Here is a 53,443-nt window from a genome sequence, read left to right as displayed (position 1 = left end):
GTGTACAGATCAGAAAAATCATACAGGGAGAAAAACTCCACTGACAGTAAGAACAAGCACATGACTATTACTTTGACCTAAACAGCCTTGTTAAATGCAAATTAAAAACAAAAACAACAACAACAAACCAACAAGAAAACCAAAAGGAAAACCTCAGAGTATTCATATACAAAATGATGAAATAAAGTACAGTTTTGTATTTCTTTTGATACTAACTGGTTATGTCTGACATCCTTTGAGTAATATGCTTAAATTTTCAGAGAAAATATCATAATAGGTACCAGGCTCCAACAAATCCTAACATTGAAAAAACTGTGAGTAGGAATCTTGATTTAATTCAATGTTGTGAAATCATCTTCTGGAATGGAATCCTGGACCAGATCCACTTGATGGGAATTTCATAGCAGGAGGGCATACTCCAGTACTTTCATAGCAGGACGCCATTGTCTTTATGATATTTAAAATATCTGCTCCAATATCTACAGTTACCAAGGTGATACAAAACCTTAGTATGCATTTAAGAAGGGAACTATGGATGAAATAATGAGAAGCATTGTCTGCTATGTCACATCCTAGACTAGAAAAGCTGTTTTTCTCCTTGCTTAGTTTTGCTCTAACCTGTGGAACAATGTGGTTTGGTAGGTTGACTTTCATACAGTAATATTTGGAGCAAGGTTTGGCACTGGGCAGTATGATTTGCATATATCTATGTGGACATTTTATTGCTGGCAATGCTACTTCAGTGTATTTTTCCTGAAGACTTCCAGTGCTCATGCCTTTGCTGCCTATTGTTGCAACTTGGCTTCTCTATTCACCTGGTGAAGAAGGAGCTGTCATACTTTTTAAGTGCAGAGGGTTGCTGGATAAAAAAACAGTTAATCCTGCAATTTGTTTCTAGTTAATAATACAAAAATAATTTAGGAAATTAGGAATCTGACTGTACAGCTTCTGAGTACCCATTAACGCATCTAGATGACAGCCAGAATTCCTAATCCCTTCAATATGTATCAATAAAAAGTATAACAAAGAGAAGCACCCACAAAAGGATTTCTCAAAAGTGTGAAAAAACCCCAGCCTTCTAGTCTGTAATTCATATTGCAGTCTGCTTTCTCATTTTAATAGTAATGTATTGCATCATATGGCAAATAGAATCAATTGATGAATTGTTAATGTAATGAATGCTGGGAAAACGAATTTATGATGGAGTTAGTGTAGACTATGAAATTTTATTTCCTAGAAATGATGTAGCATGGAGTTTATTATGATTTATGCCTATAGTTACTGCCATATCAAAATCTAACTAAGGTCACTGCTGTGAGGGAGACCACATGTGATTTACAGATGGGAAAATTACACAAGGTTCTAAATTACACAGACCTTGGATTTCTACTCTAGTAGATCCACATCACATATTTCTATTTAAATAAGCCCTCAAGGGCTTTGTTTGACTGATTGTTTATTTAACTGCAAAACATACCAATGTAATACATTTACCATCAAATACAGAAGGAGATTCAGACAATAAAAATTAAGACTATGTAGTTTCCTTTAGTCATCTGCTTTTCATATCCTCCATTTATCTTCCCTGTCAAGTACCAAAAATTGTGTTTTGATGATCACATTGAACAAAAAAATCACAGTGGCATTTTATCCTTCAAGGTAAAAATATACTTTGGTGTTAATAAGTGACAGCCTAGTAAAAACATCATGTCTTCCCCCCAAAAAGTGCATTTCTTCACTGTTTAATCAATTCAAGTCTCAGACAAACCTTATCTTTCTTACCTTACAAATTTTTTAGTCATGCTAAAAATGTTCACTTGTGAAGACAGACCTTGAGTATTTTTAAAGATTCACTTCAAATAAATGTTTAACCATAGGATATCTGGTTGGTTTTTTTAGAAGTAAGTTTTCTGAGGTTCTTGTGTAAGTTCCATGTACCAGAAATATTTGTTACTGTCTCTGTGTTTCTCTCATGTACACCATATTTCTTTTGCCCATTTCTGCATTATAATGAAAACACAAACAAAAGCCAAGCAAATAAAATGACTATATATTTCAAAAAATGCAGATTTAAAGACAAACAATTTAAAAAATCACTGGAATATGAAACAAATGGATTGACTTCTTTGATTTTGGAAGCATTCCAACAAAGGGCTTATCCAACAAACAATAGAAACCTTGACAAGAAAAAATAACAACAAAAGCCAAAGCAACTAAAAGAAATAAAGTTTCCTTGAATGCTTCTACAAATGCTGAATTTTCCCTCTTGCAAAGCACAGTAGTAAGATTAAGACTTCAAATAATTAAATTATTATAAAAACTTTCTAAGATAACAGAGTTAAAAGTACAGAAGGTAGGCTTAGAAACTTGGAAATTCAGAGAATTTGTTCTCTGAAATTTATTTTCCATGTACCAATATGTAATAAATATTACAGACAGACACTTCTGAAGTGAAACGTCTGCGAAACATAAAAGGCAGGGAATCTGTTCCTTGAACACCATTCCAAAAGTACTTCTACCTTGTCAATCTGGCAATTTCTTTTCTCTTTCTTCCTCTCCTTTTGCCCACCAGATAGAGTCAGAGACAGTGAAGCTAGATCCACCTCAGACTTACTTGGAACTGCTGGGATGAAATTTTTGTCGCTGAGCATTCCTTGACAGTGTAGAAACATGAATTGCAAAGTGAAATTCTCTCTCTCCCTTTGAAACAATCCCAAACTTTTCCCAAGAGCATTGTGTTCTCAGGAGCACCCTGAGATACCCTCAATCCTTATGAGAACCACCAGTGTGCTAAAAAACTTAAGTTCTGCATGCCAGAGAGCAGCCACTTCAAGATTTGGCCCTAATCTTTACTGTTCATGCTCAGCAAGAAAGGAGATGCCTATGGAGCACAGAAGGTCCCATTCCTGGCTTTATTGAGGCAAAATATTTTCTGCCTCTGAAAGCACCACAGGGGATTCCTGAATCCCACAGGGGAGCACAGGCTCTTCTGTAGGACTAGAAAAGACAAGAGCCAGAAGCATTGGTGTTACCTAACCCAGTGATGCATAAAGTGCATGAAGCAGGTGGCTGGTGAGCACAGACATGAGAGCCGTGTGTGCCCTGTGTGGGCACCAAGGCATGCAATAGCTTGAGACATTAGGATGTGAATGGCTCTCTTGATACTAGTATAGATGTAGATCTGCAGCATTAGAGGTGTAAGCTGGCAAGCAACAACCCAGTTCAGTAGCTCATGTTGTGGCAGGCAGCAAAAAACAGGGTGCAGACATGAGCTTTATGAGTTGACTATAGCCATTAAGTTAGATAACTGTTAGCTGTTAACTAATTGGCTTTTATAACTGTTGACTCAAAGTGGGCAGTTTTGCACAACCATGTCCAGAACTATCTGAAGTTAATAATACATCTCATCTCACAGATATTTTTTCCTAGACATTGCATGCTTTCCACTCAGATGAGGACCATTCAACCATAAAAATTCATTCACCCTGTGACCAATGAGCAAAAGTATTTTTTAGCAATACTTTGGACATTCCACTCTGGGAACAGATTACATCAAACGCCGTCTTCTCATGAAAATAATTGACAGAGATAAAGAACACAAATGTAATACTACACAGGCTGAGAAAATGTCAAGAGTTAGAGAAAAGAAATTTCCTGAGCTTCAGAGCTTTCAGCCCAGGAATGCCAGAAGCAGTTTGAACTTTCTTCAGAATGCACCCAGTTTTTCCCTAAACTCAAGCAGCAGTAATGGAACCTGAAAAATACTGACCAGGAGAAACAAAGTGAATTCAAATATAAAAATGGGCAAGTTTTGTAAACGCACATGTGAATTTATTAATAATATACTTTCAGTCTGAACACTGACGGTTTTATGACCCTTGCTTAATCAGCTATTTCTCAAAAAGTAAATTGCTTGTCAGTAGCTTAAAAATTACTATGTATTCTGAACCCCTTTACCACAGAGGTTTAGTGATACTTCACTGACAGCTTCCACAGTGTCAGTTTATTTCCATATTCCTATGGTAGATAAGGGGCCAAGGCAATCACCTGAAATTCAGAAGGATTTCAAGAAGTGCAAGGCAGCCAAAACTGATTCTGGCCACTTATTGTGATGGCTGTTTGTCAGTCAGGTGGTAGGAATCATATCAGTTTCAGGTGTTCTGCAAGACATTTGAAGAACTGTGTTTGGCTTCAGCACCTTATTAAAAGAAAAAAACCCAACAAACAAACAAACAAACAAACAAGTGCCTAATCTTAAGACTTTTTTTTTTTTTAGGGGCAGAGAGAAACATATTATCTCAAAAGTATACCTTCATATGGTGTGAATTTGAAGTATAAAACACCATTTCAGTGAGGGTTTTATTGTATATTTTGGGAAACAACTGTGCCTGTTTTAAAATTTCACTTCATACAGCATTAGTTTGGAAAGTAATCAAAATTAATTTACAACTATTACACCCTCATGCATAATCATGACTGTAAAAGACAATTCCTTCACTGAATTCTGATCATCATAGGTCAATGAGGAGCTTCAAGAGAAACTCTTCAGGATTTTAAACATAGCTTTAACTAATTCTTATAGAGTCCAGGGAATAAATTTCCTTTGTTATCCACTTTTTCTTTCTTCTCTAGTCTTTTTTCCCTAAGTCCAAATATACCATGTCCATATCTTTTTCTTCATGTTGGGGAAAAATGGGAAAAATATTAATGCAGATCATTAATATGGTCCCATAAATTGAGAAAATCTTCTTTGTGAAAGTGTTGTAAGCTGCCTTGCTATCATGACGTTATTTTTCATTGAGCAATACTGCTTCAGACTACACACAGTTGCAGTCTGCTTTCAACTCTGTATCTTTGTTTTCTTCTCCTGGGTTGTTGCTGAGCCTCTGACTGAATGTTTCAATGGAACTGGTCTAGGATAAAGGTGTTTTTAACAATACATACCTTCTTTTAAAAGTTATTTTGATTTTCTAGTATCACCTAAGGGAGTATTTCCTGTCTAAATTTCAGGACAAGCTAGTGTAAAGGTAGTCAGCATATGACAGATACTACAGTTTGGAGGCAAACCTCTAAGCATTATTTTACCACTTCAAGAGTTTAGGAGCTTTAAATCATCTTGCAGGAGAGTCTGTTTCTCTACTGGCTGCACTGAGAAGCACTTCTTTTTGCCCCTACAATCCATGTCGTAATAACTGACTGACCTCTTCCTGCAAGTGCTAGGATTTTCTGTAACTGGTGTGTGCGATATGACAGATACCAGCTCCAGAACATTACAACTGACCTTCCCCCACTATATCTCCAGCTGGTTGTGCCAACATGCTTTGTTATGAAAAATGCAGCATTTCAGAGCAACAGGATTGAGTATTCTAATCTTGTTAAAATGCTCTTTGACCAAGAGTTATCACTTCAGCATAATCGTACCTGTTTCTTCAGTATGTGAAATCCTCATGTAAGTAACAGGAGTAATTCTAGAGTTTTGTCTATTTTTTTTCTCTACTATGCATTTCTGGCCAGTTATCACAAACCTGGCCAGATATCATCTGTGATGCATCATATATCATGTATCACAATGTTACATGGTATATGTTATATGATGTAAATGTCAGTTTGTTTATCTGCAGAATAGCATCAAAACCATTCCAATTTCCAGAGGCTGGCTGGTAGTTTTCCTGAAAAAAAATTTGCTTTTACAACAATGTAACAATGTTTTATAACAAGGCCAAATCAAAGACTTGGAGCCATTCTTGAAGGACAAGTTAAAAGGTCAAACTTAGTAACAGTCAAGTTAAACAATAAACTGGAAGCTGCTCCTCACATCCTTTACATGCAGTTCCTGCCATATTAACAGGAGGCGAAGTCTGTGTGTACAGGTTCATTTGCCAGGAGAAGGTTGCATGTTCCCCAAAAAAAGGTCAAAAGTTATGAAACAAATATAAACAGACACACTGTTTCTGAATCTGTGGTACTTATTATCTAGGGTGTAAACATGTTCCAATAGAATTAATCTTTATCATTTTACAGCTGGCATGAAAAACCCTGACAAAAGGAAATAACAAGAACAAATCTTATTAGGAGCAGTGCAGCTGAGGGAGCTGGAGTTGTTTATCCTGGAGAAAAGGAAGCTCAGGGGAGACCTTGTCACTCTCTACAGCTACCTGAAAGGAAATTGTAGCCAGGTGAGGGTTGGTCTCTTCTCAGGCACCGAGTGACAGGATGAAAGGAAATATGCTCAAGCTGTGCCAGAAAAGGTTTAGGTTGGATATTATGTTTAATGGTAACATGTTCAGATTAATGGCTGGACTCAATTATCCTAGAGGTCTTTTCCAAACTTAAGGATTCCATATTCTAGTAAATTATAGGGGTGGTTTTTATCTTATGAAGGGGTTAAACTAGTAAAGAAGTACTGTGAAATTGTGGAAGAAAAAAATTTTGAAACTACAAAGTAGTTATAAGTTACACAATACTCTTTTGTATTACTGGTGCAGATATGTTTGAAAATTTATTAATAAACTGTATTTAATGGTAAAAAGTACTACTGTTTCCCTTTTTCTATTATGCATGTCTTTTGCCATGCATCTTACTGAATATTTTCATTAGAAGAAAACTGATAAGAAAGTCAGTTGGCTTTGATACAGTCCTATTTGGTTTGTTTGTAATTTTCAACAAATAATGTACAAAGACCTGTATGCTGAATTGCATGAGAAAGAGTTGATGCCCAAACCCCACTTTTTGCTATCAGTGGGTCCAAAAGCATTTTCATGGTGAAATGTCAAGCTGGATTTTTTAAGCTCCATTCCTTATCCACAAACCAAGGGCTGTACTCAAACCAGTACTGTTTGCCTTTAGTCCACAGTAACATGGGCTAAGCCCAATCTCCACATCTTCATTCCATATACCAGACTCTTCAGATGGAGGATTCTGTCACCCTGGCTAAGCAGCCCCAGCAACCAAGCTGTTACATTACCAATTTTCAGCTGTTTTCTTGCCTACAGTATTTAATTTTTATCAACAAATCTGTAGATTAAAATTTTAAATAAGTATTAAAATTACCTAAATGTAATCTTTGACTTTGCATTATATTAAAATGCAGCCCACAGGAAACTACCCTCAAACAAGTAAGATATAATTGCAAAACACAAATAAATCCACAAAGCCTTCCACATCTAACATGATAGCTCAAATATAGGCCAGGTAGGTCATATGAAAAATGTCTGAGTATTTGGGTAGCTCCACTGACTATAACAGAAATGTTTACATATTGGAAGTGAAATGTGCTTCAGGTTTTAATGGATGAGGCTGAAAGCTGACTCTGTTACTTATGGATATAGAAAATAATTACACTGGTATGATTCTAGTCCTCAGTGACTGACCTTCTTCATGGGAAACAAATTAAGAACTTTATTGTCAGTTTCAGTAGATAGGTCAAACCTGTGCAGGTATGGCAATTTAATTTTCCTGCCCCTACATTTTAGTCAACTCAGAGCAGTAATCTGCTCAGAATTATTTCTGGTTATACCTTTACAGAGGATTTAATTTCCAGACTGTTGAGGCAGCAGTTTCCATAAGCCTGAAATGCAAATGAAAAATATAAGAGAATTTCTAGAAAGCTGTGTTTACTGAAGCTTTCTATGACAATTGCATTAGATGTAACTTTTATGTAAACCCAAGTTCTGTTTACAGCTGCATTCTCCTGTCAACTATTTTATCAGCCCAAGACAAGCCAGAAATCTCTGTCAGGATGTTGAGCAACTGATTGCTATCTGAACAGCAATGCTTTAGTTTTGCAGCTACTGATGAATGTGAAGCAGACTTAAAGTGCATTGTCACTTGCATCTGAAAGTTTTCCTGACATCAACTGTAGGACTTGAAGTGGGCTGTGATGAATCACAAGATGTACCAGAGTAAAAGGATCTCTGGGGACTGAAAGGATAAATATATTTTCTTCCAACTTTACTCATTGGTGATAATGCCAAAATATACATGCAGTGAATCACATCAGCCATAACTACAAAGGAAGCATATTCCATGATTGGTTAATTTTTAATTGATTATTATGCCCTGGCCTAAAATAAAAAATAAAAATATGACACAGATCAAGAGTCTTGTGAAGTCCACACTTTATGCACATTTCTGGGTGCTATTCAAACAGCAGCAGAACTGTGAGAGAAAGGTGGGCAGAAATGGGCCAAACTGGGAGTGGCAAGCAGACTGGTCAAACCCAGGGGTGACTTATTTTGCACTTACGATAGTACAGCTTCTGTCTCCTCTAACCTAAGAGTTGATATTAAAAACAAACAAACAAACAAACAAACAAACAAAACCCAAAAGCCAAAAAAACCCCAAAACAACAAAAACAAAACAAAACAAAACCAAACCAAAAAACAAACCAAAAACCAAAACCAAAAAAATCCTCCAACTCTTTATGCCCTGGGTTTTGTGGATAAGAAATGGAGGAAAACCCCTTCATCTAGCTATTCATTAGCAAGAAATTGGCAGGATTGGATAAACTTTGGAACCAGTACAGCTGTACCCACTATTCCCTTTCCCCTGGGGTAAAATGCATTTCTGTTTTTGGTGACTCTGTGTTATTTTCAACCCATATTTTTTCTTTCACAAAACAAATTAAGCTTGCTCTGTTCTCTGCAGGCAAGAAGAGGATATGTGGAGTGCTTCTGTTGCTCTGAAGCAGACTCCTCTTGCTGTGGCCTTTGTGGCGTTTGTTTGACAGGCGTCCACATTGGTTTCTATGCCTTCATAAGCCTAGTCCCTACTTGTGACCAGCCAGAATTGCTGGAATACCTTGATCAGTATAGAATACCTGGGCATTTTATATTTAAGGTGTATCTGAAATAATATACTAGCACCTCTAGTCATTTGCACATTGGTGTAAATACTGAGAAGTTTCTCTTATTGCTCTGAATATGATAGCTGGTTAGTGTATGACAGATGGTTAGAGATACCTGTTCTTTATCTTCACACTGGTAAACTGGGAAAATCATCTCAGTGTCATTTCTTTTTGCTCCAAGAGGAAACACATCTCTGGCAATAGGTAAGGCAAATGATGGGAGAAGGAATTTCTAGCACAAGGCTGAGAACTCTGTCACAGAAAATATTCCCTTGTGCAAATCTGAGGATGCAACAAAGTCGTGAATTACAGACACACAGAGCTTGAGATAAACAAAATTCAGTGCTTCAGTTTCACTGAGTGCAGCTTCTGTCTTTGAGCTACTGTACACGCTGGGCCAAGGAACAAACAAAATGGGGGGAGGCGATCTGAGGCAGAGCTCGCTTTATGCTGCCGATCTTATCTCGCTGGAAGAAAGGGCAGGGCGATGTACCGCTCGGTAAGACAGCAGGCCGAGCGGGCCGGCGGTGCGGGAGCGGCGGGCGCGGAGCATCCCCGCGGCCGGGGCGGCATGGCAGCTGCGGGGAGGTGGAGCCAGCCGCTGACCTGCCGGCATCGCGGCACGGGCGCATCATCTGCCGCCAATAAACCCTCCCTTCTTCCTTCCCGTCCGCGCCGGAAAACGCCAGGAAAACATAAAATGCAAATATATTATTAAAAAAAATAAATTTCTTTCCCGCAGCAGGGCCGGAGGAAGGCGGGGAGGCCAGGTGCGCGGGGCGCCTCCGCCGGCGGCGGGCGGTGCGTGAGGAGCTCGGCGGGCGCTGCCGCCATGGAGCACATCCGGATGCCCAAGGTGGGTCCCGCCGGCCGCGGCAGCATCCCCAGGCCACTCCCGCTCCAGCCCGAGGGAGCCTCGCACCGCAGCCCTGCGGGCCTCTGCGGCCTTCCAGCCGATGCTGCGGGCTGCTTCCCGGCCACCTTGCCGTGATCCCTGCCCGGAACGCCGGGCGGGCGCGTTGCTCTGCGCTATGGGCTTGTCGGGCTGCTCGCCCCGTCCCTCTGTTAGCGCAGGCACCGGCCGAGAGCTGCGGGTGTCCGGAATGGCAGCTGCGTTACCTGCTTCTCAGGCGCCTTTCGTTTGCCCAAAGATTTCAGACTTGGTGATGAATTGATTTAGTGGTTTTATGCATGTTTGATCTTTAGCCGACGTAATCCGTCTTTTTCTGCAGCTTTCTAAGCACTAGGCCTGTATTTGTTAACAAAATTGCCACGTTGCTCTAGGAAAAAAAAAAAAAAAAAGACAGTTTTAACGCAGAAAAGATATAGATTAAAAGTAAAAACAAAAAAAGTGAACCAGAGCAATATGTTAATTCGAAATGGGGTGGGATATATTTTCATATTTATTTATTTATACAGAATCACAGAATCAGAGAATAATGAGGTTGAAAGAGACCCCTAAGATCAAGTTCAACCTATGTCCTAACACTCAACTAGACTATAGTATAACCCAACCCCCTGAATTTAAGAATTTATTTGTATTTATTATCAAGATTTAATATGATGGTCCTTGTTATTTGTCTATCTTTTTTGGCCTTTAGGTGTTAAGTTGTAAATCTAGTAAGAAGATAGGTATTTGTAACAACTGCCTTTCTTCTAGTCTCATTTCATTATCTGTTATCTCCCTTTCTGGGAAGGAAGAATTTCAGAATAGTATGTGTCCTGCAGGAAGGTACAATCAGTGACCATTCGCTGAAGAATGCTGAAAGCATGAACGAGAAAAATGTTGAAAGCAAACTAATAAGGGTAGAAAAATATCCAAAAAATAAATGGTTGTGTTTGCTGTGAATGGAAGACCCAGGAAAGTCCCTGTTGCAGGCAATGGAAGCTTATCTGTTTCCTTTTCTACAACCAGATCCTGGTCCAGAAAATATTACTCTGCATATGTAAAAGCCATTTCTGTATCTGATACTGTGAGAAGGCACTGTACCAATGCCTCAGATCACTGAAAATCTTAACTCAGTGTGGGGTGATTCTGCAGTCCTGGATCCTGGCAGTCTTTTACATTATAGCTATGCTGAATGGTATCTGATATAATAGAGCAGTTTAGAAGGCATGATTTAAAGCTACAAGGGGTACAAAAATCCTTAAAATTTCCAACATAAATGTAGGAAATCAACATGAGTCACTACTAAAATACTTAATTTCTCCAGTTACTCCTAAATACACTGAAAAATCAATGTATCTACAGCTATCTGACAGAATTGATACATTTGATTTTTTTTAAACCTCTCAGCTTAAAATCAGCTGCCAGTAATTGTTGGGGTGTTTTGTTTTGTTTTGTTTTGTTTTGTTTTGTTTTTACTGAATTTGGTTTTGATAATTTGGAACTGAACATTAAATGTTTTCCAATGCCTATAATGTAAAAATAGGTAAGGGAAAGCTCACAGTATCATGTGTTAGCCTCTGGTGTCACATTTCCTGACTCCATACCATCTTGTCCTGAGAGAAATTTGAGAAGTGACTGCCCTGCTCTGCAAAAGTATTGATCTCCGAATAATGACACTTTCCTGATTCACAAACCCATCCACATGGAAAATCAAGATAAATTCCATACGTAGCAAGTTAATAAACTTAATAATGTCGGAAAACACAATTCTTGGCCCAAGTAGAAGCTTTTCCTTCAAAGGGAGTTCTATATTACATAACACCCATTAGGTCTCAGCAGTTGTTTTAATTTTAAGTGAAATATGACTGTAGTGATTTATGGTTCATAAATATTAAAATTAATCTGATAAAACATAACAGACATTTAAAAAGCAGAAGGTAATTCCATACCAGTTGGATCAGTAGTTCATTAAGATAACTACTCTGTCAGAGTGACAGAGGAGAGAGAGCATTTAGACCTGGCCACATTCTGCAGCTTCTCAGCATCTACAGTTGTATTAGGGTCCAGCTCTTCCTAGTTCCATTTGTGTCCATTTATGGATCTTTCTGTGCCAGTTAGCCAGAGCTCCTTATAGACAGGATGACACTCTCCAGCTCCACAGCCAGCATGGAAGTGAGCTCCAGAAGATCATGGCTTTACAAAAATTACCTTCTTCTATCTTTTGAAAAGTCCTGAGTAGCTTCCTTCAGTATTGCTTCCTTCTAGCTTCAAGGATTTGGTTAATAAAAACTCCATGTTCATCTTATCCATGCCTTCACAGTAAATCTTGATCACAACTCACCAGATTCAGATAATTTCAGAGAAATATCATCAATGACACCAAGACCTCTTTCCTATGTCCAGTCCATTGGATTGGACAGATATGTTTTAGGTTGTTTTTCCTGGAGATATTCTACCATGGCTGTGTGTGTTGAAACCCTATGTGTCTCTTTTGCCCACACACTGTTTTGCAAGACTCTTCTGGAGTAGGATTCCCCACCACAAAAGCCATTCTGGTGCTTTCCCCACAGACTGTACGTATCCACCTGCTAACACACTATTTGGTGTACTGACCACTATTGTTCTGTTGTTATACTCTTGGCAGAAAACAGGGTGCATACGTGATGTATGGTTGTATGAACATACAGAGGCACTGTATTTTCACAAGGTAAATGCCATCCTATGTATGAAGGCTGTAATTGAAATTTAAGAGTTGGAAACCCTCCCTCATTGCTGAGTAGAATATATAACTCCCATACCCCTTTAAAAATTAAAAATTATTAAAACTAGTGACTGACATGAGTTTGGATTGGACAGCAAGATAATTTAGGAGAGCTCTCCAAACCCAAAATGTGACCAACAGCTCATAACATTCTGAATAAAAGAAATCAGGAATACTTCTGAGAAGATTTGAAGCATGTTTTATGAGCATGTGTAGAGAGATATGTCTGGCCAATAACGGGATGAAAGATACAGAGTTCTGTGGATATGTTCATATAATTTGTGTTTTTATATTGGCAACAGACCTACTTAATGGCCTTATAATAAAGAACACATTATTTTATCCCTGGTGTACTAGCTGTCTTCAGGGGACTTAGCCCAGAAATTCTTTTGGCTCAGTGTTAACAGAATACTTGGGATGACTTTCATTTTTTGTGATGTTATGGTGAGGTATTTCCTCAGGCAGAATTTAATATCTGCTTCTCTCGGGCAGAATTTAAGATCTGCTCCCATTTGTTAATGACAAATCTATCTACCAGATGTATTGCTTCACAGAATAAATTTCCAGCATGTGTAAATGAGCTGTGTACTTGCTTTTGTTTTCAATCAACTTTCCATAATTCTTGCTTTTTTTATAAAATTTTATTACATGTCCTTTTTCACAAAGTCTCCATCAGGAAACCCATGTAATTTATATCCACTTTATATATCACAATGGCAAAACATTTGTAAAGGTGTCTATCCAGATCAATAACAAAATTGAACCCAGCATGCCCAGTCTTTGCTTTCCAACTTCATGTTCTGGGTTGCTTGATCTCTACATTTTTTTAAGGTAAGTTGGCATATTCTACCACTGTTCTCTGTGTGCTTTCTGTTGAGATAAGGTGTGATATTATAGTTATGTTCTCTGTATCCAAGCTACAATTCCTTTTGGAAAAGTTTGATTTATTTCAGTGATGTAGAAAGATGGCAGCAGCCCTGAGGTAGTATTTTGAAACACCTGGGGACATGGATGGTTGTTTCTCCCACTGGGAATGGGGAATGGAGTGCCACAGACACTTCACTATAGCACTAGAATTTGGCTAAACTTGTGTTTAGTTTGCTACTTAGAAAAGGTAGAGGAGGTGAGGCTGGCATGACCTTTGCCTTTTAGTGGTGTTTTGGGTCATCAGGTTACAGCAAATACATTGTGCAACGTCTTTTAAGTGCAAAGCTGATTTCCTGCTTTTTGAGTGTTGTGTGAAGGTGGTTTCTGTACTTTCCTCTAAGTATACAACTTAGAGCAGTGTGTTTTACAATTCATCTGGTGTTTTCTGACTTCATAACTGTTTCTCATTTTACATCATAGTTAAAAATTGTTTAGCCTGTTCTGGATCCAGTAATTTTTAATGGCTTCAAATATGTCATTCTATTTTGCTGCTTTAGTTAAATGATGCATTAAAACATCTGCACTAATCCTGGACACATTTAAGTCTGATTTTGTGAGTTATGGATTTTTTATTATAAATAAATATTCCTTGTTTAGAACGCAACTTAGTTTTCTTTGGGTTCCATTTTTTCCATCTTTGTGCTATGAAACTTTGAGCCTGAAGGATAAATTTAATACAAGTGAGCTTTGTAGTATACTATGTCAGAAAATGTTCTGTGGTAACATCAGACTGGATGTGGATAAAATAAAAATAAGAGCTGCAGAAAATGTCCACATATTGTAGGATCAGACTTAAAATATCTGTTGGGAATTGTGCTATAAAATATTTTTTTTGAATTAGAGTCATCAAGCTACCTTCTTATTAGTGTGAATTTTGATTTAAACAAATTCTTGTAATAGCTATTATTCTCAAAATATTTAGTCAAAAATGGTCAGAAGATTACACATATTTTCAATAATATGATGCTCAATAAAGAGGTAGCTGGCTAAAACAAGCTCTAAAATCATGGGTGGGTAGTAATTTCAATTTGTTGTCTTTGTATTTATGTCTAAACTGCTAACTCTAAACCTTATTGCACTTGAAAAATAGTAGTGGAAATCATTAATAATGCATGTCTGCAGGGTCCTCTTTGATTTTAGTTTATTTTTTTTTTTTTATTCATAGTAGGAGACTGAAGTTGGAATGAAGGATTTGAGAAGTTAGACTTTGGGGTGGTCAAGGCTGGAATCTCTAGGCCGGCTGTTAATGTGCCCAAGTGGGTGGTATGTGAGCTATTGCTATCTGTAAAGAAAAGGAATGATCTATTTGCAATAGAAAATGCACACTGACATTTCCTGCTCTGCAGGTGTACTCTGCTGAGAAAGACAGGTCCCTACCACCAGAAAAGGAGTCCTACAAATCAATTTTTAATGCAAATCTCTCATGGCCTGCACAGCTGAAATGGCTTGGTACTTCTGCTTTAAAATAGGCTGCTGAACAGGGCATGGTTTTAAACATGTAACAGAAAAGCCTGTATCAAATAGAAGAGTTTAAAGATGTATTTATTAGTATCCTTTGGCTGCATGCAGAATTCTTGCTCCCTGAATATCTTTTCAGAGCCAAATCTAAACAAATCTGGCAAATGCATTAAGATTTGCTGTTGTGGGGAAGCCCTGTTTTTCCTAAATTAAAGCCCTTAGATAGGAGTTTTAATTGAATACACTTAGTTGCTCTCATTATGCAGCTGATACTCAGGTGTATCTGATAATGCGGTGGTGACCTCACTCTTTGTAGATCTTAGCAGTTTAGTTTCTTTTTAAAGCCAAATTATTAGGTACTTTGTTGTCTGTCTTGCTGTTATGAGTCAGTTCTTATTATTTTTTCAGCTCTTCCTCCATTTCACTTTAGTCCTTTAGAAAATTAAACTTGTTATATTTTTCTTGAATATTTTCCCCCATCCCGTCAGATTTGCCCTGAGGAAGCTTTTTACAATGCATCTCTTAAAGTGTCTTTGCTTAAATGTAATTATTTACTTTTGGCTTTGAGTCTTTTAACATATGCAGCCATCGAACTTCATAGACTGTGCATTATTTTACTGGTCTTGGGAGATCTTTTCAGAGAGGAAAATATAAAAAAGTAACATGCATCAAGTACAGTTTTTATAATTCTTATGAAATAGAATGGAAACCACATTAAAAGGCAGCATCAATTGGCAATTCATTTTTCTTTTATTCTTGCTCCAAGATCATGCAAGAAAGATCACTTACTATATATTTTGTTTAACAAGTACAACACTACTATCTTTGTGTTGGAAAAAAAGAGTAATAGCATTTGGTCTTTTACATGTTGTGCTTTTTCACTCTCAGGAATTATGCTAAACACATGGATAGCTGGGGTCAACCAGGGTGAAGAAAGCTCAGATATTCCACTTGGCCTCAAACCATACCAGCTGTGCTCCTTTTTTCTCATTAAGCTCAGGCTTTTGTCTGCCACAGTGCTAAGGCCAATGAGAGTCCTATCATGAATTCCCAGGATGCAGTTTCTTCTTGCTTTTACTCGTGTGTAACCTCTTGAGGAGAGTAGGGAAAGCAGCAGAAATATCTGGTCAGTCTAGGAGGCCAAGGGGATGAATGAAAAGTGGCTTTTATTTATCCTTGAAGAATCACTGGAACTCATCGGTACAGCCAAATTTCAAGGTACTTAATCAGCTTTTACATGAAACTTGCTTTTACAGATTGTGGTAGAGCAGTGAATTTCAAGTGTCTGAAAAATAGAGAAGCTCCTGAGGATATGGCCTGCATGAAGAATTCCCTGTTTACCTTTAATTGGCAACTTTCTCCTGGATGGGAGGGTTTTCTAGCCTTTCTCCTTCTTGGGATAAGGTATTAGAGGAGATGAATTAGGGCTCCTTCTAAAGGAATGGGGAAAATTTGGTGACGTGGGAGCTGATCTCTTTTGTTTTTGGCTGACAAACAGGCTTTTCAGCTTCATCAAGATGCTCAGTGATAATGGGCAGTTCAGTGATGACCATGGCAGTGACTAGCTGTTCAAGTGTCTTCAAGTTAGCTAATGCATAGGAAGCAAACACATAGACTTAAAACCTATGTAGTGAGAAAAAAGCCCTTTGAGATTTTTTTTTTTCATAATTCAAAATTGAATTTTATTGGAAAATCCTACAGCAGAGACCATTTTGTGTCAGATAGCATCTCCATGCTGCACATGAGCTTTGCTGTGACAGGAAGCTCAAGTTCTGGCCAATTTGCTGTATAGTTTTGCTTCTGCTTTCCCTGCTCAGTCTGAGCCCACAGTCGGAACTGATCCTGTGTTTATCTGAAAAAGCTTTCCCATGTGGAACTGTGAGCAGCCTGAAATAGTAGCAGTAATTTCTGCACTGTTTTGAGATGCTGACGTGTTTGGAGACACTTGAACAGCTTAAAGTGAGGACGAAGGTAGAATATTCAAAAAGCATTCAAAAATAGGTAATGCAGTCAAAGCTTATTTAAAAAGTTATTTAAACTAAAAATGAAAACAAATTAGAGTACTTGAATATTTTTAGGAATAACCTTTTGGCACACAAACTATTTCAAATGCTTTCAGGGTCATATACTTGCTGTTCTTCCTTAGGTGGGAGTCCTGTTGAAACTGGTGGGAGTTGTGCCTGAATAAAACTTTGGCCCATGATTTTCCCTAATATAACATTTTTTTTCTTGAATGACCTCTTGGCAGCCTTGTTTGTAAGTCATTTGTCATGTTTATTCTCCGAGTAAAAAGTGCTTTCCATCTGTTCTTAATCTGTGTTCCCTTTAACTTCTATTTTTGCCTCCTTTTTTCTGTCATCTGTGTTGCATTGGAAATAGACTTTCTGGCCATCTTTATTTATCTCCATGTAAGCAGTTGTAGTCATTGAAATAAATCTCCTGGTGGTCTTTTCTTTAGACCTATACAACCATACTCATCAGGAAAGAAAAATAAAAAAGGAGAAAAAAAGATAGGCAAGAGCTTCAAATCAATTATTTAAATTATGGAAGTTTTACTTAGATGCCCTGCTCTAGACTGCCTTGGCTATTGTTTTCTTTCTAATTCCTTGTGGTCTGCCAGCTCTCAGACTGGAAGACTTTACAGACTTGTGTTTTCCAATCTGGTCTCTCACACCAGCTGTTCATTTTAGGTGAAGCACATGTGCATGGTCTCTATGCTTTTTCATGACATGCCAGTACATACATAATTTCCTACATTCTCCAAAAATGTCTCCAGTTAATTTGGTGAAAAAGTGGAGCATTATTTTATAGGAAAAAAATAAAAATAATAATTATCTCTTTCTGATATAAATTTTGGCTACTAGGGCTGATTTCTCAGCATGCTGTGACTTTTTAGATGGAAAAACTCTTCTTCCAAAGCACTATTGCAGTGTGTGCTCCCTTCTTGTGGAAATGAACCTATACCTATTCTCTCAATTCCCAAACTCCATAGGTTTAAAGAAACTGCTGGACATGGCTTTCTTTTCCTGACTGGGAGAGGGCAGAAGAAGAAAGAAAGCTCATTTTCTGAATCTTTTGATCAGCAGAGTTAAATCTAAGATTGAGCAATGTCTTATTATACTGATCCACTAAATTTATCATTAATAAATATAATACACATGAGAGGTAGATCTTGACTTATGTATGCAGGCATGACTAAGAGTTACAATCGCTAGTTCTAAAAAAAAAACAAGAACAAAAAACCCACCAAAACTAACCCAAACCCTAGTGTGTTCAGCAGAGGACCAAAAATAAGCAATTTTTAAGAACTTTTAAAAACTAAATAAAAAGCAAAAGAACAAACATCACTATTCCACTCCACAGAAACAGATGTTGCATGTACAGATGTTGGATGTTGTACATCCAACTTTTGAGTTCTGTTTGCACTTTTGGCCTTTTGCCAGGAAGTAGACCTCATGCAGAATAATCAAAAATGTGGAAGAGCTTGTCTGGAATAGCTTCTATAAAGGTCACAACTATGTAAAGTTGGGCTCTTCACTCTTGGAACACGAGGATGGAGGGAAGGATCTGTAACACCACGTGTGGCACATAACTGGTGACAGGCTCAAAAAGAGCAGGAGGAAGGGATTTTTTTATACAATGTGTAGCTGAAATGTGAAGTTCACTCTCACAGGATGATTACACCAATAAGTTACAGATATACAAAATGTTATTTAGTAAAATGAATGGAATGTAAATATAGTTATGGCTATTAAAAAGTGTGGCCTCATCTTAGGAAGGCCCCAGAGCTTGGCTGAGATCCTGAGGGAGCATGAGTACATGCCTGCCTCTCACACTCTTCTTCAGCTGCTGCAACTGTCTGTTCTTGAGAGACAAACTGCAGGGAGAGGTGAATTCTGATCTCCCCAGTGCAGCCATTGCATTTGCTTTGATGAAATCAGACTTACCACACAGCTCTTACTGCAACTGTTCCTAGTCATTCAGATCCAACCTTTCTAGTTCTGTATTAAAAACAAAACAAAACCAAAAACCCAGAAGAAACCACAACCAAAGAGGAGCTTTGTTGGTTAGCATTTTTCAGTCATGGGGCTGTGATTGATGAGTGGGGAAGGATGTGACCTGGGAGGTCTGGAAATTCATCCCTCAGCCCTGTCCTGCTGTGTGATGCCTGCTTTGCTTGTGTCTCATGGCCCATGACAGCTCATTTTGTAGGCTGGGGTGGGTGATGAGTGCCTTGTGCAAGATCAGTGCCTGTGCAGCAGAGCCCTGGCTGGGCTGCAGCGTAGGGGCCTTTCTTCATCCAGACAATGCTGATTTTTATTGCTTTTGTGAGTTCCTGCCTACATTTTTCTTTTGTATAATCCCTCCTCTTTTGCTTGCTGCTGAATGCTTGCTTGGTTAATACTGTATTTCTTCCATTCCTTCTCAAGCCAACACATGACCTCTGAAGTAAATGGCCCTGGGAAAAGACTTCATCCATGCTTTCTAGCAGGCTTTTTTGTTTAAAGAAAAAGTTTTATTTTTGTTTAAAACAGATTATAACTGGCCTTGAGGGAGATGACTCTGCTTTAATAACGGTTTGATTTTAAGCATTTTGCTACTAAACTGGCTTATTTTCATTTTAAGGTTTTCTTTATTCCTATTTTAAAAATAGTGCAATGTATTTGGAATACACATTTCAAACATGTAACTCTCAGATGCTGGCATTCTGTTTTTCAGGAAAATAAATTAATTTTAAAATTGTTGTAGTAGGAGATCTATCAAACCCATGGTAGCAAACTGATAACTGCTTTGGACAGGTTTTATCCCACTGAATATCCAATTTGTTGATTTTTTTATTACTCTAGTTTCTGAGTCAGAAATCATGGAAGCCTAGAGTGGCACGTGTTCAAAGGGACCTTAAAGATCATCTAGTTCCTACCCCTAATAGGAGACTATAGCACGTGCCATATACAAAACACTTATGATGTACAAGTCACAAGCTGGTGATCTGAGAGTTAATAATGTGTTTTAGACTCTCCTGTTGTTAGGAGGGCAGCAAAGTGAGAATGTCCATTTTGTGCCCAAGGTGGGAGAGCAGTGGAAGTGGAGCTCTTGAGTTCCATTGAAAAGTTACTGAAGGCAAAATCTTCCAGTGTAACCTCTCCTGTCAGCCTGAACAGGAATGTAGGGAGAATGTAGGGAGAAACATCAAAATGTTTTTTTGTTTTTGTTTTTTAACTCTTTTAAACTATTTTAGCATTGTTTTTAATCTTAACAGAGATTTGCATGGGAGAAAATTTGCCTCAATGAGACCCATTGAAGAAAGACACTCTTCCAGTATTATCTCCTACTTATTATTTTAATTTAGCTAGAATGGCTTGAATGGACCTAGAGTTTAGCTGAAGGACAAGCCATGCCTTGCTGTCACAGGGTTTTGGTAAGAGGAGATCACACTTTGGAAGTGTTAAGTAACAGGTTTTTGGATACAGAGGTACCACAAGAGAGGGGAGAAGAGGAACATTAAGGAAGATCTAGAAATAAATCACATAATATAATCACAGTTTCTCATATAGTTGTACTTCTTTGATATTTAATGTTGTGCTGAAAAGAACTTTGTAATATACAAAATGTGAACATTGAACTCTCACTATTGAACTTTCTGTCATAGCCTAATTATTTCATTTTTTTTCTCTGTCACTTTTTTTTATAGGTGGAAAATGTTAGGTTACTTGATCGTTTATCTTCAAGAAGAGCTGTGGTGGGAACCTTATATTTAACAGCTACCCATGTCATATTTGTGGAGAATGGTTCTGAAACTCGCAAAGAAACCTGGGTATGAATTTTTATTATTTCAGTTAGTTGTAAGTGCATGTTACTTTACTGATGGTAACATGAAAATTAGTTCCAAAACACTTTAAAAATAGTTAATTATTTCATATGGCTGTTTTTATGAGATCATGTGAAGTTCCAGCCTAGTAATTTTCAGAAGTTTTCAGTGGATTCTAGATATTACAGTATAGTGAGAGGAATAGAAGGGCCTTCACTGTATGAAAACCAGGTGTGATTGACTGAGTAACAGCAGCTGTAAACTGCACTGTTGCTCCTATAATCCAGGAAGAACCAAGGAGAAATGCCTTGAATGTGAACTACTTCCTTGGTTCTGTTAATTCTTGGCCTTCTCCCTTACTGCTAGTGTTGAATCAGTGATTTTGTTGGTTTATAACTCTGATTTTTTTTATAAAGTAGTATTTTGAATGAACTGTTTTGATTGATTGACAACATACTTTGCATTTTCTTGTGGTTTAACCCCAGCCATTGACCAAGCCCCCTGCAGCCACTCGCTCACTCCCCCAGCCAGCAGAATCAGGGAGAGTAGCTAAAGGGTAAAAGGTAGAAAATTTATGGGTTAAGATAAAGAGAGTTTAATAGGGAAAGCAAAAGCCACACACACAGGCAAAGCAAAACAAGGATAAAATTCACTGCTTCCCATGGGCAGGCAGGTGTTCAACCATGTCCAGGAGATCAGCACACCGTCACACCTGACAGTGACTTGGAAAGGCGAACGTCATCACTCCAAATGTGTCCTGCTTCCTTCCACTTTACATACTGAGCATCATGTCGTATGGTCTGGAACACACCTTTGGTCACTTGGGGTCACCTGTCCTGGCTGTGCCTCCTCCCAGCCCCCCATGCACTCTCAGTTTCCTTGCCAGCATTGCAGTAGGCCTTGGCTCTGTGTAAACATCTCTATAAAGCCATGTCTATGTTATCAACCCTGTATTCAGTGCAAATCCAAAACATGTCAGCCACTGTAAAGGAAATTAACTCTACCCCAGCCAAAGCCAGCACACATGTACACATACAGATACAGCTATTGCTTGGTGTCATACACCTGAGAGTCTTTTATGTAGCTTAATTATGTACCCCTTGTCCATTTTTGCACTTATTAACTCCATCTTCCTTTGATCCCACTATTCCTGACCAGGTTTTTATTGTAATGTTTCATCTCATTTGATGCAGTATTTAAAATTGTATCAGCATTACCATTCTACCCGTGAGGAGGCACAATATTTTAGCCTTATGTAACTGATGCTAGTTCATCTTTTCACTGTGCAAATAGATGAAAAGAGCTTTACAACCACCAGCTTACACTAAAGCAACAAAAATAAAAGCTTTGGATAATGTGAGCAGGCCGATGTTTGAGCAGCTGAAACACTCCACAAATGCCCCTTTGTCTGCAGGTGATGTATCAAGCTGTAGGAACAAGACTACAAGAGGAGGAGCACGAGGGTTTTCTGAAAGAGTAGTGGAAGCTACTGTACCTGCTCTAGCACATAATTATAAATAATTACTTTTCTTCTGAAAGATTTGACTAGCATAATTCTTTTCAATTCTCCTCAGGTTCTCCACAGTCAAATTGCCTCTATTGAGAAGCAAGCCACCACTGCCACTGGCTGCCCATTACTGATCCGCTGCAAGAATTTCCAGGTCATCCATCTGGTGATCCCTCAGGAACGAGACTGCCATGATGTTTACATATCTCTGATACGTCTGGCTCGACCAGGTATGGGAAGAAAACAGCACAAAAATCAGCCTTCATCCTGAAGAAGGAGAATTTAATGGAAGAAATATGTCTATGCATCTTTGTCCTTTGCAGGTTAAGAAAAAAGTTTCAATAGAGATGTGTTACGAGAGAAATATTGATATAATCATTTGTAGATCAAAGAAGAAAGCTCATTGTAACAAGTAGTTAATTCCACAAAGCATGACATGAATTTCTATTCAAAATAATACTCTAGGGCATTGTGGGCCATAAAATATATTACAATGCTATTTTGTGTGCAACTCATTTTCTGGATGACTTGTGTAAATGCAAATTTAGGAGAATATTCTAAATTCAGGTAAGTTTTATGTCCCTGTTGTAACAAAAACTTTACAATATATTTAGTGGTCCTGCAAGGTTTCCATTATAACTTTTTGTGCTGCGCAGAAATTCCTTAAAATCAGTGGAAGGTTTAGCAGCATGTAGTTGTTTTATTTCACTGGGCTGCCTGTGTTTTGGCCCATTATTATCTACATTTTGACTATGCCCTGTGTGTTTCTGAATTCAGTTCAAGATCCTTTTGTAACCTTTCCCCTTTTCAATGAAAAACTAAATGTTGCGTCAAAGGCCAACATTTGATTGCCTACATTATAGCTCCTATCTGCACTGTGCCCTCCTAAGATCCAATTGACAAAGCTTCTGGGTTGTTTTTTTAAACTATTACTTTAGAAATACGACACCAAATTTTGTTATTTATTATTATTTTAATAGTATGGAAAGAAATTATCTGATGCAGTCTTTACAAAGCTGACAACAACTGGATTTAATTTTTTTCTTGTTAGGAGAGTACCAGTTTTATCTGCTGTGTAGAGGGGACAAAAATTGCACAGTCCACCAGCACAGCTACTCACCTTTATAAAGTTCTAGTAGTAGCAGTAATACTGTATAACTGTGGCAGAAGTATCTTAAAGTAGCAGGATGAAAGTAATCAGAGAAATTTTAAAAATTAAAAATCAGAGAAATTTAAAACAATTCGAAAAATTCTATCAGTGGCTCTGCTGATGAAAATCTGGATTCATTCTATGTACCTCAGCTGCAAGTACATATTCATGTATGCTGGAAGGCATGAGATTCTGTAATCCTTTTTCTTGGAGGCAGGAGGAGGTGTGCGTGCTGCTATGCACCAGAATGATGAAAGGAAGAGTAGCTGAGGACCCTGAATACAAGTTTAGTGACTGACTGCAGTGGACAAGAAGGTCTGAGTAAAGAAGATGTAATAACAGCACTGTAGAATTAGCTTTTTGCATAGTTTAGCTGCAGAATAATTTTCCTTCTCCACCAAACTATCTGATCATGATCTGAGACAGGATAAAATCATGCATACCTACTCAAAATTAGAAGGCTCTGATTCAAGCTGAGTCATTTGTACCTGACAGTGCTCTTCCCTGACATTTTGTCAGGGCATGAGGCTGTACTTTCTTTAGGTAATACGGTTACTCAGCATTAGAAAGTATTTGTTACTCCATGAGCAGATAATTTGACCCATTCAGGCTCTATTTTCCATTTTTTGCCTGTTCATTTATTCCTAAGAGAAGCTCCTGTTGTATACTGTCTCAGCATGTTCTATGCTATCTGATGTCCTAGTTATGTTAAAGGTGAAGGTTATGCTTAATTTTTTTTTTTTTGCTATAATTTTAATAAGGTCAAGTCAGCTGAATTTGGCCCTTTTTTCCTAATTAAGCCATTTTGTAAAACAAGCTGATCATAAGATACTACATGTTTAATAGCAGGATTGCAGATGTTTATGGCAAAATTACTGAAAGATTGGGAAAGTTCTTGTAAGTACTGGCAAAGATGTGGTAACTGACCTTTAAGGCACTGACTACTAATACTTGAACATTTTTGTTCTTATGTGCAGATGCCATCATGTGATAATACTTATTATGTTGAGGCAGATTTCAGTCATAAATAACCTGGATACACAGGTAGATTTTTAAAGGCTTTCCTTGTGCCTGTGAAGAGCAGGTCCCTTGGAAAGAAAATCCAGATGCTTCTGACAACAAAGCAGTGGAAAAAGGATCTCAGATTGTTACCAAAAGCTCAGGTTGGATTTATGGATTGTGCTAAAACTTTAGGTTAACATGTGAGAAATAAACCTGACTGTCCCCCTAATCTGTGTCATGCCAGAAATTTGAAATTAGAGACTACAAGAAGGAGTTTAAACTGCTGGAAAATGTGGAAATCATTCCCTTTTTTTTTTCTCTACTCAAGACTTAATTGATTTTCAGTATGTTCCTGACAGAGTTAACATTAAGTTTTCTGTCTTTCTGTTCATACTTTTGTGTGTGTGTGTATACAATCAATTCAATGGCATTTAAAAAGGCAAAACCTAATTTACATGAGACCTTTAGAAGACATAATCAAAATAAAAGTAAAGACTTTCTACGGAAAAAGATGGGAGCCTTATTATTATGGGGGGGTGATTTATTATTTTTATAGCTGTAAGTTCTGTTCAGTACAGAACACAGTAGTGTAGTAAAATTCTGATTATTAGATATATGTTATTAGAAAAGGAGTGTAGTATTTAATTTACTGATTGTACAGCAAGTGTATCAGTAGAGAATTATGAAATCAGAGAGGACTCAGCTTGTGATTTACTTCAGTTCTAAAGTTAAAGATCTGTTTATCAGAAAGTATTAAGGAACTTTGAACAACAGAATGAATTATGCCCTTGTGAAGAAGCAGTATCTAAAGCATCAATGAGAACATGAATTTCAAGTTCTATGCTGGATAGTTACTCATATCAGGAACAACTGGTATTCAATGGCAGTGGTGTCTGGCTGCCACTGGTCACCAGGATTAAGACACTAATTAAATGCAGATACACTCATAAACAAAAGTTTAAAAACTCCAGCACCAGCAAACTTTCATATATGGTACATGGTCAAGGAGGACAGGTGGCATAGCTACTTAAACAACTTTCTGGTCATGATAAAATATTTGATATAGCACATGCTTTTTTTATGCTGTTACATCATGTGCATCTTCAATGCATTTACTAATAATTGTGCAGTCCACAAAACTATGATCTCATTGGATCTATTGGAAACCTTCTAATTAGGGACAACAACTACTGAGGTTTTTTGGGTTTTTTTGGCAGAATGTGCTGCAAAATCCATTGTTCATATCTTTTTTCTTTGCCACAGAATAGATGTTACATTAATAAAGGGGCTTCTAAACTACCTCTAGATAGCAAATTCTTTTGAAGAACAAGTGCTTACTCTGGCACTGACTTTAGTTTACTTTGGATGAAAGCATATTGCTGACATTTTGTCTTTGTGCTGGGAAAAGTTTTTACAATTCTACTGAAGACTAGCAGAACAGTATATTTTAAGTAGCACTTTATTAAGGCACATACATTTCAACATATACAAATAACAAAAGAGCATGTACTTTCATAGTTTTCTTGACAGTAGATATAAACCAGGATATGTGCTTTTGTAAAGCAAAATGTACTCTTTGAAAGGAAGCTGCATCAAGGTCCATGCCAAGTGCTGGTTTTGAAGTGTGATTTCAGGACAAGCAATCTGAAGTCATTTACCCTTTCTGTTTCTTTGCTTTTTTTTCTTTTTTTTTTTCCCAGTGAAATATGAAGAGCTGTATTGCTTCTCCTTCAATCCAAAATTGGACAAAGAAGAACGAGAACAAGGGTGGAAGCTTGTGGACCTCAATGAGGAATATAATCGGATGGGTGTTCCAAACAATTATTGGCAGATTAGTGATGTCAATAGAGACTACGGAGTAAGTTGTGATTTTTCTGTCACAGAGCCTGTCTTAGGACCACCATAGTGCTTACTGGCGGTATCTGTTTATGCTGAGTGCTGTACACACATGTAGTAAGGTGCAGTTACTTACTACTTCACATAAAATGGCACACAGAAAGTGAGAGAAAGGATGGGTCTTCATTTAAAAGATGTGGAAATGAAGCGCAGAAAATAGGTTCACTGTGTTTTAAATGTTAGTTCAGCTGCATGGGAAGAAGTTTAAGTCATACCTAAGGTTATATGTGTGAATAAGAGTTTCCCTGCTATGTAGGGCTATGTAAAATAACTACATAGTCATTTTAAGAAAAAAAAAAAATTTCCAGATAGTGAGCTTGGCAATATTTTTTCCTCATGTCTGTTCCCACACTCCTTTTGAAGCATCTGTGATTGACTGTCAGTGATTTTCACAGTCCTCTTACAGGTCATACATCTTCCTAGCTGCCTGCTGTCTTGCCTTATTCAGTCTTGTACAATTGAAGACCTTTTAATGTTAATTAATTGTGAGAAACAATAACCAAGCCATTTTTGAAGGAAGTTGTCCAGGCACTCCATTGGTACTGTTGCTGGAACATATCCATGTTGAGGAAGGACTGTGACATTCTCAGAAAAGACTGAATGTGCTATCAGGGTTTGTTTTCTTTTTGTTAAAATGAGTGGAAAAAAAATGTATGATCTCTTTTAAGATAAAGTGTAGAAAAAATATCATCATTAGTAAAATCCAGTTCACCACAGCAGCAACTGTAACCACAAGCTCTTCTTTTCCTTTCTCCTTCATTACATATCTCTTGACTCAGAAAATAGTTTCTTCCTGGCTATTCTTAGTGATTTAGTCATCTCAGAAAGTCAAAGGGAGATATTAAATAGTCTTCTGACCCCAGTCAGAATGCTACAGACAGTATCAGGAAACAGGCTTAAAACAGGGTTCCATCTGTGGTCTCACTTGTCTTCAGAGGGAATTTGGGGCTTTTTTTGCAGGCTCATTGGGTTTCTCAGAAGTGGTAGGCATTGTCAGACCTGCCTGCCTTTTGGGAACCTCATTTCATGTGGCTTAATTTCTTGTCTCCATGTGCCTATCTTTGTCCCTTTTTTTTTTAATTATCAAATCTTCTGAAAAATTTGGCTCTGTTGTCCCCTCCCATTATTTTCCCCTCCCAGCAGAATGTTTGAGAACTTCACCCACTCCCATCCTTACTCCCAAATTCTGCTACTCCCAAATTCTGTGTTTGCAAATACGACTTTGCTATATGTAGCAATAAATCTTTTCTGGGATGAAAGTGTATTAAACCTGTCCCCAACAAGACATGAATTAACATTTGGAAATACAGCCCTTCAGCCCTTTTGCTTCAGTTTTTCCATTTGCAAGTTAGATTAATACTTTCCAGCTTCAAAATAATGTTTTGAGCAATGGCAGTGATATATATTACCATAATAACAGACTGAGGTTGGAGTTCCTTGATATTTTGTTTTTGCTGTGGAAATGGCTAATGCTACTTGTACTTTGTAGACTAAACAAACAGACTTTCCTTTCACAGGTCTGTGACTCCTATCCTACAGAAGTCTATGTACCAAAGTCTGCAACTGCACACATCATAGTGGGGAGTTCTAAATTTCGCAGCCGAAGGCGTTTCCCAGCTCTTTCCTACTACTGCAAGGGTAACAATGTAAGTGTGAATTTGTAACCTCAAAGTGTTTGCTTATTTTGGCCTTGGTCTCATAATTCTTCTAGTAAGGTTTTGCAAGACAAAATTGGTGTTTATTTAATTTAAAAAAAATTATTAGTGTAGGCCATTTAGTGTGGTTAGTTCGTTAATAGACATTTAATGCAGACATTTAAACCCAGTTTCATCATCCAGCTAACATAAAAAATATGTTATCCCTGTATCACAAGGAAGTGGAGTAGTACAAGAGGCCCTGAGACATGGATGGCAGAGCAGTGAAGGTCAGTAGCAGGCAGCTTAGTAGCTGACTGGGAGGAGAACAGAGCAGTTTTGGGTCTGGTAGCCTAAGAGCAAGTTAAGGAGTTCAGAAATGATACTTGCATCAGTTAGAGAATCAGGAGCAGCTTTTGAAGAAAACATCTGTGAAAAGACACAGAAAGGATGGATATAAAAGCTGCAAAATTTTGGCTGAGCAGTATGTTGTGGTTTTGCTGAAGAGATTTTCCTTGTCTGCAAGAACGAGGAGTTCCACCTTCCTCTCTCTATAGCAAACATGCTGAGGGCTGAGCAGGGAACTGTTTCACTTGTCTGTAACTATTTGGATAAAAACCTGTATCTAGATTATTTGCATTTCTGTTTCTGGCAGCTGAGATGAGAAAGGAATCCCTTGGACTGAAGGATGCCCAAACTGGGTGTTTTTACATTTGTGTTCCAGCCCCTTAGGGAGTGCCTTAGATCAGCTGTCATTACCAGTTTGGAGAATGGTGTCCTCTTTGTACTCTCAAAGGATCTCAAAGGATCTGTGTGACTCCTGCTGCACTCCAGAGCTGAGAGGTCTTCCCTAGTGTTGGGAGAAGTTCAGGACCGTCCAACAGACAGAACTAGTCTGGGGTTACAGGGTATCTGTAGCATTTGCCACGCAGGTGGGGACATATTTCAGCTTCAGAATAAAGGAATGAGACATTATTTTTACTCTTTCCCCTGAATTTCATCCAACCATTGCTTCCATTAAGATCTGTGAATTTTGCAATGAAGTGGAAAATAGGAAGATTTAAATAGTTAAATAGATTTAAATAGTTAAAAGATTTAAATCTTTAAATAAATTTAAAGATTTAAAACATTCATCCTGAATGTTTTCCCTACTGTGGTTGAAGTTCAGGTTAATGTTCAAAGTAACAGGATCTGAAGTATTGTGTTTACTCCTGGAACCTTTATAGTCTGAAGAGCTAGGAAAAGCAGTGTTGGAGGAAATACCTCCTTGTGAGTTTGAAGGTTGCCACAAGTTGCCATAAATAGAGTAATGGGCAGGAAAGGGGTAAGATTTCACAGCAGTTTGGGAAGAGCCTGCTTCATGCAGAGGAGACAAATACCACTCATTCAGTCTTTCATAGACAGAGCTTTTACATAACTCCTTTGTCCTGACAAATCCAGTGATGTGACACCTCTGCATCCTACACAGTCTGTGTGAATATGATAAGATCAAAGTCTGGAACTGTCTGTTCAGCTTATGCAATAGCATGTAATAAATCACTGGAGTATGTGCTGATCAGAAGACTAAACTCTAAATAACAAGAACATGTTTGCAAAACCATTAAAATATGAACAGGGTCTCACACAATTCTGGGTTTCTCTCTTAAAGACCCATACTTTACTGAGTAAATACTGATAATTCAAAGATGTGAATGAAAAAAGCATGTTCTTTCTCACAGTGATAAATAATCTGTAGTTCAGCCTGCACAGGTTGTGACCTTCAGTAGACAGATTCTCTTCATGCTTGTGTTCAGTGCTTAGAAAGTGCATGTATTATCCCCTAGCTGTCCTCTGCCTAGCAAAAATAAAAAATCTCCCTGCCTACCCATTTCACATTTTGTTTCTTCTTTCCTGGTTTCATCTGGAAAGTAGGTGATCTCTATGGGTCTGTGAAGCTCTCTTGCCTCCTTCGATAGCCCTGCTTACTACAAGTACTCCAGGAGTCAGGCTGCCTTACCCACTTGTTGTGCAGTGAGGTCCAAAAGGATCAAAGACAGTGCTAAAAATACCCCGACATTGGTGATCTGGTTGCACGTTATACATTTTTGTTTCCTGGCCTCCTGCTGTCAGGCTGTTTAGCAAAGCAGGCACTGGTGTATGTTGGGTGTAATCAGTCTTGTGCCTGGTAAGTGTGAGTACAAAAGGACCTATTCTTTATATTATATCAATGTTCTCATGATTTCAAGGCTGTACTCATCCTCAAGATATCACCTTTCAGGAGTTATTCCACATTAGGGAGATACAGAACTTAAAATAGCTCTAAAATTTGGATTCAAGACTAGACTTGAGCCAGTGAGATTGTATTGTTTTAATGCTTCCTTGTCTTTTAAAAAAGAATGTATTTATTAATATGTACTTAAAATAATGCATTTACTAACATGTGATTAATTTTACCTTTCTGCCTTTCTCATGTAATTGTACATCTATGCAAACATCTAATGAGATGGTTTTGAAAAGGCTTCTGGATGCTAAATATTTTCTACTTTATAATTCTGTAAGGTTTTTTGATTGTTTTTCTGCAGGCCTCCATATGTAGAAGCAGCCAGCCTTTATCTGGCTTTAGTGCTCGATGCCTTGAGGATGAACAGATGCTCCAGGCCATCAGAAAAGCCAATCCAGGAAGTGATTTCTTATATGTTGTTGACACTCGGCCCAAAGTAAGTGCATTAAATTTCTTGCATGTAGCAAGACTGAGTCTGAATACATTAGGGAAGACACACAACCTAAGTGACTGAACAAGTCACTTCTGATCTTAGTTGCACCTGTGTAACTCCACAGGTACATGAAGATTTATCAGGGCAATCTTAACTAGGAACCTTGACTACTTTATTATGTCTGGGAGAATTTTCTCCTTTATACTGAACGTTTCCCTTTTCTTGTTCTTAGCAAAATGTCAAGATACAGAAAAATACATAATGTGTAATTGTAACTGTTTGCACACACAAAGGAGCTATCAAGTAAGTATATTTCTGATGAGACTGGCAAAAAATAATTTCTGTTATAAGATGTATTTGCAATTGTTTGTAATGTTCCAAACCTCTGACTACTTATACTGTAATTCTCCGTGAATGATTTTTCCTGGAAGTGAGATAATTCCAATGACCCCTGCATAAGGCTAAAAAAAAGGCAAGTCACTGAGATGACAGGAATGGAAGAGACCTTTAAATATCTCCAGCACTTTGGTGATTTTGAGAGACAATCTGAAATACAATAATAGTGACATCAGATGCCATATCTATAATTGATTAAAAACCTCTGGCCAAGAAAAAAACTCTAGGAAAAAATTATGCTATGGAGAAATATAGAAATTCAATAATAATCCAGAAGAGGTTGGGAGCTAAAAAAACCTTTGTGTTGAAATTGCCATGCAAGCAAACAGCTCAAGGTGATAAAGACTAGATTGACTGCAGTATGTGGAGGTGAGAGCAGGGATATGTTCTTTCTTATACTATCAGCAGCTTTCCTCTTGAAGTTACCAAAGCCTCTGAAGAAAAGAAACTAAAGAGGCAAACCTCCACAGAATCCCTTGTAGGTATAGGATTAGCTATAGCATGGGAAAAAGAAAAAATGAGAATAAATGTTTGAGGAAAACGAACAAGGAAGCTCTTTAGTTATCCTGAGATCAGAAGACAGAGGGGCAAGGGCAAGGTGAGTAAAACAGAAACATGAGAAATGGAGTGAAGAAGGGCAAACCTGGCAGAGCTGGAGCAGATCCAGGAATCCTGCATGGCTGATGACTGAAGGCATGAGCATTGGTGGGGAAATGGTGTGAGTGCCCACAGCTCTAATGGGAGGCAGTAGCCAGAAAATGAGGGCCTTGGCATGTCTCATTGACCCAAGTCACACCAAGGGCTGTGTTATCTGGTAACTACTTTTACCTTCAGTTACTTTTTTTTTTTTTTTTTTTTTTTGTTGGGAAGCAGAGGATGCTGCCAGTTTACTTATGGTCCTGAAGGGAGTGAATTATGATGAGCACTAGGAAAGGATCAGCACCATTGTCTTCAGAAAGGGCATTAGACATGAAGTACAGACCTAACTCCCTAAATAATGCTTGCTTAATGCAGTTTTCTATGTGTAGTAATAGTTACAGCTTGTTTCCTGTCTGATGGTGTTGGTACTCTTCCCTATTTAAGGCAGTCTATTTGTTGCTAATGACTTGGTTATTAATAATGTTTTACCAGGTAGTAACAGGAAGGAGCTGTCCTTTCATTTTTTTTTTTTTTTTCTGGTAAATTACTTTGAGACGCTTTCTGTGTGCAGTGAAAAAAGCCCATACTTTGTGGACAGTACAGAGACTGAATTAGGCTCACTTAGACATGAATGCCAGCATATTTCCAGCAATGATAGCTTCTTCAGGAGCCAGTCAGGAGATGAAGACTGTTTGTTTCCACTTAACTGTTTTGTTAAGAAAAGGCTTTAATGTAATGAAATATGTATATAAGATTCCTACTTCTCTCTGTGCAGCAAAAATTGACAGATCTACAAAGCTCCTGTGATCCCAGATGCCAAATACAGCCTTGATATAATTCTGCACCTGATAATGCATTTGTAAATGTAGGGAATATAGCAATGAATAGGTATCAGTGGAAGCAGTTCCTCGTATTCCTCAGGGAACCTTTAACAAATGTAAAGATATCAAGTCTGGTGGAAGGTTTTCCATTCCTGTAGGCAACTAAAAAGCTGTTTGCCTCATTTCTCTTAAAAAACATTTCCTTGTGAAGATCATGAATGTTAATGTATCCTTCAATTCAGCATTCCCAAGTGCTCTTTCCTCATTGCACTTGATAATTTTCAAAACAAAATATTTGTCTGTGGAAGAAATCTTTGTTTCCACTCCATTTGAATATATCAGGATGACCACATACAAATTTACTTAAGCCACTGTCATTTCTCTATGTAATTACAAAATAAGCTAATGTAGACTTACTGTTTATCACTAAAATACATTCGTTCCATAATCTTTATAACAAAACTTGGCTTGGTTATCCTCCAGATTAAAGAAAATGCTAGGAAATCTTGCAAGTGGGGTCTTCTACCTTTACAGGCTGTATCATCATAGTCACTGAGATTAATCAAGGACATGCACAATTTAGATAGCTTCACAACAACCACTTTCAGAGCAACAGATGGAATTTTGGTAGATGATGTGGAAAACTTGTTAGTAAATATTGTGGCAGCTGCAAAGTTTGGCAGCTGACAGTATTTAAAATAAATGAGTGTCAGAAAGCCTTGCAAATTTAACCTTTTATTTATTTACTTTCAAAGAGTGCTATTTCAGATTGTCCTTTAAGGAAAGATATTTGTGATAAAATTGCTCTGCTGCAGGAACAGTTAATGGTATTTATGTGCTGAGTACTAGGTTAGTTAGAGGATAGATGTTTTTCATTTAGTGTTTCAGGGGTTTGTGGTGGCTGAGACTCATGTGTACAGATCTTTCTTCCTGAAGCTATAGGCTACTGCAGAGAGAGACTGCCTCATTTTGTTTATACAAGAATACTGATGTCAACTTCAAAAGAGAAAGATTAGGATTCAGCAGATAATTTATATCTTTGTAGCAAGTCACACAGAGGACTCTGTCCTTAACTGACATGCTGTTCACATATCTTTTTTTTTATTGTCCATTGATAGTCAAAACATCAGCAGACTGCTGGTTGATAGACAAGAATGGAGTTTTTTTGCATACTACAAATTAAAAGAACTTTTGTCCAAGATTCATATAAATCAAAAGTGTTGGATTTTTGCCCAGGTTCCTACCCAGAGTGTGGTTCCTTCTGTTGTGTCATGAAATTCTTGTGATATTTGAATTCCTAATGGTGGTGCACAAATGTAACTTTACAGCGCTTTCCTTTGAAAGTTAAGAGATCAGGTTTGGTCCTTGGAAACCTATTTTGACATATAATGTAAAAAACACTGGGCTTGTTCATCTTGGTTGAAGAGAAGACAGCATCAGACAACCAATCCCCAGTTGTGTGTATTGGCTCCAGATTAAAATTTAATATTGGGAGTATGTGTGTTTGGGGTGGAAAAGGTCAGAAAAAGAGACATTCTTGTATAGTTCATGATGCCATTAGCTAAGCACTGAAATATATTATTGTGAGTTTCAGATGTGACCACAGAAGCAGTGAATCAATAGTACTGCCGGCACTATTGGGAAATAAACTGGAGACAGAGTTCTCCGCACAGCCTCTTGTCCCCTAGGCAATGCCTAAGACAGACTTTTTACTTTTTCATGAGCATTGGCTCTCACTGGAATGAAGATGAGTCACCTTTTGTCCAACTGATGCCTCATGAAGTCTATATCCTGAATTATTTCTTTCTAAAATCTTTACTGAGAAGAAGCTGTTAGTTGTGCTTGGAGGCATAGAGGTTCTGCCACTTGAGCTGCTTTGTCAATCTCAGAGCCTTCATATTTCTTGGGAAGTTTGAAGGTCCCCCAGCACTAGAGCATGAATTTCACAGAAAAGCATGGACTTTATGCAAAAAGACAATTTCTTTCCATTCCACAGTGAGATTTTGCTATAGGAAATTTAGGAAAAAGTAGATAGGTACTTAATAAAAGAATAATTTAGTTAAAAATACTTAGAAAAAGTAAAAGTACTTAATTTTTATCAGCTTTAGTTTTCAGCTCAAAGATCAAAATTTGGCATAAGGAGCTTGGCAGATAGTTTTCCTTCCCACTCAAGGGTTCCAAAAAGGGGGAAAATAAACATTAACTACACCCTTAGTTTTATGCTTGAGAAAACCAAACTAAAGAAGTATTTAGTCACTTTCCCATGCCAGGAAGTAAGTAACAGATTTGAAGACAAAACTTCAACTTCCAGCTGAAAGTATTTTTCCTGAAGCAGAGCAGCTCCTTTGATAGCAGTGCATTGCAGATGAAAATATTTGTGGTAATATTGTCCATTCAAATATTTTGTAGTCTTACTTAACAAGACCCAAGTTACTAGAAAATTAGGAAAAACTACTCTAGCTCCCTTTTCGTTATTGCAAGCTTCAAAGAAGTGAGCTGTATCAGCTTCTGGATGATTTGGGCAGTAAAATGCAGTAAGGTGGGCAAGGCTGCAGTGTGTGCGTGCTGTGAGCCAGTGGCACGGCAGATGGGACACTGCCACCTCCTGGGTACGTTCTGCTAGCAAACGTAATGCTGCTCCAACACAAAATCAAAGCTGCCCTTTAAAATCAAAACCTTTATGCTCTTTCGGAGGAATCCTGCCTAAGCTGTGCGGGTTTTGTGTTTAACCTCACTAAGAAGTTTCACTTACAGTGTGAAATAGGGATATCAGAGACTCAGATTCCCATTCATAGTCCCTTGTGTTGGCACTCTGGCAAATGCTTCCTATTTGTGACTGACTCAAAGCACCCTGATCTACTGCTGTAGACCACAAGGTTTGTTTTGAAAAGATTCTGCTACTGGTTTTCATCCAATTTTCCCTATGTTTTTCAGCTCAACGCAATGGCAAACAGAGCAGCAGGGAAGGGATATGAAAATGAAGACAACTACTCCAACATCAAGTTTCAATTCATAGGCATTGAGAACATCCATGTTATGAGAAATAGTCTGCAGAAAATGCTTGAAGGTAATATTAATTGGAAACTTAATTGGAAATTAGAGGAAAAGAATTGATCCTTCTGTCAAAGAAATCAGAATAACTGCTCTGAAATCAGCAGCAGTGAAAAAGAGTGTGGAAAGTAATCTTTATCTATTGCAGCTGCATGCAGGTGCCTGCTGGCTAATGGGACTTGTGCAATGGAGAATCATGGCAAATACTGGTTGGTGATTTCTTAATTGTGAAAACACCTTGTTTCCTGGCTGAAATCCAGATATCATTTAATGACAAAATTAATTTTAATTTTGTACACCCTACTGCTCTCTTTTAATGAAATTTACATTTCGATGGGGAAATGAAAAAAATCCCTTATTGCTGACTTCAAGGGGAGTGGAAAATATAGATTGTTTTTTTTTTTTTTAAAGCTCAGAAAAACTATGGTGTGATTTTCATATAAGATAGTCATACATTCTAGACTGTGAATTTTAACAGAAGCTTATTCATGCCCTGCACAGAACATATCACATCAGGTCTAGTTGTGAAATTTACAGTCAATGGGTGTAACAATTCATCACCTTCAATATCCCATGGGAATTAATGCCATTTGCCTCATAAATACTTAGCAGTATCTAAACCAGCAAAGCTGTTCTGCCATTTCATATTTGCAGTACATAACTATTTAGAGGTTTTCTGGGAAAAGAGCAAGGATAAATAGGCCATCCTTCAGCCTCAATGGTCTGTTGATTTTTAACAAGCATTTAGGAAATAGTGCTCACTCCACCATGCCTCAATATTTACTTCATGTACATCAACAACAACTTCTATCACCTCCTGGATCAGCTTCATCTTTCTTATTCTTTACTTGATGCTCTGCCCATACTCTTTTACTCTTCATCTGTCTCCCATGAGTGCATGCAAATGTAAATTTGAAATCTAAGAAGGGCTTAAATTCTCCATGGTAGGGAAGGCATGGTCTATTTTCAAATTAGAGCATTTTATGGGAACCAACATTAAAGTGTGATGCTTGTAAAACATCTCTTCATGAGAGTTTTCTTGGTCTTGGGGTCTCAGGTGGGAAAACAGAAAGTTTTTTTTGTTCACTAGGAAGTCTTGTTTGGCTAGGAGAGAGACTGGGTGAGTAAACAGGTCCCTTTATTTGTTCAACTCCAGACTATCAAAGTTAAAATAGCAAACAACAGTCTGGCTGCTCGGACAGTGCTGTGTATGATTTTTGAGCCAAAAGTTCATGGAACTGGCCCAGGGCCCAAACTTGCATGTAGCAAGGTAACTTCTAATGTATTTAACACTTCAGGCTGCTTGGAGGGCACAAATTCTTAGCATCTATTTTCAAATAAGCCATATGGTTAAAACATCTGCTTTTTTACTGGGTTTTGTATTCCCTGTGTTGAAATCTCTCATGTAGCAACTTGACTGATAAGATTAAAAATCAGAGAAATTAAGTTATTTTTAAAAGAAAAATTTAATAACTTTCAGTGTACTAGGACTTTACTTATGTAAGATGCTATGTAATTTTTATCTTTTTCCATTTGTATGTGTCTCTTAATCTGTTTTTCTGGTAACCTTTTACCTGACTTGAGCATACAAAGAGACCTAGAACTAAAAAGGTCTGTCAAGGATGAAGATAAAACATATTAAATATGGCTTTAGATTTTTATAAATTAATACCTCAATAATAGATCAATAATTATCAATTAATGATCTATTATAAATATAAATATTAAATATATAAATAATAAAAAGAATACATAAATAAGATAGCAAGCAATATCACTGTACCTATGTGAATCCTAAGTAAAACATCACACTACTCTTTACAGAATGGGTCTGCTGCTCATGATCTGTGGTAAGATTTTACAAGGTGCATAAAACCCTTTGAAAATACAAATGAGACTGATGAAAACTGATTTTAGTTTCATGTGAGCTGTATGTTGCTTGAAAGTATACAGCATGAAAAGAGGACATCAAGATATAGTTAGATGTGTTGCTGAAATGCAAGGCCAGTTTCATTCAATTTACTGGTGCTAAGCAGAAGTGAAGAGGATCTTCACATGCCAGACGGCAGATTATTTTCAATATACGATTTAAAATAATTTCCAATTTTTAACATTAGAAGGACATTACACAGGGACTTTTGTCGATAAAGATCCAAGGTCTGCCTGAGGCTGCTGCTTGACATTTGGGATGGGGTGAGCTGTGCTGCACATCCAGGGGCCAGCTGAGACCCGACTCCCGTGTGTTGTGCACTGAGGTGGTCCCAGATGCTCCCTGTCTGTATTTAAACAGCAAATATGAGCTTCTCCTCCCCTCATACCAGGAGCAGCACTTGCTGATGTAGGAGCAGCCATCTGGTCCTTGGACTTCTGTGACAGATCAGGCAGTGAGAAACCCAGTGGGTTTGGCCCACAGTAACTATTCCTTCCTCTACTTATGGCTGTCGTGCCAGGAATGGGGGGAGCAGTCCAGCATACCCCTCTGGTCCTATTCCAGCATGCCGCTCTGGTACTTTGCTGGTGGAAGAGGCAGTTTCCAACATGTGCCCTTTTTATTCCTCCCATTCTGAGACTTCAGAGCACTGCTGAAATTCTCAGAGGTCTGCCCATTGGATCTTGATTTTCCTGTGCATGCACTGTGGATGAAGCAGGCCATATTTCTCAAAGAATTTTGGTACCTTTTCTGCCGAGATGGAAATGCTCTTTCCCTTTAGGATAAGCCTTTTAATTGAACTCAGTATTAAGGTCCATATCAGTAGCCAAAGTCATGTGAAATTTACAGTGTATGCATTTAGGACAGTATGAACTTTACTCAGTGAAGTGGTCAGTAAATATTGACTCCAGTTCGGGAGTGGGAATGAGCAAAGCACAGTTTCAGCCTTACCTTGGGCTTTTGTAAATAGAGACGGCAGCTTCAGCCAGTATTCAGCCACTAATTGGTCATGCTTCCATCTGCACAGAAACATTAATCATGTGAAAAGCTGTTTGCTTTCAGTGCTGCTATCTCTGCATCTTTAAAAAATATCCTTCAAAAATTACTTTAAAAATAACCATCTGGAAGGGGCCTTGCATATAAACATTGCAAGACTTTGTATAGACACATTAGGCCATTTTTCTTCTGAACTAAATGGAGTTAGGACGGTCAGATAGTTAGATATGGTATAAACTCTGTCTTTGGCTTGTAAAATTAAATTTCAATTACACTGAAGGAAAATAAAGCTATGCCAGGGGCCATAATGGCCATAAATAACTGACTGAGTCTTTTAAGATTTCCAGACTACAAGAGACTTACTAAGACATTAGTAATTGACAGAACATACATTAACTCAGTAAAAGCCATGGTGTTTTTCACCATACTCTGAAAATTAATTTCACTGGCTAATATATTTTTTCTTTAAAAGACAGTATAAATCTACATGGATCAAAATAAAGATACAGTCTATTTATAGGGGGATTTTAGCATCTAAGTATTGAAAATAGATTGCACCAAATTTTATTCAGTATGTTTTATTGGATTGAGGTACCTTATTTAGATACTGATTGCTTTTCTTCTTCTGATGCCACAAACTCTTTATTATTAAAAAAATAGATACTTGGATACAGAAGAATAGGAACTTAGAGTAAAAACTGAGCAATTTTTTTTTTCAAATGTGCCATAGAGTTTGGAAGATTTTCAGGAAAATATTTTCCTTGATGGATTATGTTTTATCCTCACCATCAGAATACTTTTTGACTCCAAGTGAAGCTTTAATAAGGTGTAATTCAGGGATGGAGAACTGTGGAGTGAACCACTTTAACTCAACCACCATCATCTGTGGTGATGCTGGAAGTAGGAGGCAATGGAACCATTTAGGTGTCTGTCTACCTGTCCAACAGCAGAAATCAAATGCTTTCTGTTTCCAAGCCCTCATCATCAAATACATGAACTCCTCCCAGGGGTTTGAAAACTTCACTCCCAACATAATCTTGGAAAATACATTGTTCACAGAAGGATGGATTTGGATTTGTTTGCAATAGGCTTTATGACAGCTACTATTTTAAAATTAAATCAACATATTGGGTGAAATTTAACTCAGCCCCATTTCTCAAATATATGTGTTCCTCAAAGGTTAAATTTGACAGAGATTTTGTCCTTCTTTTCAAAAGATGTGTGTTTGACACAGTGGATAACTGAAGAAGAGGTAACTCCAAGGCTGAACAGTCAGTGAAGCTTTAGGGACTCTTAATTACTATGCATTTAAAATGTATCTTACTTTGCAGTTTGTGAGCTAAAATCACCTTCAATGAGCGACTTTCTGTGGGGCCTAGAAAATTCAGGCTGGCTGAAGCACATCAAAGCCATTATGGACGCTGGCATTTTCATTGCCAAGGTAAAGTGTGTAAACTGAGAACAAAACTTGGAGTAAGCAGGTACAGATAATGAGGACCAAATTCTCTGCTTATGGGTAGCTTCTATTATCTCTTCAGTGATGTTATACCTGAAAAAAGCCCAATACAAGATGGGCTTTTGTGTATGAGGAAAGATGATTTTTAGGTGCTGTTGTGTCAACATTTTTCTAAAATAGTAAACAAAATCTTGTGTTCTTTTGTACCGAAGCCTCTACTAGCCTGTGTCTTGTTATGCCAGACATTTGAATGTCCTTACTTTACTCCCCAGCAGTGATTGTTACTGTTTTTTTCCCCTATTTGCCTTGCCTCCTCCACTCATTTCTGGACATTTTCTTTGTGGAAGTGGTAGTTGTAATATATACAAATAGGTATAAAATATATAATACCTTATATTGTACACAATATATAGCTACTGTGTTATCCCCTCTGAGTTATCAGGCAACCAACCAATTTCAGCTCTTGAACCAACTCCTGTGTATTACCATGGCCAAACTCTCTAGCAACTTTCTACTTTTAGAGAATTCTTCCAGAAAACAGTTTTGGCTTTAATAAGAAGTTATTTCCCCTACTCCCCCCCAAAGTAATGTAGACATTTGTAATCTGCCAGGAGTAGCTTTAATTTTGATACCCCCTACCTTGTGCTCTGCCTTTTGGTTACAATTTCTTATTGGCCATTTTATTCACATGACTTACTGCCCACAGCTTTATGGATAAAACTTCATGGCTTTCCCTCCTCACTAACTGCTTGTTTTTCTTGTATTGCTTCTTTCTGCTCAGTAGGTAACTGTAGTTTCTTACCTGAACAGCAACTGTGCAATAAATACATGTATTATTACTACCAGACCTACTACTTTTTATTAGCTCATAGAAATAAGGTAATTTCCATTAGCTTTGCCAGTTTTTCCCCAGTGGCTAGTCTTATTATCCTTTGTGTATATGTTTGCTAGCCTACTGCCTTCTCAGACATACATTTTGACCCATTCTTATTTGTACGGTTCTCAGTTCTCAGTCTTCTGCCCACAGGGGTTTTATTTTTGTCTCTTGAGATAAACATAGATAATTTATTATTATTCCTCATTCCCTATTAAGCCCAAAATTAACCTAAATGTTTTTTTTTCCTAACAGTATTTTTCCTAACCTATTTTATTTTTTACTTCCTAAATTCAATTCTCTTTAAAAATTATAAAGGCTAAAACCCTTAAAATGAAAAAAAACTGCCAACCCTCAAGTTCTAAAAATAATACAACACTCTGGAGAATTCAGTACAATTTCTTCTTTATGTGTTTATGTATAAAATCCTCTCTCCCCAGTTATTACATTAGAGATATTGATAAAATCTTGCTAATTAAACATGGAAGTTTCCCACTGCCACAGGCTTCCCCAGAAGCCTTTACAGCATGTCACCAGTGCAATGCAGTGTGCTGGATAATGCCCCGGCTAGTGATGGCATCGGAAACAGACATTGCCCTTAATGATGTTACCATCCAGATGAAAAATTAAGAGCCAGATTGCAAGTATGGCTATGCTTTTAGTGGCATGTAAGTGGCATGAGATGTTGGAGCATCTGAATCTGCTGCAGGTAGTTGTCTGCTCTGACAAATTGATGTGTTTTAACTGCAATGAATCCCACATCTTCCTGTAGCGGAGCATACACTGGTAATTCTCAACCACCATATTGCATGGCCTGAGGTGAATTAAAACTTTTCAAACTAGAGTAATAACACTGATTTTCAAATGAGACAAATAACACTCAACTTTATTTAAGAGCTCTGTGGTAGAGTAGAAAATGAATGAGCTTTCCAAGCTCCCAAATACTCTCTCTACGGCTCTTGTCTCACTGTTTCTCTCTTACCATTGTTTTCCTCCCTGCTTGTGAACTTTCTGACTTTTTCTGTATCCTTAGGCTGTGGCTGAGGAAGGTGTGAGTGTGCTTGTTCACTGCTCTGATGGCTGGGATAGGACAGCCCAGGTTTGCTCTGTAGCAAGCCTTCTGTTGGATCCATATTACAGAACTATGAAGGGATTCATGGTAAGCGGGTTCTTTTGCAGAGTAAATGAAGTAGTATGGCATCACTTCAAAATAATATCTTTGTTTTAAATAGGAAATAAACTGTCCTTAAATATACCATTTGGTTTGTTTTGGTTTTTTTAAGGAGGGAAGGCTTCTATATGTTCATATTAAAGTCTCCCAGTTTCTCTATGAAACATTTTTCAAGGTGGGGATCAGTTTGTCACCTATGTTTTTGGGTTTTTTTCTAACCTTGACCAAGAGACTTTCTCACAGCCCAAAGAGCTTTTGTGAAAGCAAGAATTTGTATTCATTTGCACTGAACATTTTAATTTTGAGTGTCAGAAGTGTGGCTTTTCTAGACATTAGATTGCAGTGAGAAGCTCTATTGGAAAATCTGTTCCTTTCCCAGGTCAATCAGCAGTAGTAAAGCATCTAGAAGTGGTTATCAAGTTACTGGTCACATGTTAAAAACATGTTTGAGACATTTATAAGTTCTATTTTAGAAAGCAGTGAAACAAGATATTTGAAGTTGTGCTGAAATACTGGCACTCTCTGCATCCATGAAGAATACTATTTTCCTGATCTGGCAAGCAGTGCTCATTATTTTTCTGCCAATTCTGAAAATTATTTAGTATTCTAATATTGCTTGCTCACATTGTTCTTGCTCAACACTTTTCTGATCATTCTAAGAATTAACTGGGATTCCAACACTTCTTGTTTACACCACCCTACTGCCTGCTTCAACATGTCAGCTCCAGTCCACAATGTTGACTGCAATATTCTCATTATAGGTGTTAATTGAAAAAGACTGGGTTTCCTTTGGCCACAAATTTAACCACAGGTAAGGCAATGCTAAGGTTTTCCTCTCTCTATATGTATATGTTTATGTAGTCTGTATCTGCTGCCACTCCAGCTCTTCTTCATTGCTGTCTTTCAAAACACAGCAACAGAATTCCCCAGGAAACTGCCATACCCTTTTCTCCAACTATATAATTTAGCTGCCTGGAAAAGTCAGTGACATATTTCTACATATGCACTCCAAAACTACCAAGGGGAATCCTGTGTGCTGGTCTTGCAGCTGCTATGAGCATTGAGAGGTCCATGTGCAAAATCCCTTTGGACTCCATCAGATCTCCTAGGAGTGCCAAGGCCCCCCACATAAGTTGCTGTTCATCAAAGGGACTTCTGCATCTTCCATGGCAGTACTTAATCTTAGGCATGTCTGTGAGTTATCTACTACATAAAATATTCTTTCTCTTCCTGTTACAGTCTGTTCTAAAAAACCCAGAAAAATCTGCTCAGAAATGTCAGGCAAAGTGGAAAGTAATTTATTTGAACAAGTTATTTTGAACATTGATCCAATGTAAATGCTATAATATAATGAAAATGTTTGAAGACTTAATATATTTAAACATGGGTACATTTTCACATTTCCTTTCTTTCATGACTTCTATTTTCTGTAAAAATTAAAAATGCAATTTTTATATTGAGGTTTAATTACATTATATTGCTTGATTTGAATATAAATTTTTTATAGTTTAAAAAACAAACAAAACTCAGAAAATCTGTGCATCTTCACAGCACTTGTGTAATGCCATAGGAATTACTACAGTTAATATAATACTGTCAGTTATGATTATCAGTGACAAAAAGGTATTATGAAATGCAGTAACCACTGATAGCTTTGGTTTGCTGTGCAATATTGCTGTATTTTCTTTGATGGTAATAAAAGTTTCAATTTTAGATGTTTATAAAATTCTACTCTGTTGCCATGTGTAAATACAAAGCACATACACCCCACCCCTCCCAGGAGAATAACTGATTGAAACTGATTGCTTCTTCCTGTTATGTAGACTTACAAAATACCTTTTACTTCTATGTGTATTTTATTTTCAATCTCCTTTTCTTCATTGCAAGTGGTTCCAAGAGGCTTTTTTATACACAGAAAGTTTCAAGTTCACTTGACAGCCACAGTAGCGTGTATACATTTCCCACTTCCTAGAAATTTCACCAAGAGATGGCAGCTTTAACCTGTTTTCTGCTGAGGTTGTAATGAGAGCAGGTAGCTCTCATGCTCAGTTTTCTGGTTTGGAGAATAATCTACTATTAAGAAACTGTCTTAAAAAACACTTTTGTCATTAAGTCATTCTTCTGATAACTTATCAGGGTACAATTTATACTGATAGCATTAAAACATGGCTATGCAGCAGCCAGCTTTTTGCAGCTGTAATATAACAAGACACCAAATAAAAGAGGCTTTTTATTTTTTTTTGTAATTCTGCCTCTACTTCATGATTCTTGCATAATTTTTCTAAGTAAAAGTATGGTAGTAGTTCAGACTTTAGAAATGAATGCCTATGATGTACCACTCTAGTAGAGAGGTTTAGAGGTTTAGAGTTAATTAAGTTTTCTTACAGAAATTCAGGTTATAATTGGATGTATCTTGTCTTGTTTCAGGTATGGCAACTTAGATGGAGATCCAAAGGAGATATCACCTGTTATTGATCAGTTCATTGAATGTGTTTGGCAGTTAATGGAACAGTTTCCTTGTGCCTTTGAATTCAATGAAAGATTCCTCATCCACATACAGCATCACATCTATTCTTGCCAGTTTGGGAATTTCCTGTGTAACAGCCAGAAGGAGAGAAGAGAGCTGAAGTATGAAAATGTTTTCTTTAGTAGCATATTTATGCATGGGGTCTGTGGCTGGTAGTGAGCAGTTAGACATTCTCCAGTTTGCATGTATGTGTTTCATAATGCACAGGATGCCTGTTTTCTGGCAACACAGATTAATACCAAAAAAAGTTGATCCTCTGCAGTGTAGCTTTGCTGGGAGCATAATCCATGGTGTGCATGACAGGGATTAGTGAAAATTGACAAGAGCATTAAGCCTTCAGGCATGTGGGCCTGCCTTTACTGCAGCCCTGACAAAATACAAGGCAAGCTGGCCCTGCAACTCCAGTATGAAATAACAGTAACTCTAGTTAAGTTCTCAGTTTAAGAATTACTGCTCCTCTGTGTTTTAACCTGTCTTTGGATCTCATGTCAGGGCATTTTAGTCCTGCTTTCTTAGGTACTTCCTTATGAATAGCCTTTTTGTCTGGTAGCTCTCCCTAGGACTGAGACAGCAGGCTGTCCTTCTGCTGACCAGCCCCAGAGCAATTATGAGTTAAGCTACCTGCCCTGAGGTCCAAACAAAGACAGCATCATCATTTCTGGCAGTGCTTATGTGTGTATCTGCTTCTCAGGGCCCTGGGTCCTTGATACATGATGGTACCCATTGCTTTTCTCAAGCAGCCTGATAATGTCAGCAGTAGCAATGAGAGGAGGTGCTGGTTACTTCTGGCTGCTGCCATTTGGTCCCTTTCACTGCTCAAATGCAGGGCAGCCACAGTGAACATCCATTTAAAATCAAAACCTTCACAGATCACCACATCCCAAGACCTAACTGTGTATGCAAGAAATTGCAGCTCAGTGGGATAGGAGTGCTTTTAAATGCAGGGATCCCTTTGGTGCAGAGATCAGTCTGAAAGCTGACTTTATGGAAATTATCCTCTCACCTCACTAAGGAACCAGTCTCTCCACCTATTTGCTCTACCTGTTTTTGCTTTATGGGAAATGGTTTAGATTTTGCTTCTAGTGACCAACAAGGGAATTTGGGTCTCTGTTTCTCTATGCTTGTAACTGAAGTCTAATTCTGTTAAGGAAGCTGATTGGAAGTATGGAGGACAAGAATGCTGCATCTAAGCTTTAGCTATCTCTGAATTGTAATAGAGGCTTTAATATATTTTTATTTAATGTATTCTTTTTCAGGATCAAAGAACGAACATACTCGTTGTGGGCTCACTTATGGAAAAATCGTGCTGATTACCTGAATCCTTTATACAGGTCAGACCACAGTCAAACCCAAGGGACCCTGCACCCACAGATCGCTCCATGCAACTTCTTGTACAAGTAGGTAGCATCACTTGCTGCTGGGAAATACAGCATGGGTTAGTACAGAACATAATGCCTTTGTGTATAAGTATTTCTTTTTCTATTAAGGCCATTTATAGAGAATAAATTCAGTCTCAGATGCAGTATGTCTGTTCCTTGTGTGCTCACAGTCAGCCAACACCTCTGCACCATTCCACAGCAGAGTATTAGTCTGAAAAGAAGATTAAGATTAAAGCTATATTGATAGTTGTGTGTCCTAATTTCAAGGTTACTCACTTCTTCCACTGAGAAATGCCTCTTTCAGTCCTGTTGTCATCTGTTGTTTCTAAATTTACAATTGCTTTAACTTCTTCCATTCCAAGGTTTTGTGATGTTAGTTTGGATCAATTGGTGTTAAAAGTAAAAAGAATCTTTTCAAGAAATCATATTATTTCATTGCTAAAACAAGTATTTTGTAAAAAAACCCCACACTTTCCCTATGTTGTTACATCAGGCAAAATGAAGTTAAGTTTTTCCTGGTATTTTTTCAAAATATAACAAAATACCATCACTTTAGAAATGTTACTATTGACATTCTGAGTTAATTAATTGTGCCATTAGTCTTAACACACTTTGGGAGAACTTGAATAGAAATGCATTAAAATTGTCATTTAAGTAAAAGTGATAGTTGTTTTCCAGTTGCAAGTAATAGCACCTGTTAAAAAGTCAATAAAAATCCTAAATGACGAAAGAAATTAAATTCTTTCATGTCTACTATACCAGGTCACATGCACTTTAAAGCAATTTAAAAATAGTCATTAATCATATTCTTTGGGATAGTGGGATTTATAAAAGAATTACTGATACAGCAGATCCTCCAGTGGATAAGTAATCCTGTTGATTTTAATCTAATTACTTGGGTGCGTAAAGATTTCCAAGCTTGAGCTATCAGATGATAAGGGGGAATGTGATTTAAATAGTATACCATTGGGATAGGAATAATAAGCCACCAAGCAGCATGCACGTGCTCCAAAAATATCTGTCAGCTCCTTGGCCAGACAGCTGCCAGACAGCAGGGCTTGGCTGCTTAACCTGTCTGGTGAACTGGTTACACACTCAGGGCCTGCCTGTGGCCCTATTGCCAGCAAGGCAGGAGGAGCACCAGAGTAACACAGAATTTCAAAGTTGAGTTTGTGGGAAGTTGAGCAACAGTTGAGAATTACAAATATGAAAAACTGTCTTTACCGCTGGCTATTTTATAGGTATCATTGCACTAAAGCCCACAGTGTAGAGCAAGAAAATAATACCAGAAGAAGACCCTGCAAATTTTTGCATTCAGTGAACCTTTTTAAGTTGTGACCTAAACTACACTCACCTTTCTATTGTCTATCAGAATTAGTTTGAGCTGCTTATGTCCACCTGCCTATGAGTTGCACCATCAGGATGGAGGAAATGCAAATGAACCATGAACCTTGCTAAACAGTCTATGAACTTACGTGTATGCACTCTAATGATGAATAAGCACGGATAGATCATTTAGGACAGTATGTGTCTGGGGAAAGAAAAAAGAAAAAATAAAGTGTACATTTAAGTCCTATGAGGCTACTTCACCAAATGGGAAAACTCTTGACCTTGCTATCAATTCCAGGTTCTGGAGTGGTATGTACAACCGCTTTGAAAAGGGGCTGCATCCTCGACAGTCAGTTACTGATTATCTGATGGCAGTGAAGGAAGAAACTCAGCAGCTGGAAGAAGAGCTGGAAGTCTTACAAGAGGTAATGAACAGCTGAGCTTGATATGGCAGACTTGGTAACTGATGATAAATGAAACCCAGCTCCATATGCTGCAGAGTCCCTTCCACACTACATCCTTTGCTGGAAGGAGGATGTTCAGCCATCATCTTTGTTCTCAGTTAAATTATTGTGAATGTTTTGCTTTGAAGACACAAATGTGGACTTTCTTTCTTTAAGGATAAAGTTTTACCTGTGTTGACGCACAAGTACTACTGAAAATAAGTTTAATCCTTCTGTAACTCAGAGGAAATTGTAGCTCAGAAGAATGCTGTAATTCAGCATTGGTGTGTGACAAATTGTGCACTTCTCATACTCCATAAATGCAAATAGTCAGTCTTAAAGGGTGGGTTGGGCTCTAGAAGTTTATTTAAAAAGAAAAAAAGCAAGGACATATAAGAGGATTTCTGGACCCTAAATGTGTCCACATGATAAATCCTATTTCCTTTATTTCAGAGATTGTCAAGTCTTCAGAAATCACAGTCAGGTAATAATAAAGTCAAGAGTAAGCAGCAAGACCGAAACAAACAGTTTGGAGTGTATACTTCCAACAACAGCTTAGCTAACACTCCTCAGGAGTATAGCAATGATCTGAAATCATTCCCATCCCGGAGCCCTTCGCAAGGGGATGAAGATTCCGCCCTAATTTTGACACAAGACAACCTGAAAAGCTCTGATCCTGACCTCTCTGCCAACAGTGACCAGGAGTCTGGCGTGGAGGACTTAAGCTGTAGATCCCCAAGTGGGGGTGGCTGCTTGCCTAGTGAAGACAGTGGCAAGGACTCTGATGAAGCTGTATTTCTGGCAGGCTGAAATACCTGCACAGCAGCAAGGATCCAGATGATGTAAAGTCTTATACAGTCTGGAATGACATATTTTCATCAGATGAAGAATGGAAGTGGTCTGTGGCCTAAAGAAATAATCCAAAGAAAGGGAACTGTGCAATTGTGTAAGTTAAGATCCTAGCAGAACTAGTTATTACTAATTTTAAGACATTACACTGAAGAAAGTTAATATCTGCTGTTATATTTCATTAAGCCAATATGGTGGTTGTTTTATCAATGCTGTACATAATTATTCCTTACTTTGTACATTTCCATAGTTATTTATTGGACAGGATAATAGTTCTTTTCCTAAGATGTGAAATTCCAAAGTACTCTTACACAAGGCTGAAGATGTGTTACTGTTAACCTCACTGGTGAAGCAGTCAATGCTTATTTTTGTAGACCTCATTTGCCTTCAGACATATTATGTATATTCTTCACTTTTTTCTTCACAAGAGGTTAGAACAATTATTTTGCATATTCTCCTACTAGTACTCTTTACAGCAAAGTAAAACTAACAAATGGACACCCTGGCTCAGGGGACAAACAAGTTTTGATCCTGAAAAAAAAAAGCCCATTAATAAGCAGTTGTTGCTGCTGCATCTGAATGCATCCCATTTGTACTCAATTATCAACCAGGGTTAAAAGTTCAGTAGATTCTGTGACCAAAACTTTAAGGAATGTAACAATGCTCACACAGCCTTTGTGCTAAAACACCCCTTTGTAACAAAAGGTACACGAGGCAGTTTACTCTTGCCTCTTTGTTTTGTTATCAGGTTTGTTTGTATCTTACCCCTGTTCCAAACCACCTAGTTAAGATATACAGGGAAAAATTTAAAGGTGATAAAATCCCTGATTCTTCAGCCTATTTTCCTACATGAAAATGTTTTATTTGAGTGGGAGTGAGGTACATACCCAGTAGAGAGAATAGGGAATATCAAATCACTTACAGAAATCACTTACAAAAACATCACTCTGATTTAGTAAGTAAATGAAAGCTATGCCCATAAAGGAACTGTTACAGAGAGTATTTCTTCCAAATTTTGTTAATCAAAATAAATTAACCATAACCAACTGGTGTTTTTTATCCTCACACAAAAGTTCCCTTTTAGTATTTGCCAATCTGAACAGTGTGGCAATACTAATTTAAGAAAGGGACTGATTCACCATTCACCAGAAAGTTTAATGTCATTGAAGAATTCAGATAGTTTTAAGAACAGGAGTAATAGTTTACATAATCAGCAGTTCCGAAGTAAACCACTGAAAAATATTCAAAATTTGGAATGCCTTGAAACTCACTAAAAAGGTGGCCAGCCATATTAGGCTGAAACTCTTATTTAAAGCCAGCAGTTAAAAATGTAATTCACATGGCTGCTTTTATGTGCTTGGAGACAGTGCAGAATTGAACTCTAGCAGAGCAAAGTGGTAGTAATGTAAGTTTACTTAGATTGCATTTCACACTACTCCTTCAAGTACAGACCTACAGAAAGAACTGTATTATATAAATATACCTCAATTTAGAATAATTAGATTTTATTATTCAGTCTGCTTTTCTGGAATGGCTTTTCATTCTGTTCTGTGAACAAGTTATAGAAAGTGAATATGTAAACTTCAGTATTATTACTATCCTCTGAAGGGAGCTGCTGCCTTTGAAGAAATAATTCTTAACCGCAAGGTTTATCTTAATGTTATATTGGAAAGGCCAGATTCTCAATTTGATAAACCACTATAGCTAAATTTAAATAAAAACAAGTATAATTTATATTCCTCTGAGAATCTAGCCTTCTGATTTTAAATCTTTATGAATTTTTAATAAATTAAAGCCCTGATTTTAACCACACTCTTAGAAGTGTATTGTATTTTGAACATAGCCTGTAAACTTTATGGCATTAAAGGAAAATTTGAATGGGCTTTCTCAAACTAAGGAAACGTGCTGCAAAGTCAGCAATGAAAACACACAAATATTCTGCCAAAAAAGCTGTCTGAAAATGGGCAATGTTATTGTACAGCTTTAAAATGTAAAATTGTATATGATGATATTGTGTTCAACTAGACATGTATAGAAATAAATGCAGAAGAGCAAGATATGCAAATTCAAAGCACTGTCTTTTGTGTTGTATGCAACTCCTTGCAACTGGCTTTACAACTAAAATATTAATATATAAACATTTTCTTTATTAAGCCTTCACTTAGCAGCCCTCTGTGATGTGTCTTTTAGTCCTTGCAATTTTGCATTAACTATTACTGCTTACATTGTACTGTATGTGTTTGTGGCATTATCAGGCTAATTAGAAACACCTTCAAATAAACACTTAGGTGTTATGAAATGTTATTTCACACCAGAGAATGAAACAGATGATTGCTTTCCTGATTTTTCTAAGAGTTCTTCATTTACTCAAGAGTCACTTTGTCACCGAGATCAAGGGATTCTTTTATCTCCCCTACTCCAATATTTGAATCTAGCAGCTGCAGTTGTGGAGGAATTTACAACTGATAACTAAAAATCTGAGATTCTCATCAATTGTGTTAATTATATAGGAGCATGTTATACCCCTGTATTTGTTTTTTTTCAGTAAATGAGAAAAAAAAAAGATGAAAAGACTTCTCAATTAACTACATTGTTTTCTTGTAGCCTTGCTGCGAATTATTTGGCCCACTGCAATTTGAAATAGGACACAGATGAACGTAACTAAACTGAAAGGCCTCATTAGGTTCAGGCTGCTCTTTAGTATGAAAATGTGCCTCTAAAGGACACTGAAGGCAATGGGAACAAACAAACTTCTTTACAGATCACTATCTGAAGCACAGAAGGAAAACAGCTGCTTGTATTGCTAACTCTATACAAGAAATAAATGTGGTAAACTGGTAATGGATTTTAGAAAACTGAGAAATAAAATTAATTAGCTGGAGAGCACAACAACATGGTATCATTAAAAATAAAAAAGGAGAAACAAAAAGTAAAAGGAGGAAGGCAGGAAAGGAAAGCTCTTTGTAAAATCAGCAAGTAAGGCAGGGAACCACGTTCTTTGAAGACAGAAGCAAGCCAGGGCACGGGTTCACAGCATGAAAGATGTTTAATGACACAAACCAACAGTAAAACTGCAGCAACGAAGTGGGGATAGCCTTTGCAATGAAGGTAAGAATGTCATACATGCTTTTGTATGGACACTGCCCTGAACTGCATACAAGAGTTCTCAAGTAGATCACAAACATGGCCAAGGCCAGGGGCTGCTTCTGGCTGCAGGTTGAAGGCTGAGTGCAGCTTTTAGGTTGGCAGGTCACCCTTAAACTGTAGTGCAGCCAGAGGTAAACACCGCAGTGACTGAAAAATTCTCCAAGGACAGGTAAATTGTTGACAATTCATTTCGTAAGGGAGGAACATGTGCTGGAAGAGTTTAAAAGTAGGTCAGCTTATGACGGTACTAAGACACACAAAAAAATATGCCAAAGATCTAGAGCCAAGTGTACTATAAACCCTGAATTCAGAGAGGTGCAGAGTGTGGGCATCAGAAGATAAAATAAACATTCAAATTTACTCATTTAAATTGCTAGTAAAGCACCTGAAAGCAACAAATCAAATAATGTTAAATGTTAAAATAAAATGTATTAGTCTTTTAATACAAATCATTCTGTAAGGAAACTAATGAAACCTTTTGGGTCGAACAGAAACACATCCGAATTCAGGCAAGGACTAAGTCTTTTGCTAAGGTTATTCAGATAAATTTATTCTGTTTCTGAAGACTAAAGAGCACAGTTCTTTCTACTGAGGTATTCTCTCACTATTGAAATATAGTTTCTCTTTATAGCTTATTAACACATAGAAATTTGATGTCTACAGATATCTGACCAAAACAAGGAAGATGCAATACTGATTTTTTATTGTCAGAGATGCAATACTGATTTTTAAAGCCTATTTTAGTGAAAGTAGCTCCAAGAATTGCTGCTGTTTAAATGGTTGAACAGGAAAAGCTCAAACCACTCCACAGGAAGATAAAAAGTTTGTCCTTGAGTATTGTACTGCATCCACTTCCAAAACAATTCTGTATCCACTCAAAAAGTCCTGCAATACCCAACTGTATCTGTAAGTGATAAGGCTACAAGATATATTAAAATCCTAGAGCCTTTATTTGTAAGTTTAACACATTGCAGTATTTACTGTTCAGAATAATTAAGGCTGTGATACTTGACTTTGTTGCCAGAGTTTTACCTGAAGGTCTCTCAAATATCTATTTTATAAAAATTTATTCTAGTATTTGAACGGAGTAGTTAGAACGTGGACATGTATAAAACGGTAAGATTTCTAACATCCACATTTGGTCCAGGTCCTAAGTGGCAAAGCTGCCAGAGTATGTAAAGCACAAACAACAGAATTATAGTACATACAGCTTAGAACTGACTTATCAGTCTCTTGTTTGCAGTGGTGGCTGGCATGGTGCCTCCTCAGCAAGTATCACTCAGCAAGTATCACTCAGCAAAGCTGGGAGGAGCATCCAATACCCCAGAGTGCTGTGCAGCCCTTCGGAAGGATCTCAGTGGAGTAGAGGGATGGGCAGAGAGGAAATTTAACAAAATTCAACCTGGGGAAGAGTAGTTCTGGGTTCCTCAGAACAAGACATGGAGCTCCTGGAACCACTCCAGCAGAGGGCAACAAAGATAAGTGGATCGCATCACTTAAGAGAATAGCCTGAGGGAGCTGGGCCTGTTTAGGCTGGTGAAGACTGAGAGGGGACCCTGTCAATGTCTGTAAGGATCTGAAGGAAGGGTGTCAAGAGGACGGAGCCAGGCTTTTCTTTGTGGTGCAGAACAATATCACAAGAGGCAAATGGCAGAAACTGATGTCCAGAAGTTCCAGCTGATTATGAGGCAGTTCTTTACTGTGTGGGTGACTGAGCACTGGAACAGTTGCCCAGAGAGACTGTGGAGTCACCCAAACTGGAGATACTCAAGAAACATCCGGACACAATCCTGTCCCATGTATTCTAGGATGACCCTGCTTGAGCAGGGAGATTTGACCAAATGACCCAAGTGTGGGCCTTCCT

At 37.7% G+C, this 53,443-nt stretch overlaps 1 protein-coding gene across 2 annotated transcripts; it reads left to right on the top strand.

Annotated features, from left to right (window-relative positions):
• The first annotated feature begins 9,360 nt into the window (after positions 1-9,360).
• On the top strand, positions 9,361-50,761 carry MTMR7 (myotubularin related protein 7). Of its 2 annotated transcripts, none has more exons than XM_021535712.3 (14): positions 9,361-9,701; positions 20,573-20,695; positions 22,264-22,426; positions 26,049-26,206; positions 27,762-27,890; positions 30,440-30,574; positions 35,362-35,494; positions 39,736-39,845; positions 41,768-41,893; positions 42,667-42,716; positions 44,333-44,533; positions 45,689-45,829; positions 47,439-47,565; positions 48,037-50,761. In XM_021535712.3, the coding sequence occupies exons 1-14, from the start codon at positions 9,678-9,680 to the stop codon at positions 48,391-48,393; spliced, it is 1,977 nt and encodes a 658-aa protein (XP_021391387.1). In that variant the 5' UTR covers positions 9,361-9,677; the 3' UTR covers positions 48,394-50,761. The 2 variants fall into 2 exon arrangements, with proteins under 2 accessions (XP_021391387.1, XP_077638974.1); XM_077782848.1 differs by lacking the exon at positions 9,361-9,701 and adding an exon at positions 16,039-17,136.
• Positions 50,762-53,443: the final 2,682 nt, after the last annotated feature.

This window comes from Lonchura striata, chromosome 4 (assembly GCF_046129695.1).
Source record: "Lonchura striata isolate bLonStr1 chromosome 4, bLonStr1.mat, whole genome shotgun sequence".
NCBI classification, from domain to species: Eukaryota; Metazoa; Chordata; class Aves; order Passeriformes; family Estrildidae; genus Lonchura; species Lonchura striata.
This window is presented reverse-complemented; position numbering and strand designations above follow the sequence as displayed.

Bases quoted from the DNA above. Each gene is read 5' to 3' on its own strand.
- MTMR7 (XM_077782848.1), top strand. From the start codon at position 17,080: ATGATTTTCCCTAATATAACATTTTTTTTCTTGAATGACCTCTTGGCA. The intron at 27,891-30,439 runs GTAAGTGTGAAT...GTTTTTCTGCAG, and splicing joins ACTACTGCAAGGGTAACAAT to GCCTCCATATGTAGAAGCAG. The intron at 47,566-48,036 runs GTAATGAACAGC...CCTTTATTTCAG, and splicing joins AGCTGGAAGTCTTACAAGAG to AGATTGTCAAGTCTTCAGAA.